Genomic DNA, 72,089 nt, shown 5'->3' on the forward strand with positions numbered 1-72,089 from the left:
ACGCCAATTCTTGGGTTTGGCGGGGTATTACAGACGATTTATCAAAGACTTCTCCAAGATCGCGCAACCACTCACACTACTGACACAGAAGGGTGTCACTTACCGTTGGGGAGATTCCCAAGAGACCGCTTTTCAGTACCTAAAGGATAGGCTTTGCAGCGCGCCTATTCTCTCATTGCCAGAGGGCACAGATGACTTCGTGGTTTATTGTGACGCATCGATACAGGGACTTGGGTGCGTATTGATGCAACGGGATAAGGTTATCGCTTACGCTTCACGTCAACTCAAGGTTCACGAACGGAATTACACGACGCACGATTTAGAGCTGGGAGCTGTTGTTTTCGCGCTAAAGATATGGCGACACTACCTGTACGGTACCAGGTGCACGATTTACACCGATCACAGGAGTCTCGAGCATATCCTTAAGCAAAAGGATTTGAACATGCGTCAACGAAGATGGGTTGAACTACTGAACGATTACGAATGCGCTATTAAGTACCATCCAGGCAAAGCCAATGTTGTGGCTGATGCCCTCAGTCGGAAAGACACTCTACCACGGCGCGTGCGAGCGCTACAGCTTACAATTCAGTCTAGTCTTCCTGCACAGATACGAGATGCTCAGGCAGAAGCATTGAAACCAGAAAACGTAAGGGCAGAAGCCCTACGCGGCTCACGACAGCGGTTAGAACAGAAGGCAGACGGCGCCTACTATGTAACGGGGCGTATTTGGGTCCCACTTTACGGCGGTCTACGCGAACTTGTAATGGACGAAGCTCACAAGTCACGCTACTCGGTACATCCAGGGTCGGACAAAATGTACCACGACATCAAAACAACATATTGGTGGCCTAGCATGAAGGCCCACATCGCTACTTATGTTGGCAAGTGTTTGACATGTGCAAGGGTCAAAGTGGAATATCAGAAACCAGCAGGTCTACTTCAACAACCCAGAATACCACAATGGAAATGGGAAGAAATTTCCATGGATTTCGTTACGGGCTTACCTAGATCTCAGCGTGGGAACGATACGATATGGGTGATCGTGGATCGACTCACCAAGTCTGCACACTTTCTGGCTATAAAGGAAACGGATAAGTTCTCCACTCTCGCAGACATCTACCTTAAAGAAGTTGTTTCGAGGCACGGGGTGCCCACCTCCATCATTTCGGATCGGGATGCACGATTCACGTCAGAGCTATGGCAAGCGATGCACAAATCCTTCGGCTCACGATTAGACATGAGCACAGCGTATCATCCTCAGACGGATGGGCAGTCTGAGCGAACGATTCAAACTCTTGAAGACATGCTTCGGGCATGTGTTATCGATTTCGGCAACGGCTGGGAAAAGCATCTCCCTTTGGTGGAGTTTTCGTACAATAACAGTTATCACACCAGCATACAAGCCGCTCCATTCGAGGCATTGTACGGACGTAAATGCCGGTCACCTCTCTGTTGGGCAGAGGTGGGGGATAGTCAGATTACGGGTCCAGAGATTGTAGTGGACGCCACAGAAAAGATTGCACAGATACGACAGCGCATGGCGGCAGCACGCGACCGTCAGAAAGCCTACGCGGACAAGCGTAGAAAGCCATTGGAATTTCAGGTCGGGGACCGGGTTTTACTTAAAGTCTCACCCTGGAAGGGTGTGGTTCGTTTTGGCAAACGGGGCAAATTAAATCCGCGATATGTCGGACCGTTCGAGATCATTGAGAAAATAGGCAAGGTGGCCTACAAGCTAAACCTACCAGCTGAACTCAGTGCAGTTCACAATGTCTTTCACGTGTCGAATCTGAAGAAGTGCCTGTCAGATGAGACCCTCATAGTTCCTTTCAAGGAACTCACTATCGATGAGCGGTTGCAGTTCGTCGAGGAGCCAGTTGAAATCACGGACTGGGATGTTAAGGTCCTCAAAAACAAGAGAATCCCTCTTGTTCGAGTTCGTTGGAACTCCCGTCGTGGCCCAGAGTACACCTGGGAACGCGAAGACCAGATGACAGAAAAGTATCCCCAGTTATTCGGAACCAATACAACTACTGCTGAGGTTGAAGCTACTACCACGGAATTTCGGGACGAAATTCCAGATCAACGGGGGGAGGATGTGACACCCCAGGAAAACCAGTGAACGATGCAACCTATCTAGTTTCCTCAGTGAGTACGTACCAAATTTCGGGACGAAATTTCTTTCAAGTTGGGGATAATGTGACAACTCGAACTTTTGACTTTCACTTTGTATTTAATGCACGTTGACCTTGACCATTGACTTTGACTGTTTAGTAGTTGGCTTGTTTGAATTGCAACTATACATGTTATGTTATAATGAAACGTGATACGATTTTGCACTTATGTGATTTATTGTTGTTGTGTATATAACATGGATCGATATAAAACACTTAGACTCATTTGCCATCAGACCAGCTCGACGAATCAGAGTTGTGATTCGCCAACAAGGACTCGACGAAACACAAGTGTGTTTCGCCAAACCTAATTTCGACGAAATAGACCTGATTCGCCGGCCCAGTCTCGCCGGAAGCCCAGTTAGGGCCCAATGCACTGTTTTGTATTATGTAACGTGAAGCGGTTTCAGTTTCACACTTTTATGCAATCTGAAAACCCTAGAGACCTACTCCAACCTTGTGTGCGACGGCAACTGTGTGTGTTCCCGAGACCCTTTAGCGATTAACTCATCATTCAAGAGTCCACTCGTTACGTTCGTATTGCTCGTTTAACTCTTGGTTAGTTGTTACTAGTACTTAATTACCTATGTTTTGCTAGTGAATACCATGATAGTCTGTGATTGCATAACTTGTACGATTAGGGTTTGGTGATTTATGATTAATGATAATGATGTTAACAACGTGCTTGGTGTTTAATCGGAATGGTTGATGTTGTCAAACCGATTAGAATGTTGTTTGTGAGATCAGAATGTCGACGGCATGCTAATAGGGTTCGATAATGTGATATACTATGTTAATCGGCTTTGTATGCGCGTAAGCTAAGAATCATGATAGGTGTTAGTATTACGAATGCATAATGATTAGATGATGATCTGATGATTGCTGTACGATTTCTGTTTGATTCTGTGTCTAATGTTGAATGACGGCAACTAGGGTTTCTGTTGTAACTGACCCATGACTTACGTAACTGACATTTGACGTAACTGAGCTTTAACGAAATAGAACTCTTGGCGAAATAGAAAGTGTGTTTCGCCAAGGAGAGGTTGACGAAATAGGAAATGTGTTTCGCCAAGGGTCTTTAACGAAATAGGGTTATGATACGTCAAAGGGTAGTTGACGAAACACATTGTGTTTCGTCAACCTGTGTTTCGCCAACAAATGTGTTTCGCCAACTTGTGAACTTTTCACAGTAACATGATTTAACTCTGTTAAATGCTAACTGGATTATTTAACTGTTGTTAAGTGAGGTGCATGATTTATGTGATAACGAATACATGCTAGTACTTCTGTAATGATGCCTATACGTGAACAACTTGGATGTAAACTGATTGTGTATACGTGCATACCCTAGGACGTGATTGATTTACTTTGAGCACATACTTAGCATACCGAGCAAACCCAAGGTGAGTTCACACTTTTACTAAGGCATGGGATTCCCGGGTTGTGGGAATGGGATAAAGGATTGATGATGACTAAAAACGTACTCATACTATGCTTTCCTAGACTATCTACCATGGTCCTCGGATGTCAGGACACTTCCGTATAACCTACGTGGACTTATGCCAATTATTGCCTCGGATGTCAGGCACGCACGTAAAACCTACGTGTACGCATTGCTTACTTCTATCCTCGGTTCGAAGGATACGTGCGCGAAACCCGCGTACACACCCGCGTCTCCTATCCTCGGTTCTGAAGGATACGTACGTAAAACCTACGTACACCCCATACGCGCTACTGTTCTCGGATGTGAAGAACAGGGATAGTACGGATAGTCTAGTGGTTCACTAACATGGGAAGCCCCCGCTAATAGAACTTGCTATCGGCCCAGTAGAATCACCTGATATATACACTGTTATACATTTACGTACTGTGAACTCGCTCAACCATTTTGTTGATTCTTCTGCTACATGCCTTGCAGGACCTTAGGTACTAATGGAGCTTGCATAAGGAGGAGCAGGTCGTTGTGGGCAAGTGGATCGTGATTACCTACTAAACACTTATGATGTTTCAAACATTAACATTTATGTTGGGTTTTACTTTAATGCTTCCGCTATACTTAATTATGTTGGTTTGATAAACACCTTTCGTATTGATGGATAATTATTACTATTTATTACGTGTTCAATATGATTGGTGGCTTGATCCTGGTCATGTCACGCCTCCTAGCGGTGGTACTCCGCGTGTGGAATTTGGGGGTGTGACAAGCTGCCTCTAACAAAGAGACAGAATTATGGCACAGAAGACTTGGGCACACAAATCTCAAGACAATCACTACTTTATCAAAACAAGGCCTTGTAAGATGTCTTCCACAAAAATTGTTTACTTGTTCTGATCATTGTGTTTCTTGTTTAAAAGGTAAACAACATAAAAGCTCATACAAATCCATTGAAGGGTCTAAAACAACCAAGTGTTTGCAAATGCTGCACATGGATTTGTTTGGCCCAGTAAAAATCATGAGCTTGAAAAAGAAAAGATACTGTTTGGTTATTGTAGATGATTTTTCTAGGTTTACATGGACTTACTTTTTACATTCTAAAGATGAGACTACAGGCATTTTGCAAGACTTTGTCAAACAGGTTGAAAAGCAATTTGATCTGCCAGTAAAAATCTTTAGAAGTGACGATAAAACAGAGTTCAGAAATAGGGAGTTGGATGAATTATGTGTGTCAAAAGGGATTGTAAGGCAGTACATCATCCCAAGAACACCAGAACAAAATGGGGTGGTTGAAAGGAAAAACTGAACTTTGATTGAAGCTGCCAGAACAATGCTTGCAAACTCAGGTTTACCCTTGTAACACCTCGAAATTTTGTGTCCAATAATGTGTTGACACGTGTCATGAGTTTACACGTGGCATTAACTATTAAATAAAGGACTGAAGTTGACAAACCTTGAAAGTATGTAAATTCGAGGGTTATAAATATCAACAAAGGGTAAATATACTGTATAGTAACCCAAAAAGATGCTCGTACCTTCAAACGAATAAATCATGGATCGTACGGAGCGAAACGCGGAAGAAAGTGAGAGATTACAAGCTACAGGGGTTAATTGTGTCAACATGTTTAATTTATACCTCTGAGTGACCCTTTGACGAACCCGAGGCTTTCTAACAGTAAAATACGCTCACTAGAATATACGATATAAATTTCGCGAAGTTCCGTTTTAAAACGAGAAAGTTATGATCAAATTCGTCTGAGAGAGGTTAAAAGCGTCAACAATAAAAGTTAAGGCTTTTCGGATAGTAATTAAACTAACCGGGGACTTAACAATGCGGGTAAAAGTCACGAGGCCCTTCATTGTAAATAATCGAGGGCCAAATCGCAAAGTTACCCCTTCAAAACCGAAAGGTCAGGTTAATCATTACAAAAGATTTGAAAATCTTGGAATTTAACCCTCAGGCGGGCCGCGTTAAGGTTATGGTTGAGCTAATGCGGGTTGCGCGCCAGTTGAAGATACGTTTTCTGACATTAGGATTCATGCGGCCCGCGTCCGAGTTGCTGAATCCTAATGCGGGCCGCGTACAAGTCCCAGATGCAGAAACTTTGGACAGATTCAATGTCTGAGCTTGTGAACGATCATTTGAGCATTAATTGAAGTATGGACGCCCTCTACATGTCCCCTAGCACCTTAGGACACCTGCTCATCATCCATGAACCCTTGTAGGTTGAGTTGTAATGATCTTGAGCTAAGTTTTTCACTATAAAAGCCAATGCATTGTGCACAAATGAAACACACCTCAAATCTGCATTCTAGTCCATCTCTGGAGCTCTAAGCCATTCTTCTATCAACCCTAATCGTGCACCAAGCTTCTGTAAGTGTGTCTACCCTTTTGTGGCTTAGTTTATGCATAGTTTAGCTTAAAAGTCAATCCGTCGGAGTTAACGATTGACTTTGCGATAAATCACAAATGGTCCAGTGGTTTGTCGAATCAAAGATAGTTATATGTTGGTAATTATGTGGGCTTTAAACCCCTAAAAGGGCACCCTCTGATTCCCACTCTAACTAGTCCAAATGTCGAGTTAAACGTGCTTAGAAAAAGTCAACAGAAATGCTATTTTGCGATTTCTTGCATAATCGGTAATGTAGATGATATGTAACCTGTTTAAACACTCATAAAACATAATAATAAGTATATTAACTAGTCTAAGCTTGTTTGATCCGACCATTTACTGTTTTGACCCGGTTCGAAACCGAAAGTCGCAAAAGCTTTGAATTTTGCTTTGACTTCAGTTCTGACCCGTTAAAGTTTGATTTAGATATGCCTTAGGACTCTCTTAGGACCAGGTTACATGATGGTATAACCCTCTGTGACCGGTTCGTTGTTTGTCCGAGTCTTTTACACATTTCCGTTAAATGCTTAAAAGTTGACCGTAACGCCCTTTTTAATTTAAAACGAGAATTTCGGACATGTGAAAGAACCATAACCTTAGTTACTGATTTCTAAGCATGTCCCTAAAATTTCACGTCAATCCGAGGTCCAGAATAGGAGTTATGCTAAATAGCGCAAATTACGGAAACTTTAGTAATTTAATAGCGCAATTAGCATAACGCCTATCTAAACCTGGATTTCGACACCAAACCTTTTACTCACTGATGTAAAATAATATTTTGGGATTTTTAAAGATTTTTAATTATTTTTAACCTGCTCATAACCTGCGGTTATGGCATCGGTTCGGTAAATACCGAATATACCCTTTTCGGCCATACATTGAGTTCTACAAGGTCTTTTGACCCGATTCCAGTTGCTACTGATTTTAAATAATAAATAAAGTATTTTAGACTTTATAAACTGTTCGGGAAACTCAGATTTCCTGTAGAACTCTGAAACCTCTTTTATAATCTTTAAAAAGACCGAAATACCCCTACGGGGCATAATATGAACTTAAACTCGTTACGGGCATTATGGAAGGTATCCTACTGATACCACAACCTCTTTAAAGCATATTAACTTAGGAAAACAGTGTAGGACTCTTACGGTTACCCGTTGCGGCTTTTGCGCGCACGGTTCGGCTTATGTAACTAGTTTACATAAACTAGCTGAAACGGGTCAAACCATATTGTTTTGACCCCAAAATCCAGAGTGTGATTATAATACCCATATAAAACAAGTCTTCAAACTTTTTGGGTCCAAAATCACATTCCATTCTCGGTTTTCGCCTTTCACGCGATTAAACCGTATCTATCCTTGAAACTGACCGGTCTAAGCTACGGCTAAATTAAAAGACCCGTTAGGATTCTAATAGGTTATATTAAACCTTCGTTCCAGAATAGGAGACCAGTAAAAGCTATCTGCAATTTGTTTCGATTAAGGATTTATACTTGCAAAGGTAAATACTTTTAACTTATTTTCCGTTATACGGGCTTGGGTTACGGTACATAGTATACCACTTGATCGGGCATCAAATTCTCCACCGATTGAGTAGGTAATTGAATAAATTTGATCGGCTCGTTTAAACAGTCTTGTTACTTAAAAGCCTTTCGGGGGTTAATGACCATGTCCCGGATATCCCTGGCATCATTTTACGAAATGGCCACGACCTAAGCGCGGAGTGTAGGCGTACACTCGTCAGTGCATAAATAGATTGCTGTGGTGTGTCTATTGATCTTTAAACCGGACTTGATCCGGGCTACTGAACGCATAAGGAACATGTAATTCGTTCACAAGATTATATATTTAAATAATTCTCCCAAGTTATAAAAGAGTTTGTGCCTTGTGCATTCAAATCAATTTTAATAAACATTTTTCAAAAGTGTCGGTTGAATGTATTTACCAGTGTAAACTGACGTATTTTCCCAAAAAGACTAAATGCAGGTACTATGCGTAATTGGCTGGATATTCTCCTTAGCATCATAAAGAGTCTCGCAAGCTTAAGATGCCTTCGTCTATTGAACAAACTTATATTTTTATTTGATCCCCTGTGGATACATTTTCGACTATTCGTAATACATTTGATATTACAAACAATGGTTGAAATATAATTATCTTTATGCTTCCGCTGTGCATTCATATATTGTGTGGTTTGACCATATTGTTGCCAACTACGTCACGGTAATCCCCCACCGGGCCCACCGGTGAGACACGTGGAAATCGGGGTGTGACAGGTTGGTATCAGAGCCAACGTTGAGTGAATTAAACACTATCCTTATGTGTTTAATCTCAATGACACAATTGCACATACTTGAGTCTAGACAAGAACATAGGACACATTCGAATTGTTATTCCAGTTTGTCTTTTTATTGTTTATTGCTATTTAAAGTTTTGAAAGCAGGAAATATGCCACCAGCAATCAGACGAGGAAGAGGAGGAAGAGGCAAAGGGACGATCATTACTCACAATGATCACGAGGCTGGACCTTCGAACATGCGAGCTCCTTCCAGTACAAGAAGTGAAGAACCGCAGAGACGAAGAAGAAACCTCTTTGAACCTGCGAGACATTCTACCTCGCATAGCTCAACACCCTCATACCGTCATTCGTTTGGACCAGATTCGGAAAACAATCCCAATAACCCTCAACCATCGTTCATACCTCTCCAGCGATCTGCTTCGCACCGTTCTTATGGCGATCCTTCACCTTTCTTTGTAGGACAGTTTAACCCGGCGGATTATGTCCAAGAGCCAATAGGGTATAACCCTTTAGGACCAGAGGATCACTTTTCTGAAGACAATGCAGTGGATATGGACGAGGATACAGACCCCGTCGAACCTGCAAGGGGTACTCCCAACCATCCAATCGAGATTTCTGATGGGTCATCCTTCCATGGAACACCCTATCAAGGTCCTGACAGCTACCAGGCGAGGTTTGACCAATGTAATTGGTACTTTACACCTTCACATCATTTCTCGCCTCATGACCAACAGCAACAACAGGATCCTTCTGAGGATTCGCGGTTCGTGGCAGTTACGCCACCGCCACCGGTTCAACCAGTAATTCCAGATCCGCCAAGGCGTAGAAGATCAGGCGCACAGATGTCCACCCGAGGAGGGGAATTCCATTTCAGCACCCCTCGCCACTCGAGTGCGAGTCACTTTCCGTCAGTGCCTGAAGAAGAACCACAATTAGGTGAACCTTCGGGTCACCCTGCAGAGGTGAATTCTGCACCAGTTGCACCACCTCCGCCACCTTTCGGATATGACAATCCGATACCAGCGTACGGCGCTTCCACCGCATACAATCCGTTTGAGCAGCCAACTCACACGCACTACAACTATAAGTATGATGCCGATCCATATGTGGTAGCGGCAAATTATAATGCCCTCCATGGAACCTCTTGGAGACCAGATTACTCAGCTCATGGGTATCCAATACCTCCTAGACCTCCGGTTCAGCAACCGTCGCAGCAGCCACGTTTTTCTCCACCGAAGCAAGAAGAAATACTCCACCGTTTAAACCGTGTGGAACGAGACTTCGAACAAGAACGTAAGAGTAATCGTGGATTTCTCAAGGGCCTAGCAAACCTACTAAAAGGGAGGAAGAAACGAGATCATTAGTCTCCTTATGTATTGTTGTATTTACAATTAAGTCCCTGCGTGGACATTTGTCGTATTTCAGTCCCTACGTGGACTTATCTTTTAGTCCCTGCGCGGACATCTATCTTGTATTGGTCCCTACGTGGACTTGTTTTTCTATAAACCTCTGCGTAGGTATTTATTTATTTATTTAAAAAGTCCCGTTTAGGGCAGCGTGTAATCATATTTGAAATTTATGGAATGTTATGTTATGAATTTCACTTTTGTTATTGTTATATATGAAATAAATCAAAAATCATTCCTTTTAAATTTAAATATGCCTAAATAAAGAATCTTAAGAGTGAAACCTAGGCAGGTGTCTTTATAAGACTCGGCCAAGATGGTAAGACCTGATTAAAAGATTCAGATTCCAAGTTAACCTCTGTAATCATGTTAACGTTCATGGCAGATGTGATTCGTTAAAAATCGCACGTGTCATTCTTGTATAAGAATCCTTCTAAGGATTCCAAAGCCCAAATTAATGATTTATAAATCATGGGTTAAATCATCAATAAAGATGATCATTTATTAAACATCCATTAGTGATGTAGTGCCTACGGACCAAATTTATTAAACATCCATTAGCGATGTAGTGCCTACGGGCCAAACTTATTAAAACATCCATTAGTGGTGTAGTGTCTACGGGCCATAATTATTGTCATATAAGACAAAAGGTAGTGGTAGTCTATGACTCCCTGTCAGAAGAAGGTAAAGGACTATGGTTCAAACCTTCATGCCTTGATTCTCTGAAATCCCGGCTAATATTATAAAAACGTCCTCGTGACTAGGCTTTTATGCCACTAACAATATTGTTTGTAATTAGGATAGGTTATGTTCAAATCCTAAATAAAAGTGAGTAACAAATTAACCAGATATGGTCTCTGTTTACCATGGTTAAGGAATTGCCATAAAAGACAATTCTATAATAAACTCCTAAATAAAACTTTTTTTTTCGTTATCTTCTGTAGCAGATTCAAGTTACCATGGCTGATCCAAGTGGGGAGAATAGTCATTCGAAAGAAGATGAATACGATAACGCCCAGGTTCATTTGACGGGCGCTGAATTAAAAGCTCTTGTCGACAATGCTGTAAAGGCAGCCCTGGATCGACAATACGAGGAGTATACTGAATCCCAGAGCAGAACCATATCTAAACCACACTCAAAGCCGAAAACCCACTCAAAATCTCACAGCAAACCACCGTCCAAGCCTAAAAAGGACGATGATAATCACTCGTCCAATAAAAACAGTGTCCGTCCAGAAAGAGTGTATACTGATGCATCTCGCGCCAGGGGCTGTACCTACAAGTATTTTGTATCTTGTAAACCCCGAGATTTCACCGGGGAGAAGGGCGCGGTAGATTGTATGACGTGGCTAGACGAGATGGACACTGTGGTGGACATCAGTGGCTGTGCAGAGAGAGACGTGGTAAAGTTTGTTTCACAATCATTCAAGGGCGAGGCCCTGGCTTGGTGGAGGTCGTTGGTTCAGGCCTCGGGAAAGGCTGTTCTATACAGCATGACATGGGAGGAATTCATTTCTCTCATCAAGGAGAATTACTGCCCTCAACATGAGGTTGAAAAGATAGAGACCGACTTCCTATCGTTGGTTATGACGAACCTTGACTGTCAAGCTTACCTCACGAGCTTCAACACGATGTCCCGGTTGGTTCCGTATCTGGTAACCCCGGAGCCAAAGAGAATAGCTCATTTTATCGGTGGTTTAGCCCCCGAGATAAAGGCAAGCGTAAAGGCCTCTTGGCCAGCAACCTTTAGATCTGTAGCTGACATTTCTTTGTCCCTCACTCTGGATGCGGTCTGACAAAGATCGCTGAGGAACAAAGAGGCTGAGAAAAGAAAGCATGAAGATGATACTTCACGAAGGTCGGGCAAGAAGCACCGTGGAAACGGTGACAACAAGAGAGGCTCTGAGTCAAGGAAGGATGGGCAACAGTCTGGTGAGAAGCCCAAGTGCAAGAATTGCAAGAGACATCACTTTGGAAAGTGTAGGCTCGAATCAAACTCGCAGACTCAGTCGAAGTCGTATGCTTGCGGGTTATGCAAGTCCAAGGACCACAAGACCGTGGATTGCAAAAAGATAAAGGATGCAACTTGCTTCAGTTGCAACGAGAAGAGGCACATTAAAACCAACTGCCCTAAATATGCCAAGAAGTCGGAAGAGGCCAAGAAGACCAATGCGAGAGTCTTCAGGATGGAGGCGAAAGAAGCAGTGCTAGACGATAACGTGATCACAGGTACTTTCCTCGTAAATGATATCTTTGCAAGAGTACTTTTTGATTCGGGCGCTGATAAGTCTTTCGTAGATCATAAATTTTGCAAATTGCTGAATATGCCTGTCAAAACCTTAAATGTGAACTATGAGGTAGAGCTAGCAGATGGCACCATAGAAACCGTCTCCACTGTGTTAGATGGATGTGTGATATCCATTAAGAACCACTCTTTTCCTCTATCTCTACTTCCCTTTAAATTGGCCGGTTTTGACCTAGTATTGGGTATGGACTGGTTATCTCACAACCAGGCCCAAATCGTCTGCAACAGAAAGCAAGTGGTGATAAAGACTCCGTCTGGTGAATCGCTTACCATTCGGGGAGATACCTAGTACGGATTGCCTGAGCAAGTGACTATGCTCAAGGCTTCAAAATGTCTAAAGAAGGGTTGTGTCATCTACATGGCACAGGTGATTATTGAAGAGCCTAAACTGAAGATAGAAGACATTCCCGTCATTTCGGAATATCCAGAAGTTTTCCCTGAAGATCTACCTGGTTTTCCACCAGATAGGCAAGTGGAATTCAGGATCGATATCATCCCTGGAGCAGCACCTATTGCTAGAGCACCTTACAGGCTAGCACCAACCGAAATGAAGGAATTGAGGACCCAGCTGGATGAACTGCTAGCTAAAGGTTTCATCAAACCTAGTTCGTCTCCCTGGGGAGCACCTGTTCTGTTTGTCAAGAAGAAGGACGGACCGATGCGTCTGTGCATCGATTATCGCGAACTTAATAAGGTCATGATAAAGAATAGATATCCCTTGCCGAGGATCGACGATTTGTTCGATCAGTTACAAGGGGTAAGTTATTTCTCGAAGATTGACTTGAGGTCAGGCTACCATCAACTGAAAGTCAGAGATGAAGACGTACATAAAACCGCATTTAGGACTCGTTACGGTCACTACGAGTTCCTAGTGATGCCTTTTGGGCTCACTAATGCACCGGCTGTGTTCATGGATCTCATGAATCGCGTCTGCAAGCCGTACTTAGACAAATTCGTCATCGTTTTCATCGACGACATTCTTATCTACTCGAAGAATCGAGCTGACCATGAGAAACACCTTCGCTGTATTCTCAAACTCCTGCATAATGAGAAACTCTATGCCAAATTCTCTAAGTGCGAATTCTGGCTTCGAGAAGTCCAATTCCTAGGACATGTTGTCAGCGAGCGTGGTACCCAAGTGGATCCCGCTAAAGTTGAAGCTGTCATGAATTGGCAAGAGCCAAAGACGCCTACAGAGATTCGTAGTTTCCTGGGGTTAGCAGGATATTACAGGCGATTCATTGAAAATTTTTCAAGGATTGCTGCGCCCTTAACTTCCCTGACCAAGAAGAAGGTAAAATTTGTTTGGGGTCCCAAGCAGCAAGAGTCCTTTGATATTCTGAAGCAAAAGTTGAGCAACGCTCCTGTGCTGACTTTACCTGAAGGTACCGATCCGGAAGTCACCTTTTCCTTTCCTTGGGCAGTACCTCTCAACAAGATTGATCCCTTTCGATCTTGGTCCATGATGGCCTTTTTATTGATTTTGACGATTGGATCTCTCTATGAATGGAAAAGGGGTGCTTCGGATCGGGAGTAACCACTAGCGATAGGGCAACAATCGGGGGGAAGGACAAAAGTCAAGAGCGCGATGCCTACATTAAATCAATTGTTTCGTCATGGTAGAGAAGAAAAACGGCGCACGGACCGTACTCGAGCTTCGGATCAATGTCCCCAGAAGCAAGGAGTACGCCCGCGTGTACCAACGAGAACACCGAAAAAACCTAATTCGGCTCCACGTAAGATAGCCAAAGTACGGTTGAGCAATCGACATGATATATTTGCTCACATTCCGGGCGAAGGTCATAATTCGCAGGAACATTCTATAGTCTTAATAAGAGGAGGTAGAGTGAAAGATTCGCCAGGTGTGAAATCCCATTGTATTCGAGGAGTCAAGGATTTGTTGGGAATTCCGGATCGAAGAAAAGGGAGATCAAAATATGGTGCAGAAAAACCAAAATCGAGATGAATGGAAGATGCCTCTGTCACTCTTTTTTCTCCAATTTTCAGTACGAAGTTACTGGCTCTAAGAAGGCAATTACGCCTTAGCCCATGGACTGATACGGAGACTACTCTACAGGGGAAATATCTCTTGTTTATTCTTCTAGTTTTTGCTTCTTATGCTTTGATGGGTGAGACTCCGTTTCTTCTTAGGTTGTCTGTAAGTGTAGTTCGTGGTTCACGGGTGAGGCTACCTGGATAGGTGGGCAGTTCCTATCGGTGGAGCTAAGACACCTTCGAGAGATATAGGTGTAGCTCTTGATGGCACGGGCAAGACAGTTCATGAATGAATGGCGAGTTTTCTATTTACTAGAATATCTTTCCGGAAGCTTCTTTTTAGAATTGATTGCTACCGGTGGTGAAGAAATTGAATCAACAGCATCGAATGCAAGCTCTGATAAAGTTTTATTTTGATTTATGGACTACAACGACCTAAAGTAGCTAAATAAGTAGTGAAAGTAAGCTCCTGGCTAAAATGAGTCTTGGTTCTACCCACCGGCAATCATTTTTCGACCTGATTAAAAGTTTGATTGTAGATTGGCTATTTCGGGGTTCCATGCAGGTGGATTGCCTTATTATAGCTTTTTTGATTCGTCGGGTATGTCGGCTAAGAGAATCGCTTCTCGCCTTGCTTGCAAGAGTATAAGCAGTAGATTTTGACCCTATATGAGATAGAACTCTTTCAATTCATGAGAGAAAGTGCTTTAGTAGCGATTTCCCTGTTCTAGTGCAAGACGCAAGGAGAAGCACGAGCGGAGCGGTCTGGCTAAACGTGCAATGCCCCGTAGGGAGATCTAGCTTATTGGTCTAGTGCTTCCGGGTGCTTGCCAGTTCTGAATGACTTCACTTAGTTTGCCATGTTCTTACAAGAAAGAATCTCTTCTCCGAATCGAATCTACGCATATCGAATTCAATAAAGACTTGAATAGATGCCTTCCTTCAAATATAGTTCATCCTGTTGATGGTATTTACTACACTAAGGCTAGATCTGGACTAATCCTAGCCTATTCTTATGAAGGAAGGTAAGCATGAAGCAACGGCTAGATCCTCACAGTAGGCAGCTTAGCTGTGATTATGAAGTCAGGTGAGAAGCGTTATGCAATAGAGAAGTCAGCTAGTGCACTTAGACAGGTAGTTGATTTCATTAGGGAATTGAATTGCAGGAAGGTCAGCAGGTCAGGTAGTCCTTAGGCCGTTGAGCGAAACTCTTGGCATCCTCCTCTTATGAGGGGATAGGAGTGAAAGAATCATTATAAAACTACGAGGTCGCCCCCACTTCTTAGAGCTCTCTTGCTACCGGTTCCTTAGACTATAGGCAGAACCGAAGAGTTCGTAGTTTACTGCGATGCATCACACACTGGCATGGGATGTGTGCTCATGCAGAAAGGCAAAGTTATTGCCTATGCTTCGAGACAGTTAAAGGTGCATGAGAAGAATTACACCACCCATGACTTGGAGCTGGGTGCCGTTGTGTTCGCACTAAAACTGTGGAGGCATTATCTGTATGGTATCAAGTTTATGATCTATTCTGATCATAAGAGCCTTCAACACCTGTTTAATCAGAAGGAATTAAACATGAGGCAACGCCGTTGGATGGAGACTTTAAATGATTATGATTGTGAAATCAGATATCATCCCGGTAAGGCGAATGTAGTCGCTGATGCCTTAAGTCGAAAAGAAAGGGTGAAACCCATCCGAATCAATGCCAAGAGCATTGAAGTGAAGAATAATTTGATTGAAAGGTTGTTAGCTGCACAGAGAGAAGCTGTGTTGGAAGCTAACTATCCTAAAGAGAAGCTGTGAGTAACTGAGGAGCAGTTAACTCTTAGCAAGGACGGGATTTTACGATTAAATGGACGAATATGGGTTCCAATTTATGGAGGACTACGAGATGTTATCCTACAGGAAGCCCATAGTTCCAAATATGCTGTTCACCCGGGAGCTGATAAGATGTATCAGGATCTAAGGGAAGTTATTGGTGGATAGGCTTGAAAAAGTCTGTAGCCGCTTATGTAGCCAAATGCTTGACTTGTGCGCAAGTCAAAGCTGAGCATCAAAAGCTGTCAGGCTTGCTACAACAGCCTGAACTTCCCGAATGGAAGTGGGAATGTGTAACTATGGATTTTATTACCAAGTTACCCAAGACAAGAAAAGGAAATGACACAGTATGGGTTATAGTCGATAAACTAACTAAGTCAGCGCATTTCTTACCCATCAAGGAGACTTATAGCTTCGACATGTTGGCCCAGCTATACGTTGATAAGATTGTATCCCTGCATGGCATACCTGTGTCTATTATCTCTGACCGAGATACTAGATACACGTCTCATTTCTGGAAAAGCTTCCAGCAATCTTTGGGCACACGTTTGAATTTTAGTACGGCTTACCTTCCTCAGACAGACGGTCAGAGTGAGCATACTATTCAAATGTTGGAAGACATGCTGCGCGCATGTGCTATCGATTTGGGTGGTAGTTGGGATAAGAACCTACCATTAATCGAATTCTCCTACAACAATAGCTACCACACCAGCATTAACGATTGACTTTGCGATAAATCATAAATGGTCCAGTGGTTTGTCGAATCAAAGATAGTTATATGTTGCTAATTATGTGGGCTTTAAACCCCTAAAAGGGCACCCTCTGATTCCCACTCTAACTAGTCCAAATGTCGAGTCAAACGTGCTTAGAAAAAGTCAACAGAAATGCTATTTTGCGATTTCTTGCATAATCGGTAATGTAGATGATATGTAACCTGTTTAAACACTCATAAAACATAATAATAAGTATATTAACTAGTCTAAGCTTGTTTGATCCGATCATTTACTGTTTTGACCCGGTTCGGAACCGAAAGCCGCAAAAGCTTTGACTTTTGCTTTGACTTCAGTTCTGACCCGTTAAAGTTTGATTTAGATATGCCTTAGGACTCTCTTAGGACCAGGTTACATGATGGTATAACCCTCTGTGACCGGTTCGTTGTTTGTCCGAGTCTTTTACACATTTCCGTTAAATGCTTAAAAGTTGACCGTAACGCCCTTTTTAATTTAAAACGAGAATTTCGGACATGTGAAAGAACCATAACCTTAGTTACTGATTTCTAAGCATGTCCCTAAAATTTCACGTCAATCCGAGGTCCAGAATAGGAGTTATGCTAAATAGCGCAAATTACGGAAACTTTAGTAATTTAATAGCGCAATTAGCATAACGCCTATCTAAACCCGGATTTCGACACCAAACTTTTACTCACTGATGTAAAATAATATTTTGGGATTTTTAAAGATTTTTAATTATTTTTAACCTGCTCATAACCTGCGGTTATGGCATCGGTTCGGTAAATACCGAATATACCCTTTTCGGCCATACCTTGAGTTCTACAAGGTCTTTTGACCCGATTCTAGTTGCTACTGATTTTAAATAATAAATAAAGTATTTTAGACTTTATAAACTGTTCGGGAAACTCAGATTTCCTGTAGAACTCTGAAACCTCTTTTATAATCTTTAAAAAGACCGAAATACCCCTACGGGGCATAATATGAACTTAAACTCGTTACGGGCATTATGGAAGGTATCCTACTGATACCACAACCTCTTTAAAGCATATTGACTTAGGAAAACAGTGTAGGACTCTTACGGTTACCCGTTGCGCCTTTTGCGCGCACGGTTCTGCTTATGTAACTAGTTTACATAAACTAGCCGAAACGGGTCAAACCATATTGTTTTGACCCCAAAATCCAGAGTGTGATTATAATACCCATATAAAACAAGTCTTCAAACTTGTTGGGTCCAAAATCACATTCCATTCTCGGTTTTCGCCTTTCACGCGATTAAACCGTATCTATCCTTGAAACTGACCGGTCTAAGCTACAGCTAAATTAAAAGACCCGTTAGGATTCTAATAGGTTATATTAAACCTTCGTTCCAGAATAGGAGACCAGTAAAAGCTATCTGCAATTTGTTTCGATTAAGGATTTATACTTGCAAAGGTAAATAGTTTTAACTTATTTTCCGTTATACGGGCTTGGGTTACGGTACATAGTATACCGCTTGATCGGGCATCAAATTCTCCACCGATTGAGTGGGTAATTGAATAAATTTGATCGGCTCGTTTAAACAGTCTTGTTACTTAAAAGCCTTTGGGGGGTTAATGACCATGTCCCGGATATCCCTGGCATCATTTTACGAAATGGCCACGACTTAAGCGCGGAGTGTAGGCGTACACTCGTCAGTGCATAAATAGATCGTTGTGGTGTGTCTATTGATCTTTAACCCGGACTTGATCCGGGCTACTGAACGCATAAGGAACATGTAATTCGTTCACAAGATTATATATTTAAATAATTCTCCCAAGTAATAAAAGAGTTTGTGCCTTGTGCATTCAAATCAATTTTAATAAACATTTTTCAAAAGTGTCGGTTGAATGTATTTACCAGTGTAAACTGACGTATTTTCCCAAAAAGACTAAATGCAGGTACTATGCGTAATTGGCTGGATATTCTCCTTAGCATCATAAAGAGTCTCGCAAGCTTAAGATGCCTTCGTCTGTTGAACAAACTTATATTTTTATTTGATCCCCTGTGGATACATTTTCGACTATTCGTAATACATTTGATATTACAAACAATGGTTGAAATATAATTATCTTTATGCTTCCGCTGTGCATTCATATATTGTGTGGTTTGACTGTATTGTTGCCAACTACGTCACGGTAATCCCCCACCGGGCCCACCGGTGAGACACGTGGAAATCGGGGTGTGACAACCCTTAACTTTTTGGGCAGAGGCTGTAAACACTGCTTGTTATGTGCAGCACAGAGTTTTGATCAACCCCAGGCATCAAAAGACTGCCTATGAAACTCTGTTCAAAATCAAACCACTTGTCTCATATTTCAAAGTCTTCGACTGCCCTTGTTTTATCTTAAACTTGAAAGATTCTATTTCAAAATTTGCAGCCAAAGTAGATTGTGGTTATCATTTGGGATACTCAACCACTGCCAAGGCCTCTAAAGTGTTCAACACAAGGACTAGGTGTGTCGAAGAGACTTTGAATGTAAAGTTCAGTGAACTTTCTTCCCTGAAAATCCCAGCAAACCCTGCTGAATTATTTGATCTTGATAAATTTACTTTTGAAAATGTATCTGTCAAGACTAACCCTGCAGGTATTCCACAACCTCCTTCACAAGATTATGGATATGATGTTGTGATTCCACAATATAGAATCACATCCACCACCAGAGCAGCGGATGTTCAAAACAGTTGTCAAAGCTCATCCACTGCTGCATCAACAGTTATTGACGAAAGTAGCCCTTCAACCTCTATCACCACATCATCCCCAACCGCTGTTGATAAAAATCCTCCAACAGTGGATAAAAATCAACTTTGTGCCACGCCCATCCCTCCTATTCCACCTCCATTTCAAACAGATGAAGGATCATCAAAGTCACCAATAGATGTTATCTCAGATGATTCACATCTGCAGCCCTCACCATTAAATGCCATTGTTCCATATAAGGGAGATCTGATCTTTCTTAAATCTCATCCACTAGACCAAGTGATTGGCAACATCAATGAAGGGGTTCTCACCAGAAGTCAATCCCAAAACATTTGTCTTTTTGCTGGCATTCTATCACTCCATCAACCAAACAAGTACCAAGAGGCACTGAAAGACAACAGTTGGGCGGAAGCTATGCAAGAAGAGCTCCAATAGTTTAAGAGACAACAAGTATGGGAACTTGTACCACTGCCAGAGGGTGTAAGTCCTATTGGCACAAAGTGGGTCTTCAAAAACAAAACTGATGAAAGGGGCATTGTTGTCAAGAATAAAGCTAGGCTTGTAGTTCAAGGCTTTAGATAAGAAGAGGGCATTGACTATGATGAAACTTTTGCTCCTGTAGCAAGATTGGAAGCCATCAGACTGTTCTTAGCCTTTGCTGTCAACCACAACATCAAGGTGTTTCAAATGGATATCAAATGTGCATTCCTTTATGGTAAGATTCAAGAAGAGGTATATGTTTGTCAACCTCCTGGTTTTGAGGATCCATTTAATCCAAAACATGTCTACAAGCTAAACAAAGCTTTATATGGCTTGAAACAAGCACCTAGAGCCTGGTATGAAACTCTTTTCACTTTTCTAATCTCTATTGGTTTCACAAGAGGTAAAATTGATCAAACCTTGTTTTTAAAATGGAGAGGAAAAGATTTGATGATTGTCCAAATTTATGTGGATGACATCATTTTTGGAAGCACATGTAATAAAATGTGTGAAGAGTTCAGACAACTCATGATAGCTGAGTTTGAGATGAGTGCAATGAGTGAACTATAGTGCTTTCTTGGTCTCCAAGTTAAGCAACTGCAAAATGGCACTTTCATTCATCAAAGCAAATATGTAAAAGATCTTTTAAACAAATTTGAGATGAATGATTGTAAACCATGTAGTACACCCATGGCAACCACAAAGTTGGTCATGTCTGATGAAAAGGATGATTTGGTTGATAAAATAGTATATAGAAGCATGATTGGGTCTTTATTGTACCTAACTGCATCTAGGCCAGACATCATGTTTGCAACATGTGTTTGTGCAAGATCCCAATAAGCACCTAGGAAGTCTAACTTTATTGTTGTGAAAATGATTTTCAGATACATAAAAGGTGCTCCCACACTTGGTATCTGGTACCATGCTGAAGGGAATGTTAAGCTTTCAAGTTTCTCAGATAGTGACTTTGCTGGATGTAGCACAACCAGGAAGTCTACATCAGGTGGTTGTCAATTCCTAGGCAATTGCTTAGTGTCTTGGCAAAGCAAAAAGTAAGCAGCTGTTTCTACATCCACTGCTGAAGCAGAATACATTGCTGCTGAAAGCTGTACATGCCAACTGTTGTGGCTTCAAAATCAACTGCTGGATTTTGGTATAACTTCTTTAAAGACACCTTTTATGTTGGATAGTCAAGCAGCTGAAAATATCATCAAAGATCCAGTCTCTCATTCAACAACCAAACACATTGACATCAGACATCACTTTGTGAGGGATTGCTATGAAAAAAGTTTGATTTCTCTGCATCATGTTCCAACTAAGGATCAGCTGGCAGATGTGCTAACAAAAGCCTTAGACACATCCACCTTTGAAAGCTTGATCTCTAGAATTGGCATGCTTAGCATGGACTAACAAGCAAAATCTTGTTTGTACATGAATAAAAGGCATTAAAATGTTTTCAGAAAATCAAAACTCCATCCTTAAAAATAGTTAAAATGAAATTTTTCATTAATCCTTAAAAGTCTGTCCATATCCACTATTTGGTTCAAACTTCTAATTGTTGAAAATTCACCCACTGCTGAAAGACAACCTCTGTTTCTTCATATTCCTTGTTGACCACTATTGACCAAACATCAGTGTTCCAACCACTAATGTCTATCCACTGATAGTTAAAATCAGACATTGTTCTCATTTTTCACTACTGTCAACCACTGTTATTGTCCATCAGTGGTTCCCATACAATTATCTTCCACTATTTCATCAGAGGTTGTCACGTGGGCAGACGTTAACAGTCCGATCTTTAAAACCGCTGCCACATCAGCATTCACTTTTTCTCCTTAATAAAACCCTGATAAAACCCCCCAAACAGAGTTTTCACTGCCGTATCGAATTCAAAAATTCTTCAAAAGTGGGTTCCATCTCACATTCATCCTTTCGATTTCATTCGTGATTTTCACAATCACCATGGCTCTCATCATCAAACACCCACACAACTACCTCTGTACTCTTGAAAAATATAGCAAAAATACAGATTTCCATTCCATCATCGACACCCTTTTATCATCAAAGTACAAAACTTTGTTGACTTGCAATGCTCCCATTTACTAAGATACCCTACGAGATTTCTGGGCAAATGCCAAACTTGAAATACAAGATAAAAAGGCTTGGGCAATCTCATCAAAAGTAGGTTGAATTTTGGTCCCAATAACACCATAGACCATATCATAAGTTTTTCAGATGAATGACCAAGCAGGTAAAACCTCTTTCCCTAAGGATGAGTATCAAATTGATTTGATCGAAAGAGGATATGAAGGACAATTGACAAAAGCTACTATGCAAAAGGGAGAATTTTCACCTCCCATGAAATTCCTGTTTTATACCCTGCTCACCTGTGTTTCTAATAAAACAACTGCTTCTAATGAAATTCCTTTGAAAATCCAATACTTGGGGTATGCTATCATGTCTAAAACTGATTTCAATTACTCCCAAGAAATTTTTAATGATTTGGTCAAAAATGTGAAAAATGTTAAAGAAAAGAAGCCACAGGCTTTCTTATTGTTTCCAAGATTTTTGAGTTATTATTTGCAAAAGAAAATCCCAAAAGAAAATGCACAAGTACTTGTACAAGGTGTACCTTTTCAAATGAACAGCTTGTCTGCTGAAACTTTTACTCGCCTCATGGCCAATGAGTCAAAAAGTTCTAAGCCACAAGCAGGGGAGTCTGAGTAAATTTTGGATGAGTCCACATCTGCTCCTCAGACTTCAGCTGTTGAGCCCACTGCTCTTGGTGAACACAACAGCACAACCACTGTTGTGTAACCCCCACCAAAAACCACCAAAAAGACCAAAAAGAAATCTACCAAGCCCACCAAACCCACCAAAAAGGGTCTTCTGGAAGATGAGATCCCAGAAGTTAACCCAGTGACAACACAAATGTCACCAACAACCACTGTTGCTACTTCCTCACAATAGTGGGAAAGATCTCCACCTAAAGCCTCAACTCCTCATGCTTCCTCACAAAAGGAACATGTTGTAAGCACAGGGACACCACCATATGAAGCATTACCCTCATTTGAGAGTATGCTTAACAGTCCTCCTCCCGGGGCTAATTCTCTTTCAACACCACTCCTTTCATCTCAAATTCCACCATCCATCATACCCCTGTTTGATGCCATTAAGATTCAGACTCAAAGAAGCCCCTCTCACAAACACATTAAAGAGAGTACAACTTCAACAATGGCTGTGTCTGAACCACCTTAATTGGTTATCCCACAAACAGCTGAGGAGGTTACACCACAAGAATTTTTTGAAATTCCTGTTGGTATTTCAAGTGGAGCAGCTACTATAGATTTTGGATCCATTGATCTACATCTGGATAGTAGTTTCATTAGTAAGACTCCTTGAAGGCAATTGCTTCTATGGGAACCAAGGTATCCACTGGTGTGTTCAAGCTAACCACTGGTGAGATTTCCAAGGTAACCACTGCTGAAGAAAGAAGTCCCTAGTACCAAGAAAAAAAGGGCATCAGTTGATGAAACTCCGGAGACTCCTCCTGGTTCAAAAGCTGATACAACCACCACTGGTGGGAAATCAGATGATCCCATTCATTTGGGTGATGGTTTAAAATACCAAGATTTGACGGAGAGGTTATCTTCCATTGAAACCACTGTTCTTACCATGAATCAGTATATACAAACTCTGGTAGAAGCTTCCAAAAGTCAACTAACACATCAACAATTATCCCAAGAGCTCTGGAACTCAGTCCAGCCCATTCTTACTGCTCAAAGGGAACTTGTAGAAATTCAACATAATACACACATGGCACTGATCAGAAGTATGGTTGAAGCAAGGTATAAAGATACTCAGGCTGAAATCAAGGCTATCAAAGAAGCCCTGACAAAGATGACTGGCACTACCCCTACACCTATCTTTGAAGATGATGATGATCAAGATGATGCCAAAAGGGGGAGAAACATGACATGAAAAAGTTTGGCAGGCATACTCCTAGACAAAAGCCAACTCAAAAGCCAGAGCCTGAAAAGAAGTCTTCTGCAACCACTGCTGGAACATCTGTCAAAGAAAAAGAAAAAGGAATTGATGAAACCCTGAACATTCAAGCAGATGAAGAGGCTGCAAACAAAAAGACTGTCCAAAATAAGAATGCAACAAAGGAAAGGAATTGGAAGAAGGAACAAACGGCATTGAAAAATTGGGAGATAAAAACAAAGGATCTTGGCTCTTCAGAAAGAAGAAAATCCCAAAAACACAATAAACCACCTCTTGCCACATATCTAAGATCACCCTCACCACCAAAACAAACATCTGACAACCCTGAAAAGCAAACCACTTGAAGAAACACTAGATAAATGGTCGGAACCGAGATATCTAGGGGGTTTGAATCCGCATAAAAGGTTGATTTCCACTCGATCGATTCAGGTCTAACAGACCTTCTTCTCCGGAAATTCTGCAAAAAAGAACACCGTTAGCCTCGCCAAGGGGAGAAGGGGGTTCTCTCCTTGACCCGACTCCGGTGTGAGAATAAGTATTGGTAATGAAGAAGAAGATGTATTTGAGAAGTGTGTGTAACTTGTATTCATACCTGATTTTTCTCTTATTTAGAGCCGGGAATCGTTCAAAGGCGGGAAAACCTGTTAGTGAAAAGAAGACGGAAGATGCTAACCCCGTAAGCGGTTATGTTTCCTTCCGTTAATGCTCCTTGATCCGACGTGATAGCACACGGATCGTGGTTTAGATCAAGGGCTAGGGATTGGCCACGTGTAAAGTGACTAAGTGGAGATTACTCTTCATTTGCATGCATTCGTTGTGAATTTAGGGACGACTGATATAGCGACACGTGTCCAGACGGTTGTAACCGTCTTGGTGGTGCATGATTGTATTATTTCTATAAGATTACTGTTGTAATCTGGTGTGACACCTTATCGTGTGGAAACAGGTAAATAAATCCCAAGTCTGGGCAAATAATATCCAAGTCTGAATATTAAGCGGAAGTATCTAACTCCGGATTCTTATCCTTTGTTTTGTGTAGGAAAGGCGCAAGGTTTTATGGTTCCCTTTGGGCGCAAGTGTTGACTGTTGTGGGCCTTTTAAGCCTCTCTTTTTGTGAGACCAGTGCGCGGCCGCGCAAGGTGCCAGGCTGAAAGTTAAAGTTGTGGTATGGTCCCAAGCACTTATTATGAGGTTTTTGGGACCTTACCCCTTTAAGTCCCCCCAGTCTAGTGTTGTACTTATGCAAATAAGTGGAGCACTGGACTTATGAGAGGGAATGCTTTTGGGTGTGGTATGTAAAGAATCTTCTACGAGAAGATTTAAATTTTGTCAGAAAAAAGAAAAAGGAAGATTTTGAAAATCATGATTATATCGTGACGTGTGATGATATCATAATGTATTTGCGAGGGTTTGCTTTTCTTACATTGGGATACGTACTGGCGCTTTGTCAGACTTCATTAATGGAGGTAAGACTCCTGTTCCTGTAGCGCCGTTAGGATGTGATGTTTCCTGACATTTAATCATGATGATTTGAAATTTCTCTTTTCTCGAAGCTGAGTTCTTCTATATATAGGTACATTCAAGATGTCTTTTTGCCTCGTTGATTTTTGACGAAGAAGATGAAACGCTCTTATCATACTCGTCTTCTGCTGGATGTTCTTAGTGTTTATGAAGCTGCTGAAGGCCTCGTGTTACTTTCTCGGTTATCACCTTGTGTTGCTGTTCTGGAAAAGGATCTGATCAAACCTACTTCGCCGGTAGCTGTTGATTCTGTCTGCAAAGTTCCTCAACATACGGGTGTTGCTGATGATGTTAGAATTGTGCTGGATGCTGATAATTTGATAGCTCAGTTTCCGATGCTTCGGAAGAAAGAATGCCGGTTGGTGTATCAACGCCGGAAATCTCGCCGGTGTGAGCAGGTGTCTGCCGTTGACGAAGATTCCGGTGCTGGTTAGGTGTTTATCCATAGGGCTTAGTTTTTGTTTAATGTTTTGTAAATCTAAAAAATTTTTTGAAGATCATTGCCATGATCTTGTTAAGTGTTTGTGCTGGACTTTTTGATGATATGTATATGGTGATATACTACTAGTCTGTAAGATTTTACTTCTATGTTTGGATTATAATATGTTGCATGTGTTTAATTGCTTTTGGATAGGTGAGGTGAATGAGAAATGGTATTGTGCTCATGTGTGAACGTTTGTCTAAAAGGCGTGATAGCCTGGTTTGGACTGTTCATGAGGTGTACAATGTTTACCATTTTGTTTTCGCGTAAGCCCAAAGAATTTCATGCAATTTGTAACAAACAGAAACAAGTATGAAAATAACTTTTTGTATTGATAAAGCGTGAGGCTTGTAATACAGGAGTAAATAGGAAATGCATTGCCTGTGAATGTTTTGACCTACATGTAACACCTGCGCAGCTGCTGCGCATTCCATGTGCGTGGGACAAGAGTCCCGTCAATTCTTTTGAGAGTATACGCCCCTTTGCCTAGGACCTCGTTAATGACATATGGTCCTTCCCATCTTGGCGCTAATTTGCCCGGTTTTTTCAGCATTTGATGCTTCATTATCGCGCAAAACGAAATCACCCGGAACGAATGTGCATACGCGGACGCGTGCATTGTAGTATTTTTCGAGTTTGGATTTGTACCTGGCCTCTGTGATAGCGGCATTCTCGCGCCGTTCTTCGAGGAGGTCTAGATCCAATCTTCGTTCTTGCTCATTATTCTGTTTTTCCATGGCTATCATGCGTGGTGATGGTAAGCCAATCTCTGCTGGGATGACGGCTTCAGACCCATAGACTAGACTGAATGGAGTTTCGCCTGTGCTAGTTTTTGGCATTGTTCGATGCGCCCAGAGGATGCTGGGGAGTTCGTCGACCCACCCTCTGCGTGCTGTTCCTAGTCGTGCTTTTATGCCGTCGACGATCTGCTTGTTTATACTTTCTACTTGACCGTTCACTTGTGGATGCGCGACGGAAGCAAAATTATGCTCGATCTTCATTTCTTTGAACCACTTTTGAAGATCTTCTGAGGCGAAGTTTGTGCCGTTAATGCGCAATGGTAATCCAAACCTGCAAATAATATGTTCCCATATAAATTTGCGAATTACCATTGGTGTGGTTGAGGCCAAAGCTTTAGCTTCCACCCATTTGGTGAAGTAATCGACCACTACAATGATGAATTTTACTGCGCCTGGCGCGTCAGGAAATGGTCCAACAAGATCGATGCCCCATTGTTGGAATGCCCAGGCGGATGTGACAGGTACTAGCGGATTTTTTGGTCGGAGTGTCTTTGGTGCATGGCGTTGACAGGCTATGCATCTCCTTAATAAATCAACTGCGTCCAAATGCATTCATGGCCAGTAGTATCCGGCGTTCATTATTTTTGCCACGACCATGCGCGGTCCCGCGTGTATTCCACATAAACCTTCATGGATTTCTCTGACCAGGTATTGAGCGTCTGTTTTATCGACACAGCATAATAATGGTCCCATGAATGACTTTCGGTAAAGGACGCCATCTGCCATTTCGTAATTTATCGCTTTGTGTTGGAGTTTTCGAGCTTCTGCTTTTCCTTCTGGGAGTTTCCCGTGTTGTAGGTATAAGATGATCGGAGACATCCAGGATGGATTACCGACCTCTATAACGTTTACTTTCTTGAGATGGATTGATGGATTAGTCAATACCTCTATGCGCACTTCTTTTGCTAGGTGATTGAAGCTGGTAGCGGCTAATTTGCTAAGCGCGTCTGCGTGCTTATTTTTGCTTCTGTTTATATGGTTAACCCTGAATCTCTGGAATTGGCTGATTAACATCCGTGCTTGTTCAAGGTATAATGCCATAGCTTCTCCTTTTGCATCGTACTGACCGTTAACTTGCTCGGCTACTAGTTTTGAATCAACGTTGGCCTCAAGGTTTCTTGCCCCCATTTTGAGCGCTAGACAAAGGCCTGCTAAAAATGCTTCGTATTCTGCTTCATTGTTGGTACTTTGGAAGTCTAAGCGTATGGCATATGTGAGCTCGTGATTGTCCGGACTGACCAATCGGAGGCCTGCTCCTGCTTCGTCATCATTGGAAGCGCCATCTGTGTGTAAGGTCCAGACTCTGTCATCGAAAACAGGTGTAGGGTTCTGGATTGCCTCGCATTCTTGTACTTTATCGATGGGCACTTCAGTAGCGAAGTCTGCTAGAACTTGCCCTTTGATTGCTGGTCTTGGCTTGTAAAAGATATTGTATCCTCCCAGCTCTATGGCCCATTTAGCCAATCTTCCCGCCACATCGGGTTTTGACAAGATTTGGCCTAAATGATAATTTGTGAGAACCGTGATGACGTGGCCCGAGAAATACCTGCGCAAGCGTCGGGATGCGTGCACTAGTGCTAGAACCAATTTTTCTATCACTTAGTAACGAGTTTCTGGACCGGTGAGCATTTTGCTGATATAGTAAATTGGAGTCTGAACGTTTTCCCGTTCCACCATTAATACTGCTCCTACCGCTACTTCCGCGGCTGATAGGTATAAGATTAGTGGCTCTTTTTCTTTTGGCGCAGTCAGCGTTGGTAGCTGAATTAAACATTCTTTCATTTGTTTGAATGCTGCTTCTGCTTCATGTGTCCATTGAAAGGGGGTTTTCTTCCCGCAGTTTCGCAGCGTACTGATAAATGGATAAGATTTAGCCGCATGATTAGCCAAGAATCTGTTCAAGGCTGCTAAGCGTCCGGCGAGTCTTTGCATTTCTTTTATTGTTGCGGGTGAGGGCATTTGCTGGATAGCCTGTACTTTTTCTGGGTTTACTTTGAAGCCCTCTCTTGTGACTATGAAGCCCAGAAATTTTCCTTCTTCCATGCCGAAGGGGCATTTAGTTGGGTTGAGTTTTAAGTTTACGCTGTGCAGAGAGTCGAATGTACGCTGAATATTGTTGAGCATTGAGTCTTCCTCATGGCTCATGATGACGAGGTCATCCATGTATATTTCAACTGTCTTGCCGATGTCGCTTTTGAAAACTGTGTCCATTAATCGTTGATAAGTTGCGCCAGCATTGCGCAGGCCAAAGGGTATTTTAGTGTAGCAGAAGATGCCTTTATCTGTGCGAAATTCAGTTTTGTCTTCGTCTTCTTCCTTCATCTGGACCTGATGATAACCTTTGTAACAGTCGAGAAAACACTTCCATCTGAATGATGCTAGAGAGTCGACTTTTTTGTCTATCTCCGGAAGTGCGTAACAATCTCTTGGGCATGCTTTATTCAGGTCTTTGAAGTCGACGCACATTCTCCATCCGCCACTATGTTTCTGTACCATTACTGGATTGGCAACCCATGTATGGTATTTTACTTCGCACAAGATTCCCGCATTGAGTAGCTCTATCACTTGTTCGTCCATGGCTTTCGCTTTTTCTGCGCTAAAGCTGCGCCTCCCTTGGGCAACAGGTTCCGCTGATGGTTTAATATTCAGGCAATGTTGCGCTATGTCGTGTGGAACCCCAGTCATGTCTGCTGGGCACCAAGCGAATATATCTTTGTTGTTGGACAACAGTGCTTTCAGTTGTATTCGTGTTGCTGGTGAAATAGCATGTCCTAGTGAGATGGTCTGCTCTGGGTATTCTTCGTTCAGGACCCATTTCTCCGGTTCGTTTGATGCTGAAGGTTTGACTACCTTTGCTGGTGGCTCGTCGTCCACGTACATGACTTCTTTGCTTGAGTACAGAATTGCAACTCCGGTTTCCGTTGGGAACCCACATGCCGCGTGTGGGATAGATGTGATCATACTGAACTCTCTTTGTGATCTTCTTCCGAGCAGAACATCATGACGTGATGTTGCCGGCATGACCATGAAATTGACTGTAACTGTTCGTGAATGTTCGCCATCCGACAAAGTCATAGGGAAAGTTATTTGCCCTAATGGGAATACAGCTTCATTGCAGAATCTGGTAAGGGGAAAATCGACCGGTTCTAGACGTGCTTTATCATCTGTGTCGAGTTGTTTAAAACACTGCTCGTATATGATGTCCATCGAGCTACCCGGATCTATAAACATGTAGTCTGTCCGGTAATGACCGAAGATGCCAGTAATAATCACTGGTCGCTCTTCCTGAGGGCCTCCTGGGACGACGGGAAATATGACTTGCTGTTCCCTCCAATGTTGGTCATAACTTCGTTTGTTTGTCCTTCGTGATGGACCTCCTTGAATTATGTTTATTTGTTCTGGTTTAACTTTCTGATGGCTGCTATTTCTGAATTGCATTTCAATGTTACTACTAGATTGGATGTCCCCCCGACAGGGTGTTGGTGGGTCCAATACGGTAATGTTGCTTTCTTCACCAGATCTGATGTTCGGGACCTCAGATCTGGCGATTTGTGTAACGATTGTGTTTAAAGCAGCTTGACATCTGCTGAACCAATGTGATGGGATTTTTTTCATGATTAGATCTGAGAAATTCTCCCTATCTGAATGACCGTTGTTTTGAGTGTTTTGGGTTGTAGAACCTTCACACTCGGATCGGGGATCTGATGAATGGAATAATGAATCCTCTGCCATGTGCAAAAAAGAGAATGAAAAGAACTAAATCGAAACGAGATGAAAACTGGAAAAAACAGAGGAATCGGTGGGCGCCAATGAAGAAACACTAGATAAATGGTCAGAACCGAGATATCTAGGGGGTTTGAATCCGCATAAAAGGTTGATTTCCACTCGATCGATTCAGGTCTAACAGACCTTCTTCTCCGGAAATTCTGCAAAAAAGAACACCGTTAGCCTCGCCAAGGGGAGAAGGGGGTTCTCTCCTTGACCCGACTCCGGTGTGAGAATAAGTATTGGTAATGAAGAAGAAGATGTATTTGAGAAGTGTGTGTAACTTGTATTCATACCTGATTTTTCTCTTATTTATAGCCGGGAGTCGTTCAAAGGCGGGAAAACCCGTTAGTGAAAAGAAGACGGAAGATGCTAACCCCGTAAGCGGTTATGTTTCCTTCCATTAATGCTCCTTGATCCGACGTGATAGCACACGGATCGTGGTTTAGATCAAGGGCTAGGGATTGGCCACGTGTAAAGTGACTAAGTGGAGATTACTCTTCATTTGCATGCATTCGTTGTGAATTTAGGGACGACTGATATAGCGACACGTGTCCAGACGGTTGTAACCGTCTTGGTGGTGCACGATTGTATTATTTCTAGAAGATTACTGCTGTAATCTGGTGTGACACCTTATCGTGTGGAAACAGGTGAATAAATCCCAAGTCTGGGCAAATAATATCCAAGTCTGAATATTAAGCGGAAGTATCTAACTCCGGATTATTATCCTTTGTTTTGTGTAGGAAAGGCGCAAGGTTTTATGGTTCCCTTTGGGCGCAAGTGTTGACTGTTGTGGGCCTTTTAAGCCTCTCTTTTTGTGAGACCAGTGCGCGGCCGCGCAAGGTGCCAGGCTGAAAGTTAAAGTTGTGGTATGGTCCCAAGCACTTATTATGAGGTTCTTGGGACCTTACCCCTTCACCACTGTTGATATCCACCACTGCTACACCTAAACCAACACCACCACCATAAAAACAACCTGCCAAAAAGCAGAAAACAAAACCATCCTCACCAATACCATCCAACACTGCAACAAATGTTGACACTTCAACAGTTGTTATGACAACAGTGGTTGAGACACTAGTTGTTTCAGCAGATGCTAGTCAACCAACCACTACTTTCCAATTTCCTTCCCAAGCAATTTTCATTCCTATTTCCAACTCTCCAACAAAAACTCCTTCTCCTAAATCTGTTTATGCAGGGGAAAGAAAATTCCAGGTGAATGATGATGATATACCTGCACCTACTCCCATATCATCTTCACCATTCATTTAAACTAACCCTGAACCATTTATTCCTCCACCATCACCAACATCCAATCCACTTGTTCAACCACAAACACTCGAAGGTCAAGACCCTTCAAGAACCATCCCATTGGCAGTAAATTATCCTCTAGAATTGCATGCATTGAAAGATGAAATGAGACAATTCTATACAGAGGATGATCCATCCAAGAGAACCTTCCCATCTCTTCATGGCTTCAGAAATCCAAGAAACATTGATGATTATCTGAAACTAAAAGCCAAGCAAGCTGAATACATTGCTTAGCAAGAGGGTAAAGGGAAAGGTGACACCAACTTCTCAAGTCGAATGCAGCATGGGTTAAGTAAAGTAAGGAAACTGGAAGACTTTGCAAGGGATTTGAGCAAGGAGATGTCAAACCTGCTACCAAATGCTGATCTTCAAAAGTAGCTAAGGAAAAATCTCTTAGAGCTTATCATGAGAGACAAATTTTACCCTGCCAAAGTAGAACAATTCAAAGACTGGCCACTCACAGTTCTCAAAGAAGAAGTAAACAGAATTGAAAGAATAGTGAATGATCCTCAGAGCTTACTTTAGAATACAAGAGGAAGAAAGCTAAGTTGGTTGCAGCTAAGTATGGGTCTGCAAAGACCATTTCAAGATGGTCCAGGCAGTATGTTGATCAAATCTATGACAAGCTGGAAAAATTAAGAGAAACTGATCCAACAGCTCCAAAGAAGCCAGTATACAAAGACAAAACCACTGATAAGCTAGAACAGCAGGCCCTCTCTCTGAAAACACTGTTCACATCCTCTGACTTATCCACCCATGTCTTAGATCAAAGAAAAAGACAGAAGCAGATGGATGAGGAAGATGCAAAGAGAGAAGCTGATATCATGAAAGAGTCTATCAAGAACCAGATCATGTATGGCTTGGATGATGCCTCATTAAAGCTTCAAGCTCAACTTGTTGTAACAGTTCAAAGGCTGACAAGCAGACCTCCTTCACCAAACTCATCACAACTAAAGTCTCTCCCTAGAAACCCATTGGACTCAAAAATACTAAAGTGGAAGTCTGATAGAAAGACCCATGTATTGACTTTGCTCAAGTCTAATGGTAGAGTTGAACACATTTCAAGGGAGAATGCATTAGGCCTGGATGCAACTGATCTCCTAGATCTTTTAGAACTTCAACTACACAGGGATGAGGATGATGAAGACTCCATGAACTTTGAATTACAATTCAAAGGGCAAATCAGGGAGAAATTGATGAGAGAATAAAGATCATGAATAAGGAAGTGTTTTGGCATCATCTGTTCTAGGGGGAGGTTGTTGGCCCATGTAATCATACCTAGAAGAACAGATGATACTGAAAGCCAAAACTAGTTCTCAACAGTTGATCATCAATAAGCAATCCATGTCCTAAGTTCCTTCAATGGCAGTGTTTCTATCAGCTGATGACTCTAAGTACTGAATCCCCTCAACAACTGCTCAACAACAACTGCTGATCATAAAGACTGAAGACCTATCAACTGCTGATTGTCAAAGGCCTGATCAACTATTGAAGAAAGCACTGATATTCAACATCATTGCTTAGACAACAACAGTGGAAAGCAACATCAGTTTTTATGTATCAGTTGTTTAATGTAACAGTGCTTTGTATAGATCAGTGTTTAGAGGTTGTTAGTCAGTTAGATGTCACTGTCTAGGTGACGTCATCATTAGATGCTCAGTGGTTAGGATTGTACTATAAATAGAACAGTACCTGTACTGTTCTATTAGCTCTTTTGCACACACTCATCTTGTACGAACTAACTGTGAGCTCAGGCTGAGGGGGAGTTTAGTATTGCATGCATGCATAGTTGAATCTTGTAATTCATACAATCATTCGATTAATGAAATCATGTTTGCTGAAAACTATTCTCCTGTGATTGTGTTCTAAAGTTTGATTTCCATCTCCGCTGCAATACATCTTTGTTTTTACCTTCTTACATTAATTATTTAATTAAACAACACAATCAAAGAAACTCAGATCCTAACAAGATCAGATTTCACACTTGGCTCCTTGGATGAAAACCTTCACTTCCTGGACTTTGCGCTGGTTACATGGGGCATTCCTAGTAGCCGCGCGGAGGACAGAAGCGCAGATAATCTAAGGAAAAGCACTAAATGTACAAGTGGCAGAACAATGGACCAATGAGCGTTCAACAGGTTGTATCCGATCATGCTCCACGATTGACAATCGTACAGGAGACAAGAAGGTACACAATGACGCTTACGTGGCACCAGTTAGTGTGCGCCGACAACTGCACCACGATCTCCACTTAGTCGCTGATGACAGAATAGACAACAAGGACAACGGTCAAGCCACGTGGATCCAATCAGCGTGCGCCAGCTCCCCTCTCGCCCAGAAGCACCAACGGTCGTGGAAGAGGGGACCAAACAGATATTCCTTGTTGTCGACTTCAGGCCCAAGGCCCATCCGCCCATCTCCTTCCACATCACTTCGGATATAAATAGGAACCTTCATCTACAGGCTTAAGGATCCACTTCCTTGCTCTCTCACTCTCTTAATTACATACTTAATCCTCAAAGCAGATACTTATTCTCACGCCGGAGAGTGGTTACGAGGAGAACCCCCATATTCCCCTCCTTGTAATGAGCTTAACGGGGTGTTTAGTGTTTTACAGGATAATCATCATCACAGCTTGGGCGAGGCAAAGAAGATTAACCTTATTTGTCGATGCACAAATCACAAACTAATCACCAGATTAGTTTGGTGTTTTTTCAGGTAAAGAACTAACCTTTTTAATAGCAAAGGTATTTAAAAAAATCTAAAAATTAATCATCCATCCACTTTAGATTAAATTTAAAGATAATTTTGTTTTCCAAAGTAATAAATATCCTCTATGACTTGTCACCTAGTGGTATAATAATATGGTGTTTGCTCATCTTAAAAGTGTGTATGGGTTGAAGGAGTGGCGGACCTAGGTACATTTTACACGTGGTCGGAAATTTTGGGGAACGATTATTTATCGCGATATATTAATTTTTTCCATTATGGTTCAGGTCATGTGTCTGGTTGGGTCACTTGATACAAAGATAAAACCAAATTGAATTTCAAATACATAACAAAAGTACGTCATTCGTCATTAAAAATGCATAATATAAATATAAATATCCCTACGGTTGCTCTCTACGTGTTTTATTTTTTTATTATAAGGCAAATTGGAAAATAATAATCCCATCTTTCTGAAATTGGCCGATAATAATCCCAAGTCAGTTATTAGCCAATAATAATCCGACCTCGTCCATTTTTTTGTAAAATAGTCCGCCGTTAAAATAGCTTAACGGAGTTAAGTTTTTTTCCGAATTACAAACTGATGTTTTAGGGCTTTTGATCAGAACGAGGATACGAGTCGATTGATATAAAACCTACCTCGAAATACTGCCCCAACCCACGAAAATGGTGCTTCAATTCGGGTGTTTAACTTCCAGTTAACAAAATTCAAGCCATTTCGAACACAATTTCGAGGTAAGTTTTACATCAATCGACTTGTATCCTCGTTCTGATCAAAAGCCCTAAAACATCAGTTTGTAATTCAGAAAAAAACTTAACTCCGTTAAGCTTATTTTAACGGCGGTCTATTTTACAAAAAAAAATGAACGAGGTCGGATTATTATTGGCTAATAACTGACTTGGGATTATTATCATCCAATTTCAGAAAGATGGGATTATTATTTTCCAATTTGCCTTATTTTAACCTAATCATTATATAGTGTTTTAAAAAACGGTTTGAACCAGCCGGTTATACCGGTTCAATCGCGTACCGGTGGTGAGTTCGGTACGACAGACCCGATTTAAATGGGGTATTCAATCTTGGATTGACTGACGGTATTTTCGGTATAACCGGTTTGGACCGGCGAACCTGTTTCGCCTAGCCCAATGTTGCACCATAAAAATTAAAAAAGTATATATACAAAAAACTTATGACTAATCATGACGAGTCATTGTTTAGACCAAATTCAACATGTATAAATGTGATAACTTACGTACTTTAACATGAAACATTGCAAATAGTTTGTATTAAGTTTGTTAATTGTTATATTTACATCATTTGTTGAAGATGACTTTTTTTCGTTTTGATCATAACATATTGATCATGTGTATCAGTCTATCCAAGAACAACTTAAATAATTAAAAAATGTGAATGGTTTGTTAACATCTATTTAGTATTAAGATGAGTGTTGAATACCAAAGTATAAGGATGATGATGATAGTAAATTCATCTTTTAAGCGATTGTGTGCTTGATGCATTCTAACACTCCAAAGCCATGAATCTATCATAAACTTCTATTTAATAGAACTTTGTTAGAAACTATAGTTTTGATTATGGAATTATGTAATTATGTAATTTTAGCTTATTTTTTGAGTTGAAGTAATATTTTTATGATTTATAAGGTTAATTGGTTAGCCGGTTGAATCTTCCGGCATAATCCGGCACAACCGGTTAAACCATTTCTAAGCCTAACCCGGTATGGTTAAAAACCGATTTTTAAACCATTGTCATTATATATATCATCTATGGAAACATTCTTAAACAATCATTTCCAATATAATAAATATAATTATCGCTCAAATTCTTTCACCGATCAGAATATGCAAATTAGACTTCACATGCAGCAGAAAAAAAAATCCAATTGTTGTGGCGGATAAAAGAGAGCTAACGTTATAAATTAAAGGTGTTTTCTTTAACCATCAATTCTCCCTAAGTATTAGGTGAGGCCACCGATTGGAACATGGATCTCCTCATATATCTCCATGGCTTGTTACTTTCATATCTCAGCCTCATTACTTTCATCAGCTTTTCAGACTAATTAGCCAAATAGAATTGAAAAAGTTCTAATACCAAATAAATTTGATTATTTGAAACTAATATATAAAATAGGGTTATCATAACACAAAAATAAAATATATTAAAATAAAAATTTCAATCTTGTTGTTACTCTCAATGTTTTACGACATATACAGCTGCAAGAGTACATGCACATCCCACGCAACCTCCGGTTGTCACACACATGACACGTAGATCAACCACAAAATTATGAAAACAAGAATTTTGATAACATGTAAATCCCAAGCTTCAACATCCAGTGGTAAAGCTTAAGATTTTTGACGGAGGGTTGAAAACGTATATACCCAAAAATTTCTATAGAACCGGGGGGTCGAAAACATATATACCCAAAAATTTTTATACGAAAGCTACATACATAACACTACTAAACGAAAAGTTCGAGGGTCGGGCGCTCCCCCGGCCCCTTCTAACCTACGCCCCTGTCAACATCTGAATCCCAAGCTGCAAGTTTCACCCTCGTTATTCACTAGCTCGATCACAAAATCATGGTTTCTGGAGGTTTCCCCCTCGTTATTTAATAATTCAATCCCAAGCTTTGCGACACTATTAGTTTCATTAACTAAACTCTTGTTTGTGTGCGTTTTAAGGATCGGTGATGGAATTTATGTGTGTCAGTTAGGATTTTATATTATATATACTACTAATTTTATTTTCATGTGGTGCGGGAAACCCCGTCCCATATAGGTAGATGTCCTTACAAGTTAGTGCTTAGGTGTGAAGTTACTATTTAAAATAAATAATAATAATAATAATAATAATAATAATAATAATAATAATAATTGTGTTCTATGGTTGAATTAAGCATGCAATTAAGTAACTAATCACATATTCAGTTGGGATATAATTTCGACATCCTTTTCGTTCAATAAAGTCAAATAATTATTCATTTGACTCTTGAGATCTTTGTCAACAAAATAATGTGGGTAATTTATTTATTTGAAGGGCCACCAACACACTTGACAAACAACCCTAATGCCATTGCCAATATTAAGATAGAGTGAATTTCAAATTTTGTCCTTTATCTTTATATCCAATTTCAGTCGTTGTCCTTTGTCTTTAAAATTGATAAGATTTATACTTTATACATGTTACGTCCTTTAACCCTAACTCAATTAAATTTTTCTGTTAAATCTGGTGATGTGCCTTGCACGCGAGGCCATTTTTGTCATTCACTTAAATAACTTAATATTCCCATTTAATCAATAATTGCCCTTCTTCTCCAAAGTCCGAAACCAAACTATTGAACTAATACCTGCACCATGAAGGTTTTAACCAAACTATTGAATTGTAACAGATCTTACATCTTGAAGGTTTAACCAAACTATTGAATTGGTTTAAGATTGAACTCTTTTGAGTTCAAATAAATGTGATTTTGGAGTTAGGGTTACGAAGATGACGGCGAAGACTAGTTTGTTTGTGGTTGACAGCTAAGATTTTGGAGTTGGATATCAAAGATTATACCGAGGAAGATGGCAGTTCCGATAATGACGGCGAAGATGCGGCGGAGGAAGGTGGCGGCGCGTTGGTGGTTGGGGTAAGGGTAGGGTGGGGGTCCGGTGACGTTGGGAGGAGGATATCTGGTGACGAGTGGTGGTGGTCATCGGAAAATCGGAGTGGATGGGGCTGCAGTTACAGATCCTCCTGAATATTCTTTATCAAATCTCGTAAGGGTAATTGAGGAACAATTATGTAGTGTTGATTTTGATTTCAGATTTTAGATTTAATTTGATTGTAAAAACAATACCTTTTTATTTTGAGGTTTTGCTTGTTTGGGCAGAATTGCAGGGATGATATGAAAATTATGAAATTGGTAGCTTTGGATTACTGAATTCGTATGGTTTTAGGGGGGATGAAGGTGACTTATGGATGAATGGGGACATGTGCGGCAGTAGGTGTATAAATGGTTATAAATATATTAAAATTTATTTTTGTTTTATGTAATAGAATAAATGGGTAAAAAGACTACACTACCCTTTTGTGACTTGATTTAACAAAAATTTTTAACTGAGTTAGTGTTGAAGGACAAAATGTGAAGCATTTTAAAACATAAAGTACAAATCTCATCAATTTTAAATATAAAGGACAGCGCCTGAAATTGGGTATAAAGATAAAGGACAAAATTTGAAATTCACTCATTAAGATATAAACAACTTAAATCGGACATGAAAACTACCGTGTTTAAATCGGATATAAACAACTTAGAAACTTCTGAACTGAACTGATAAATCAGATTAACCAGGTAAACTGAAATAAAGAGGTGTGTTCGATCAGTTTAAAATTCAATTGGTTTTGTCTTAATAGTTTATCAGTTTAATAACCCGGACAATTTAAAAATTGGAACTGACCGCTTAAATTAAGCCGGTTATTTATACTTTTTATTTAATTTATGTGTATGAATTATATACAAGAAATGTTTATATTGTTTAATATTCTAATACAAACTAACACTTAAAAAATGAGTCAAATGTCATTTTAGTCTTTGTGGTTTCAGTCATTTTTACAGTTTAATCCAAAGGTTTCATTTTTCATCTGTGGGTCCAAAAAGGTTTCATCATTGCCATCTTAATCCATTGGGTTAACTTCCTCCATTTTTTTGTTAACGAGAAACGCAATTTGGTCATTTTATATGTAATTCTGTGAACTATAAGGGCAATTCGGCCATATAAAATGATGACCAAATTGTCTTTCTCGTTAACACAAATAATGGATGAAGCTAACCCAGTGAACTAAAATGACAACGGTGAAACCTTTTTAGACCCACATGTGAAAAATAAAACCTTTAGACTAAACTGAAAAAATTACCCAAATCATATGGACTAAAATAACATTTAACTCTAAAACAATTAAAGAATCTATTCAGACCATGAAACCTTCAAAATCAGTTGAAAATCAGTTGGACAACCTACTCGATTCCACGTATTTTGTTTGTCGTTCCATAAATCACTCTAAAAAGTAATAATAACGACGAATTAACCAACCTAATAACGGATGCATTTTATGTAGGATAATATAAAATTATAATTTTTAAAGTTGGAAAATAATATCTACATATGTAAGCATGGAATATTAAAATTTTAAAAACATGATGAGAAAGAAAAGAAGTCAAAGGTATGAAGAAAAGAAACAAACACAAAGTTGTGGTTGGTGGTGGGTCAACAACCTACCTACTTACCACCTACCCACATTCTATCACTACTTTCTTCTACCACCCTATTTTGAATAATATTTTACACTTTAAAATAACGTTGGTTGTTTTTGTATAAATGTGTTTTAAATAATACACCACACTTTCTAGATTGTGTTGGGTTTACTATTAGGCTGGATGGTGTGGGGGTCGTCCCCAGTCCGTCCTGCTTAGTCGGCGTCGTCCCCCCAATTTCCCCCCACCGGTGTCGTCCAAATCGTCGGACATTAGACAATTGAGACGGGCCTCCCCTCTCTCACACACCTATACATACAATATATACATATATATTTTAGGTCCATCCCCCATTTACTTACCTTCACCCTCTTTGTCCCATCCTCACACCCGATCTACATGACGCTTACGTGACGGATCATCCTCCAAGGATGAGCCCTCACCATACTACATAGCCTTACTAGCTTCCGGTAGACTCGTTGCATTGTTTAAACTCGAACGGCCTCAAATTTATTATTTGTTTCAAAACATCAACGTTACTCGCACTTTGTCTTAAATGGCGTAATCCAAACACGACCCGTTTAACACTTTTATCTAAATATCAAACGGGTTAATGGGTAATGATTAACTTGTAAACATGTTAATCAGGTTGGTGTTACGCACACCATGAACGGGGGCCGACCTATTTAATTAAACACATTGATGGGTCAATATGTTTAATTACGGGTTAAACAGTTCAACTCGAATACAAATGGGTTGGTGGATGACCCGTTTATCAAATATGTTAGATATGGCAACCAATATTTTATTATTTTTGTGTCGTGTTTTGGGTTATGTCAAAAATTGTTACTCTAGAGTTTATAAGGTATTTGTTTGTTTATTATTAAATTATCATTTTTAAGATATAACTAAATTTATATATTAAATTGGATGTAATATGTATTTTAAAAAGTAGATCGTTAATGTTGATCCTTTAAATTTTCATTTATGACTATAATATTAGAGTTTTAATCAATTAAATTTGTAGCTTTTGATTTCAACTCTAAAATGAAATTTGAATATAATTACTAAAGAAAATACACAGGTGGTTATAGTGTCACAATCAACATAAGTGTCAACTCTTAACGTTCTAGAACTCATATTTTCGTTATATATAACTCACAATTAAATATATTTTTTGATCATTATATCAAAAGAGGTACCGATGAAACTTGCTAGATCCTTGCTCAAATTTTTGACTTAATTTATGGGGTAGGACTTTATCCTTGGCACCTTGCTCATATGATTTTAAATGTGTGAAGTTGATATGGTTATGATCTTCATGTTAGGTTTCCATCAAGCGTTCTAGATCTATCCTGTTCTTTTTTTTTTCTAAACGGTGTACGGTTAGGATGTCGCTAACTGGGTTGCTAGTTAGTATGTTAGTATTACCAAGTTAGTTGTTGATGCAACAAATACTAGACCGATGGTAGTAGCTAGGCTGGTTAGGCAAAAAGGTTGGAGGATTCCGGTTTGCCTAACGCAGGTCGTGGGGTCCCCCCACGTTTGCAAGACGTGGAGAGAGGTTCACTAGTTAGATTTTGTTGTTTGCTCAAGATCCTCCACTGAAGTGTGTTCAGCTTCGGATGTAGGAGCTGTCACACCCCGAAATATCAGAGCATTGGCGTGACTGGACTGGTATCTTCATTGCACAGCGGAAGCAAATAAGCTAAGATTTCTAGAAATCGAACGCCCACTAAGTACTCGAATCCTTGATGGTTCTCCTATTCCAACCGTGCCATAATTTCTGAAATGCAACCTGAGAAAGAAACATGCGAAAAATCAACATAAAGTTGAGCGAGTTCATAATTTGTTTGTAAAAGATTTGAAGTAAATCTTTTTGAATAACCGGTTTTTAAAGTATTGTTGAGAAAACGAATTTAAAATCATTTTCTTGTCACGTTGTATGAAAACTTTGTATTTGTAACGCTTTATGTTCGTAAAATCAAGTATTCTTGTATAAATCAAGTACTCTTGTATAAATCAAGTATTCTTGTATAAATCAAGTATTCTTGTGAAATAAAGTATTCTTGTGGTACGAATCTTGTACCAATAAAGTATTCTAGTATATATCAAGGTTGTTAATGGGTTGCAAGGCCATTAACATGTGACACGACATAGGAAGTCACCAAACCATAGGCATTTTTCTAAGTTGTCGATTCACGACTGAGACACAAAAGCACTACTCGGTACTCGTTCTCACCGAGAGTGTGGCTGCCTGACACCCGTTAGATCTAACCTTTTGTTCTGCGGTCTTAGTATGTACACGATTAATGGTGCTTATGGTACCCTATTCGTGACATAATTTCTCGTATCATTCCTTAAAACGCATCATACTTGGTACTAGTTATCACCAAGAGTGCTTCTTGTTTTTGTATCCATCATACCATAACTCATGTATTTTTAAACTCTTGTATTTGTATTTTCCCGTAGTTTAGAAAACTAGAATTCGTGTGTATGCACATTTTGAAAAATTTCGCTTGTTTGCAAAAACCGGTATAAAACATAAGCTTTTCTTAAACCATTTGTGTCCGTTAAAACTTGCTTGTAAAATGGTTTAGAAATATGTAATTCTTGTATGCTTTGCAAAAAGTGCATGTCTTTCCACCCCGAAAACATTTATAAAAATGTAAAACCGTAAAAAGGTGGGGTTATGAACTCACCTGAATATTCCTATGCAAAGCTAGCTATATGTTAGTGCATGCATCTGTCGACTTCGTCTTGTATCGAGTCTTTTACTAGATAGGATAGATCAGGGCACGTTGTACGAGAAAATAGAAAGTTTAAGGTTGAATGGTAAGTGATTTCGCTTGAGTATGCTATTCCGCTTGAAATGACCTTGGTCACTTTCAAGCGGAATCTCCAATCAGTCTTATTCCGCTTGAACTGATGATTGGGTGTTTCAAGCGGAATCATGGTAGTATATATAGATAGTTGGAGCGAAATCATTGGAACAGTTTCTGAATTCCATACCGAAGTGTTGCCGGTGTGAGGTTTGATTGTAATCAGTGTTATATCAATCAAATCAGTGTTTAAAGTGAAGAACAAGTTGTGTCTACCTTTGTTTCTTAGTTTCCGCCTCTGAAACAAAGTAAAACTCCTCTGAACGACTCGTTCGGGTCACCTACACGATCCTACAAGTGGTATCAGAGCTCAGGAGGAGGAGTTCTGCAGATTACAACTGTTTTTCATTGCATTTTCTGACTTCTACACCTTCTTTCTTGAATTGAACAAATTTTAACGGTTAAAATCAGACAAATTTTTCACAGAATGTGTAAAAGTGCATATTAACAAACCCTTGAAAGTTTCACAGCAAAATACAACTTAAAATTGGTAAAAATTAACCTTTGAAGTGATTCCGCTTGACCGAACACTTCTGTGATTCCGCTTGAGACTGGTTGATTTCGCTTGAGATTTCAAGCGAAACCTGTTATTCCGCTTCAAATCTAGTGTTTCCGCTCCAAGTTACCTATTCCGCTTGAAATATTTCAAGCGAAATCAGTGATTTAGCTTGTACTACCTGATTCCGCTAAAAAATCATTATTCCGCTTGAATTTCAAGCGAAATTAGGTCATTTTGCATAAACTTGCTATTCCGCTTGAAACTTTAATATTTGATTTCGCTTGAAGTCTGTTGTTTTCAGGTATGCCGCTTGAACAGGTTATCATATTTCGCTTGAAACTTGTTGTGAATCATGAGTGAAGAGTTTTCCAACGGGTTTGCCACATCTTCAATTAATCCGGCTTCCATTGCTCAAAACATGAATCTGGAAAATGAAACTGGAACTACACAAAAGCCACCGAAGCTAATGAGCATTGAGGAGTATTACGGATGGAAAGATCAGTTCGAGAACTGGGTTCAAGCTAACCATCTAAGATCGTGGGAGTGTATTTTGAAGAGATATGTTCTACCTCGTACTGAACTTCAAACAGAAAAACAAATCTCAGAGTTTAATGACCAAGAACGAGAAATGTACAGAGCTGAAAAAATGATGATTAGTTTGCTTCAGCAAGCTATCAAAGAAGACATCTTTGTGTTGTTACAACATGACAAGACTTCAAAATCAATCTGGGATGCTCTTAAAGTCAAGTTTGAGGGTAGTGAGAATATGATTAAAAGCAAGAAAGCATTGCTTAAGAAAGAGTTTGATTTATTCAGCAGTCTGCCCGGAGAAGATACAAAGAAGCTAATTGAAAGATATTGCCACTTGGTGCGATCCATATCGATGCTAAGTATAACTAAAGATCGTGAAAAGTGGGTCGACAAGTTAGCTGATGCTTTACCACAAAAGGAGTGGGGAACTTACTTGATGATTCTAAAGAACACTGGGGTATATGATGGGTTGACAATTTCTTAGTTCATTGAGAAGATAGAAAGTCAAGATCTGGAACAGCAGAAGATTGCTAGGATGAACAATCCTAGTAGTTAACAAGACGTAAAAATGTACTACAAAGGTAGTATTCCAGAAGTTGAAAGAAGCCCGAAGATTCAAACTGCGTTTAGTGCTGGAGATTCAGCTGAAAAAGTTGATCAGAGTTCAAACAAAAGCAATGGTTTCTCTTCATATCCGAGTGTTAATCCAAAAGATACAACATCAAGCTTTCAGCATCAAAGCTCAAAAACTAGAAATGGTTATGTGATACAGTGCAACATTGCATTGAATCTTCCAGATGGTCAAAGTTTTTCTGAAGAGGTTGCGAAAGATCACATGGCATTACTTGGTTCCGTGCTTCTATCTTATGAAGGCTTGGTTGCAGGGCGGATCGGAAATCCTATGCTAATAAAGGAGGATTACGATCAGATAGACGTTGAAGAGATGGAACTAATGGACATCAAATGGTGTCTAGCTAGTGTCCTGAGAAGAGCTGAGAAGTTCAAATTGATTACTGGAAGAAATGATTTTCTTGATGCACATGTTTCTACTTTAGGTTTCGATAAATCTAAAGTTACTTGTTTTAAATGCAGGGAGAAAGGTCATTTCAAGAGGGAATGCAAGAACAGAGAGGCGAATGATGCAAAGAATCCGTTCGGAAAAGATGACTACTACCAGAAAGCCATATACCAACAAGTTGGCCAGCAACAACAACAAGAACCACAAGTGGGTCATGGTAGAAAAGTGATAGAGGATTCTAAGAGAGCATGTTTGGGGAATCAAGAAAGTTTTAACTGGAACAAATACATTTCATCCGACAGTAAAGCATGCCTAATCAATCAAGATGATGAAAGGCTACCTGAAGGCTTTAGCTGGGATATGTTTGTTGATGAAAAGGGAGAGTTTAAAGCTTTCATTGCTAAGATTGTAAAAGAACCAGAATGTTTACTGAATGGATGAAATCTATTGGAGTTAGTGTGAAGAATCAAGAAGAAAAGTCTGTTTCATCAGAAGAAAGCTCACAGATTTCAGATGACAGTTCAGAAAAAGAAATTGTTTTTGATCAAACACCATCTGATTCTGGATTTTCGGATGATAGTTCTGACAAATCAGTAGAATTTGATCAATCACCATCTGATGACAGTGGTGATGATGAGGAAGAAAAACATATTAATATAGCAAAATCTCATCTCTCTCCTGAAAGTTTTCATTTCTATTTTGCCGATCGCTTGGAAAAACTGAAGGAGAAACGAGCAGCAAAAGAGCAAAAGCAAATGAAGCCTGAAGGTGTTGCTCAAAAAGAAGAGTTTGTTCAAAATGAAGAAGTTAAAAGTGTTGTTGGGGAGATTGTTGAAACAGAAAAGAAATGTGAAAGTATGGATCAAGAAGAAGATTCTGATTTTAATGATAAAGTTCAATTTGCTAAAGAAGTGTTTCAAACAATCAAAAGAGTAGTTGAAGAAAATGAAAAAGTTGTAGAAGTGGAGAAAATTATCGAAGTAGAAAAGATTGTGGAAGTTATCAAGCCATGCTCAAAATGTCTTGAATCTTGCAAAGAATGTGCAGCTAAAGACGAGAAACAGAATGAGTTTGAGAAAATGAAAGAACAATTACTGTTCAATCTAAATTACGTGAAGGAATCTTTTGACGTGTTGAACAGAACAGTAGCTGGTCTTCAAAAGACAAACTCCGAGAGAGAAGATGCTTTGACAATGATGAACGCTACAATGATGACAAAACAAAAAGTAATCAATCATTACATTGAAGAAAATGCTGAGCTGAAGCAAGAGTTGGAAAAGGAGAAAATTGAGAATGAGAGGATCAGACGTTTATTACAAAGTTATTCTAGTTCTGATTATCTTACTGATCGAATTTATCCGACTGTTGCAGGTTTCGAAGCATTCAAAGACGACAAGCCAAAGAAGAAAGATAATGGTAAGAAACCGACTGTTAGTTATAACAAGTGCCCGCCTCCGATCTGGGAAGGTTATTCTCCTAGAAAACCAAATGAGGAGAAAGTCCAAAAGGCAGTCAATACAAAACTAAAATCCGAAACAACTGATGAATTACCAGAAAACATTGACGTCACGTTCACCTCGTCTGACATTGATCATGAGTCTGAGTTAATAAAAAAGGTGGTCAATTAGGTGTTGGATACTGATGAGGAGTCTGAGTCAAAGTCTGAGTCTGGAGGGTCAGTCAACAGTTCAAAACCGATGGATAAAAGGACTTACAGTAAAGAATTTTTGTTATTAAAATCAAACTTGAATGATGAAACATTCGAAGTAGCATATGCCTTGAATGATTCTGACAAGTTATATTCTGACAAAGAGTTTCCAATAAGAAGTGTTCATCTTGACATGATCAAAAAGGTTTTCCAAATGACATAAATTAATATTTCTGAAATAAAAGATTTAAATTTTACTAGAAAACCTAAAAAATACACTTCAAGAGTTCAACAGCGTTTAAACAAGAAAAAGGGTTACAATTCTGGTTCTAGTTTTCAAAAGAAACCAAACCATAATGGTAGCTACAAAAAGAAAGGATTAGGTTTTATTCCACCTGAAAATTCTAAAAATGATAAAATTTCTAAAACAAACACAAAATTTGTTTCAGGTGGAAGTGCAGAAGAAGAACAGAAGAAATCATTCTGGAGGCAATCAAACCAGGAGTTTCTTGCTGAGTAGAAAAGAAAAGGAACTGGAGTTTTTCACAGAAAAGATACTCGAATCTGTTTCAAAGGCAATGAAGTTGGTCACATTGCATCTACTTGTTCTCAAATGACAAAACCAAAATAGGGAGTATCTGAAAAACTGAAAGAAAAGTTGTCGATGTTGAACCACCAACTGAAAATTTCAAAACTTTTGAAAATTCAACTTATGAAGTTGGTGAGAGTTCAAAGAAAAATTTTTACAAAAAGAAAGCAAAGGACAACCAAGTGTGGGTTGTTAAGAAGGGTTATGAAAAGGTCGGCGATGAATCTGATTTCACAAAATCAGTGGAGCCACAAGTTGAGGTTAAAGAAGAAAAATCTGTATCTTCAAAAGATGATGTTGAAATTCCATCTTTGAAGTTGAAAATATTAAGCAAAAAGTTGGTAAGGTTGAGATCTCAAATCAATTCTATTCTGATCAGAAGGAATTTGATGTTGAGAAAGTATTCAATCGGAATGTTAAGAAAATTTTTGAGAAAATGATTGATGGGAAAGTCAAAGGGGTTAAAGACTTTTATGCGACAAAGAAAGTAACTCATAACCCTACTGAACAAGAGTTGAAAGCACCCAAGGTTGGTAAAACTTGGGTGGAAATTCTTTTCCCTTGAAAAATCTGGACTATGCCGGAGATCCCAAGTTTGTAATCGTGGATCAGGAATCGGCATCTTTCTTGATAAAATTGTTTGTATGAAAGAGTTTAAAATTGTTTAAATTTTACAGGTGTTGGACTATGCCGGAGCTTCCAGGTTGGTAAGTGTGAAGCAGGAATCGACATCTTGATTGGTAAAATGGTTTGTGTAGATGTTTTATTCCTACATGTGGTTATATAATTTGGATATACTTACAAGTGGTAAGAGGTTGGATATTACAAGTGATTCGTCAAGGTCATTAGGTTGAACTTGATGTAATCCTCATATTTTTGATTAAAAGATAAAATGATGAACCTGTCCCTGCAAGTGGTAAAAACAAACTTATTTTCCGGAAAAATCATTTTGATTAAAACAAACTTAAGTGTTTTGAAATCTTAATGAGAAAATAGTTTGTTGAAAAGGGAAGTTCTGATTGTTTATGCCTAGTGGATGGCGAATTGAAGTAATTCGATATCGGTTGTCATTTTATTTGTCTAGTTTGTTTTTAACATTTGTTTCTACAAAGTGGGTCAAGAGCTCAGTTTGTTTTTCAAATTTCTTTAATTGTGTTTGCATTTTAGGGGGAGTAAAAATTTCAGAAAATCCAAAAACATGAGAAAAATTTGAAAAAGCCAAAAACATGAGAAATATTTGAAAAAACCAAAAACATGATAAAATCAAAATGAGTTTTGTTGTAAAAAGAGGAAATGATAGTACATCAGTGGATAACCACAACATGCTAAAGAAATGTAAAGTCAAAAATGTGATAAACAATCTCACTGATGATATGCTAGTAGGTTTTTGCACATTTAGTAAATTGTGATGAGATATAAACCTAAAAATTTCAAACTTGCTTATATCGTGGGGAATAATTTCTTGGATATATGGGTAACCCCCGAAATCTTGTTTGAAAGGTCCCTCTTTCTAAGATACTAGGTCTTTATACTCAGTGATATCTGGGGTATTATCCCGGGACTTCTGCTGAATGGAAATTCTGACCTAGTCCCCGTATAATACTTTCTGCAAATGCTTTGAAATATAAGCTCGCCCTCAGCAAAAATGATGAAACAATAAAATTGATAATCATTGCTGTTGAAGAAAAGATCCTCTAAAGGGGACACACCAAAAGTCGAACCGTCATCTCTCTGCTGAACGGAAGTTCTGACCTGAGCTCTCACGGTTTCGCATCTAACCCCTTTACAGATATCATCTGTGGTATACTCACCTGTAAGACTGAATATTGAGATCTGGATACGGGAGTATATTCAAGTAGTGGGACACGCGAATAAGTTTAAGTCTTTAAAACATTAATATCGTATCTCGAAATAGTTGAACTTTGTGTGAAAATTTAAGTGGACCAATATACTGACAATCTAGGTGAATTGTTTAGAACTTAAAATCAAATGAAGCTTAACGGTGTTGATGATTTGTCTCAAAAACTGATATGATCCTCTTACACAAACTCACAAAAATATTGTCTGTAAATATTTCTTTACTGCATTTCATTGTATTAAAAAAAATCCAAAAAGATTTTTAGTGTGTTTTAACATAAATTTAAAAAAAAAATTCAAAAAGATTTTTGACAACTGATGTTGAAGAGCTGATTTTCAAAGTTCCAAGTGCTAGACATGATGACATTTTTGTGAGGGGGAGTCTATGTTTGAAAACAAATGTGTTTTGATCAAATCTGCAAGTGGTTCATCAGGAATTTAGTTAAATTTGATCGATCCTGAGAAGCTTGTGTTTAAAGAGCCAGGTTCCAATACCTGAGGATTCTGTGAATAGAGCATGAGCCAGGTTTCAATTCTGTGGACAAAGGTTGAGCCATGCAACGATCTTGAACCTGTGAAAGCCAGATTACGATCCTGAAGCAGATGATGCTGATGAACCTAAGGAATGCCAGCACATTGTTAGGGGGAGTCTGTTGATGCTGATAGAGAGAGTGAAGCCCAGAGACGGATCAAGACTGACGTTGCAAAGACTCGACACGTGAGACTCGTCAACATCTGAGGGGGAGTCTGTTAGTGCATGCATCTGTCGACTTCGTCTTGTATCGAGTCTTTTACTAGATAGGATAGAACAGGGCACGTTGTACGAGAAAATAGGAAGTTTAAGGTTGAATAGTAAGTGATTTCGCTTGAGTATGCTATTCCGCTTGAAATGAACTTGGTCACTTTCAAGCGAAATCTCCAATCAGTCTTATTTCGCTTGAACTGATGATTGGGTGTTTCATGCAGAATCATGGTAGTATATATAGATAGTTGGAGCGAAATCATTGGAACAGTTTCTGAATTCCATACCGAAGTGTTGCCAGTGTGAGGTTTGATTGTAATCAGTGTTATATCAATCAAATCAGTGTTTAAAGTGAAGAACAAGTTGTGTCTACCTTTGTTTCTTGTTTGCAAAAACCGGTATAAAACATAAGCTTTTCTTAAACCATTTGTGTCCGTTAAAACTTGCTTGTAAAATGGTTTAGAAATATGTAATTCTTGTATGCTTTGCAAAAAGTGCATGTCTTTCCACCCCGAAAACATTTATAAAAATGTAAAACCGTAAAAAGGTGGGGTTATGAACTCACCTGAATATTCCTATGCAAAGCTAGCTATATGTTAGTGCATGCATCTGTCGACTTCGTCTTGTATCGAGTCTTTTACTAGATAGGATAGATCAGGGCACGTTGTACGAGAAAATAGGAAGTTTAAGGTTGAATGGTAAGTGATTTCGCTTGAGTATGCTATTCCGCTTGAAATGACCTTGGTCACTTTCAAGCGGAATCTCCAATCAGTCTTATTCCGCTTGAACTGATGATTGGGTGTTTCAAGCGGAATCATGGTAGTATATATAGATAGTTGGAGCGAAATCATTGGAACAGTTTCTAAATTCCATACCGAAGTGCTGCTGGTGTGAGGTTTGATTGTAATCAGTGTTATTTCAATCAAATCAGTGTTTAAAGTGAAGAACAAGCTGTGTCTACCTTTGTTTCTTAGTTTCCGCCTCTGAAACAAAGTAAAACTTCTCTGAACGACTCGTTCGGGTCAGCTACACGATCCTACACTATATACGACTTTGTGATGTCGTTTCCAAGACGTGACTCGCTAGCGTGCATTCTACAATATTCCTATCATGGAATATCTAATAAGTTTCTAAATAAAAGCGGTAACTAAACTACGTGTCACCGAGCTTTACCGAATCGCTAACTGAACGATTTGACGTAAATTGTTAACTTTGTGAAAATGATTAAGTTATATTCGTTTAGCTTCGTTTGTTGTCGGAATAACTAATAAGTCTTGAAAAGACTTGGTTAACGATATATGTCGTGTTTGTTTTTGAAAATAAATATATACTATATTTATTTTTATAAAAGGGTTCGTGTTGTACGATTTTTTGAAATAAATAAATACATAAACTAAATTTATTTATGAAACGAAACTATGTTGTTTGATATTCGAAATAAATATATAAACTATATTTATTTTACAAAAGAATCGTTGTGTTGTTTGGTATCCGAGAATATAATAACTATATTCGTTTGTTGTAAATAATTTCCGACTCATCGTTTTCGTAAGGTGTAAAGTGTCGTCGAAAATAATTTTATATTTGTATTTGTTTTATAAAAGTCGCTTTATATCAATAATTGTCGTTTTTCAATAAAGCACGTTTTGTTTTATAATAAAACTCGTTTTATTTTACAGATTTTCTCGAAAAACAGGCAGAGTTTCCTCTGTTTTGGGACGCCCCCGACAACACAAGTTGTCGTTACTTTTCACAATTCAATCAATATATCCAATATATACTCCCTCCGTCCCACTAAAAGTGTCATATTTTGAATTTTTCAAAGTCTTTATTTGTAAACTTTGACCTTAAATAATTTTGTTTGTGTTTGATAATACTTGATGAAAGTTATATGATTTGAGTGTGTTTTCCAAGTATTTTTATTGGTTTAATTTTCATCAAGTTTTATATAACACAAAAAATATATAATTAAAGTCAAAGTTTATAAATAAAGACTTTGAAAATTCAAAATAAGACACATTTAATGGGACGGAGGTAGTATAATTTTTATGAGACGACAAAGTATAAACTAAACGTTGTATCAAATCGGTTCGAGCTCGTTCACGGTAATAGCATAAGAATTATTAAAACGACATAAAAACTCGCGCCACTAAAATTCTTTACCACTTCTTTCGCGTCGAAACATCGGACAGTTTCACTGAGTTGACCGGGTCAACTGAGTTGACTCGCTGTGTTGACCGAGTTGACTGAGTTGACTCGGTTTGACCGAGTCCACCAGAACTGTTGACTGCACCCGCTACTTGACCCGAACCTGCTGACTTTTTGACTCCCTGTTGGACCGTGTTCCGACCCTAAACAGTCAGTTGAGAACGTTCATCTTCAAATACAAAGGCGGAATCAATGCACATGAAGTTACACAACTTTTCCTTTTCAATTCCTTCTCTTTATAAGCTTTCTGAAATGGTTTTGACAGAGTTTCGTTACAAAGCTAATGACCAGGTTCCGTTCCAACGTCCACGAATAATGATCACATCAGGTATTTATAGGACTGTAGGTTTCGCTCTTATGGCGGTCCATATGAGCGAAACTACCAAGTGACAAATAAGCGGAACTACCTGATGACCATATGAGCGGAACCATATGTACATATAAGCGGAACTACTTCTAACCTATGTACATAAAAGCGAAACTACAACATTAAGACCTAATTTGACTTTCAAGCTCCTATGTTGACCTATCTTGACCTAAGACTTAATGTAGACGTAGTCAACAGACATTCCATGCATCAACACTCCCAATGGTTACCCGAGCCGAGCCGCGCCGCGAGACCCGAACCAAAGCAGACTAGAGCTGACCCAAAAAAAACCTGAAATAAAATCTGAGAACGAGACCCCAACCCATCTAATCTGAACTCACAGCCTCCTAACATCACCGTGGCTTGACCCGACCGGAGCTCAGGTGGTCGTGCCGTCGCCAGTCCCATCATCTTCATCATTATTTCCATATCAATCAACACCAACATCAAAATCTGAAGAAATAAAACAGAGCAAGGTGGGGGTTTTACCAGAGATACTGTCGGAGAACGAAACCGAGACCGCCGCCGCCGGTTATCGTCGCCGGCTTGACGCCGGCCGCCGCCTGTCTACTGGTTCCACTTCCTCTCTCTCTCTCTCCTCCCGAGTCTCTCTCTCTCCTCCCGAGTCTCTCTCTCTCCTCCCTACTTGTAGCCATCGCACCACCGCCGGACGGTGGTGGTGGTGCTCCGATATGCCATCCGTAAAAAAGGGGGGGTCTCTCGTTGAACAAAATCACCATCGCCACCGCTGTGAGAGGCGGCGGCTCCGCCTGCCGTAGCAGTAGATCATCAGAGGGGGGGTGTCGGCTTGTGTAACAGGGGGGACACTACAAGAAAAGTGACCATTAAAGACTAAATTATCAGGGACTAATATATCAGTCTTAAATACGTAATATTTAGGACTGATTTATCAGTTACTAATAACATTAGGGACTGATACATATACGACATATTTTAGTAACTGATAATCAGTCGCTAACATGTGGACACCTTATTTGATACTAAATTACAGTCGCAAACATGTTTGTGCAATACATGGTTTTGAAGGGAAACATATTGGCGACTAATATTCAATCCCCAATACATAATAAAAAATTACACACATATTTGGTGACTGATATTCAGTCTCTAACATGGAAGAACTGTATTAAAGACTGAAAATTAGTTCTTAATATTCATAAAATGGATCATATTTAGGACTGAAATTCAATTTATAACGTATTTTGTACCAAAACGATCAAAGACTTATATTTAATTTATTATTATTTGATGCAAGTTAAAAAAAGGTATTGGAGACTGAAATTTAGTCCTCGAAGATCAAAAAATGGCAAATGGATGTTACTTGGGACTAATACTTAGTCTTTGAATATTAAATGAAATAAGGAAGGACTGATATTCAGTATGCAAACTGTCTCATATAGTTGAATGCCCGCATTTCTCTCAAATATTCAGTCTTCCCCCTAAAATCTTTCTTTTTCATTACTATTTCTCATTTCCCCTCACGGAAAGCTTCCAAAAGCGGAAGCGTCGACGAGATGGAGATGGAGGTTTACTACCCGCTGACTGCAATCTCGAACAACCAGTGAACGGTGATCAGGGTTGATCAAAGAGTCATTCGTAAGTAATTCTATGTCCTAAACTCGAAACTGATTTTTGATTTGTGATCTAAGATGTAGGTAGAAGTTGCAAGTCTACTTTATGTGTCACCACTATGTATAGGGCCCTGAATGAATTCCCCGTTGATACCTGTTCTAGAAAAATATTTCAACTAGATGATTCAGTTTTCATTAGGTTAAGATGGACATATTTATGTCTCATTAAAAGTGAAAGTGATGATGTTTTATACATTTTAAATAATTAAACAAGTCTTAATCAAATCTGAAATGCTATATACATATTTAGTGTTTTAAATCACAATTTTCATACTTGTATTTGAGTGAAGTCTCATAAATCACAATTTGTATACGTGTATTTGAGTAAAGTCTCATATGGATCACCGGTTTGCTGTTTGAGAATTGATACATTGTCGTTTGAGATTATGACTATCGGATGGACTATAGGTAAAGTTAGTTGTTTCACTAGACTAAATTGTTAAATAAATGAATTTTAATGCTATTTGAAGAATGCTCTTGTGGTTAAACATGTTGGTTATGATTTTTGTATTTAAAGATGAGTTTTATATCACTAACTCGCTGATTAGAGTTGTTGATGCTACAGGTAAGTTTGTTATGCCAAGCTAAAGTTTGTTTTTCAATAATGATTCGCATTAATATTTTCATTGTAGCTTATTGTTGGGTGATTATCTTATTTTATAGTTGGAATTTGCTTATTGGATAATAAGATCATGACAACCCTCATAAAGGCTTGTGATACTACAAGAGGAATTGATCCTCATATGCATTTGAAACAAAATCAACTGACTCTACATGAACAGACCTGTTGCTTTTAGACAAAAGTTCAGAAGCTTGCTCCTAGGTAAAACTTCTTACATTTGCTATTGAAGAGATACTTTACTTTTACTTCATTAAGATACATTAAGCATGAGGGTGTAAGAGCCAAGCCGCTTGTGAACTACTTGGTACTCGGCTCGCTAAAAACTCGAATTGAGTTGAGCTTAAACGAGCTCTAGCCCGAGACTAAAAAAACTTGTATAAAAAAACGAGCTTGAGCTTGAGCCCGAGCAGGAGTCGGTGCTTGAGCTTTACTTATTGAGCTCGAGCTAGCTCGTAAGTCTAAACGAGCTGTTTATTTATATCGTTTTTATTTAATATATATTAAATATAATTATATATAAAAATACGATACAAATAACTAAGTGATGTCTATTGTTTGTTATATAAAATTTTATCAACATTAAGTACAAATGTAGATAAAATAATAAATAAATAGTATATGAGTCGAGCTTGGGCTTGAAAAACCACTCACGAGCAGAGATTAAACTCGAGTTCTTATATGTTAAATGAGCTCAAGCTCGAGCCTAATTCTGCCTTAACTTATAGCCTTGAATAGAGGTGGCATATTTGACCCCATTACTTTTGAATGGCCTTATTTGGGTGTGCTGGTATTTTTATCTTCAATGGGTAAAAAAGGCTAGTTAAAGAAGAATCTGTTAAAAATTCTTTCACAGTTTATTATATGCATAACATAAAACCATGTCAATAATTTTATACAAAAAGTTAGACGTTAGGCTGCATGAAGGGGTCTAAAATAACATGGTACTCTTGTTGAAACGCACATTATGGGATGTTTTCAGTCATTATAAAATGGGAAACTAGCTGAACTATGTGCAGATACACACATACATATATAGCACCAAGACTAACGTTTTAAAAAAAAATCCATTTGTATACTTTGAGGCTGAATTCAGTTATTCACCATGAACTTTGATTTGATTCCAACAGGTGTTTGGAGTGGCGAGTTGACACAGAAGCAATGAAGCCCTCGACAAAGGTAGTACCAAGGTTTGTATTTCGTTCACTTAATTTTCACTATCATTTAGACAAAAGAAACATATCATGCTTTTACAAAATTTTAGTTATTTGGTTCCAACTTTCTCCAGCATTAGTCAACCTTTGTTCTTGATTCATCATGCATTTCGTGGCCATATATTTGACTAAATGTCTTCATGAAATTTCATACAATTGCACATACAATTCAATGTAATTTCTTTGGTTTATTGCATTATTTGTGGCTTGTTACATCAGAGAAACTCATATGTTTTTGCCTGATTAAACAAACTCACATGAAATACCATAATTGATGTAGTTTATTTACTATAATTCAGTTATGTAGATTATTTAATCCGGTCACTTGTTTTTTTTTTTGTATTAGGAAGCTATTAACAGATTCTTGCCTATAAGAATTTCAAAGTTTGGGATTTTGGTGCTTGTTCAATGCTTCTTAAGGTTAATATTTAATCTCTTTTAAATCATTTAGTTTGAATATATTTTATTACCAATACAAGTAAATTTAGTTCTACATAAGACTTTGTGGGTTTTATTTTTATTTTATTTTTTTTTTGTAATTTGTAACAACATTTACCAATGACTATAATTTTTTTTTTTTTTGTAATTTGTAACAACATTTACCAATGACTATAATGCATCAGGTAACTTGGAGCACTAATGAATCTAAATTGGAGCGCTAATGAATCGAAACAAGCCAATGACAAAACTGAGGAAGACGGAAAATGGGAAGAACTCATGATACCCGCAACAAACCCATTAAGACAATGACTTATAAGTATTATGTTATCTTGGTTTTTTTTAATTTGTGTTCTAGAACTCACAAGTTATAGATCTTTACATTTTTTATTTGTTCACAAGTAGTATTCTATCTAAGCACATTTCCTACATAAATTGTGAATTCATAGAAATTTGTAAATTGTTTGGTATCATTTGCTTAGATTTGGTTTGAGACGTATTATTGGAAATTAGTTATACTATAATAAGTATAATAGAGACTTGAAAATTCGCTATTAGAGATTGATTTCTCAGTCTCTAAAATAAATATATTATCAACTAAAATAACATGGCATTAGAAACTAATTATCAGTCTTCGAAACATTTTATTAGGGACTGAATTAACATGGAATCACGAATCTAACGAAATGTATTAAGGACCATATCGACATGTTTAGAGGACAGATTTCCAGTCACTAAAGTTAAACATTGGGGACTGAAATATCATACTATCCAAGACTGATTTGCAGTCGCTGAGAAAAGTATTGAGGACTAAAATGTCGTGGTACCAGGGTACAAATCAACGACTGAATTTTTATATATCGAAGAGTGACCGTTAGTCCCTACTGGTGTCGTACAATGGAGACTGATTTTTAGTTACTAAAACCACTATCTAGTACTAGGTATCTGGGACTGGCTGGGGACTGGCAAATCAGTCCCCGATAGCCATTAGTGACTGATTTAGATGCATCAGAGACTATTTTTTTAGTCTTCGATACTCATTTTTTTTGTAGTGCGGAATGGAAGTGGAGGTGAAATGAATGATGTGGTTTAAGGTGTGTGTGTGTGTGTGTGATGTTGAACTCGAGAGGCATAGATAGAATGTTGTGTGTATATCAGATATATGAGTATTTGAAGGTGCTCTATTTTTTTCTTTTGTGTGTAGTAGAATCGAGAGAGAGATATATAGGGGTAATTGAGTGTGTTGGTTTATTTGTGTGTGTATGCATTATATAGATAAAAAAAATCAGGCATGATCTTTATAGATTGCATATGTCTCAACCTTAGAGACAAATATCTTTTTAGAGATTTTGTGGAGATCTCTAGAGATCTTGTAGATTTTGTTTAGATTTTGCAGATCTTGTACAGATTTTGTTTAGATTTTGCTAAGATTTTTAAGGAAAAATCTAATATATTATGTGTAGGGTTAGGCTTGTGGTTTTTGGGCTTGGGCCAAGGGCCCACAAGCCCATCTCATGTGTAAGTTGCCCGCAATTCCTACGAGACCCGATATCGCAACCCAAACTCCATAAGTATAAAAATATTCGTGTAACATCCATATTTGTCGGCGTTGTCAGTATTTCGTACGGTTTCAGTTCGTTGTCGCGTAATATTCAGCAGACTTCCCGTAAATCACCATACGCGCACTGTATAGTCGAATAAACGTTCCTGGGCACTCCAAGGGCCTAATTAAGTTAATTTGCACTGTAATCACTATTTATTATTGCGTTAATCACCTGTTAATCACGTAATTAAGGGCGTAAATTACCGGTTGTCACATTCTCCCCCCGTTAATAAAATTTCGTCCTCGAAATTTAGACTACGTCAACTCCTTAGAGTTACGTTATATGTAAGTAAATACGAATAATGTCAAAGGAAATGAGGCATACTGATACAGTCACTAGTGTGATCAAGTTAACAGGGATCCAATAAAAGAGGAATTTCGAGCAACGGAATTCCAAATAGACGTTTACAATATGCAAATGAATGTTAGAAACAATAGCATTCGCTGGGAGAGCTTAGAATCAACAAGCCCAGACGAAATAATTTTGCATGAAACGCTCGATCATGATCAACCCAAGCTGCAAGTTCTACCGACGCCACAAGGTGTCGTAGTGATAAAAAATAATTCAATAATAGTGGTGATTAAACAAGTATCACCTGTGTTTGAAGTCAAATGAAAGCGCGATAATAAATCGAAGCGGATTTAATCTAAATCAATAAATAGATAATTAAATCCGTGCACGAGATTAGCGCAAGCTTCAATTTAGTGAAACGCCACCACAAGGTGTCGAAGTTAACAAACGACTTAATGGAGTCGTAGACCAAACAAATCTACTACGACTCAGAACAATGAAATGCTTGTTAAAACGAATTCGAATATGATGTTTTCAATACATCATATGGTGTCTTGAATTGAATATGTGTAATGAACAAGTTCAAACAATTGAATTTGACTTCGGCGCAAGCCGACAGTAAGTACATGTATCGACAAGAAAGCTTTCGGCATGGTCACAACGAAAACCATGTATGTAACTTGAAAAGAAGAGAAATTTCAAGAAAATGTGTTGGCTTGGTAACAAAGGAGCCAACAATTACAATAATGCAGGTCATTCGAATCATAAATCAATAATTAGATTTAGCGAAATACTATTTGAACTTTAATGGAACGTTTTATTCGAAACAATACCACATGCGTAACAAACGATGCATGCGTAACATATGAATTTTCAAGAAATGAAGCAAATGAGTATTCGCTATAATGAAAGAAATGATCGTGATACAATGACCATGTAGAGGAGTAGAGATGCGAAAATCTACTCACTAGATGCAAAAGTCGGAATTTCAATAAAGAAATTTAAGGACTTTACCTGGGGTTTCATGTGATGACCGGTTGTTAGGTGACATTACCATGGAATGTCAAACATAGCGTATTCGTCGTTAATGCGATAGTGGGGATACGAAGGCATGCGTCTCCTCCTTGGCATGACTCATGTCGTTTGTGGACCGCGTGCCAAACTGCCGCTTCCTCAAAAGTCGTATGTGACGTACTTCAACCTCCGTTGATGTATAGCTTAAGTTTCACGTATACCTGTGCACTAGCATTTCGTTCTGCGTAGGCTACCTGCTCGGGAAGTTAAAATATCATAGACAATATGGATAATAGTGTGTGCCCGAGTTTATATTCGCGGTTCCTACGTGATGACCTTTAATGAACTTCAACATAAGTTTCCAAAGGTCTTAAATGCATGTTTCCTAAACTCTCAGAGTTTTGTGTACTGTATGCGACTGTTTTGTGTACCGTGTGTAAAACACAACTTTAGATATGTTTGAAAACAAAATCTTGACTGTTTGTTTTTCGACAACGGTTGGAGACCATATTCGAGTACTATGCGTTCTGTACGTATTGAAAGTCTTAATGACCTAAGTCCCAGAGTAATGTGAGGTTAGAGCCTAGGTATCTCTACAGAAAACCTTATTCGCTGTAACCTATAGCTCTGATACCAATCTGTCACACCCCGAAATATCAGAGCATTGGCGTGACTGGACTGGTATCTTAATTGCACAACAAAAGCAAATAAGCTAAGATTTCTAGAAATCGAACGCCCACTAAGTACTCGAATATGTAGATATTATTTTCCAACTTTAAAAATTATAGACAGAATGTTGTGTGTATATCAGATATATGAGTATTTGAAGGTGCTCTATTTTTTTTTCTTTTGTGTGCAGTAGAATCGAGAGAGAGATATAGGGTAATTGAGTGTGTTGGTTTATTTGTGTGTGTATGCATTATATAGATAAAAAAATCAGGCATGATCTTTATAGATTGCATATGTCTCAACCTTAGAGACAAATATCTTTTTAGAGATTTTGTGGAGATCTCTAGAGATCTTGTAGATTTTGTTTAGATTTTGCAGATCTTGTACAGATTTTGTTTAGATTTTGCTAAGATTTTTAAGGAAAAATCTAATATATTATGTGTAGGTTTAGGCTTGTGGTTTTTGGGCTTGGGCCCAGGGCCCACAAGCCCATCTCATGTGTAAGTGGCCCGCAACCTAAACTCCATAAGTATAAAAATATTCGTGTAACATCCATATTTGTCGGCATTGTCAGTATTTCGTACGGTTTCAGTTCGTTGTCGCGTAATATTCAGCAGACTTCCCGTAAATCACCATACGCGCACTGTATAGTCGAATAAACGTTCATGGGCACTCCAAGGGCCTAATTAAGTTAATTTGCGCTCTAATCACTATTTATTATTGCGTTAATCACCTGTTAATCACGTAATTAAGGGCGTAAATTACCGGTTGTCACAGGAGTAGTGGAAATGTGTGTGTTGAATGTGAAGAATGGAGTCTTGCATGGAAGAAGTACTCGAGAAGAAAGACCAGATATCCCAATGGAATCAGAGCTGATCGCAATGTCCCTTAGCACTAAATGAAGTGTCATTTTATAGGGAAGGACATCGCCCAAAGAGGAAACCATTGACTAGTGAAACATGCTTGCAGTGGGGGACTTACCCTTTTAGGGGTTGAAGCGTTTGGACCTACGGATAAAAGACTAAACTCTGTGCACATGTTCTCTTTTATGGCTATGAGAGGCTGGACAAGCAATCAGTGAAGTGACGGTTTACTATTCACATCCTTTTTGCTGCTCACCCGAGTTCACGGGATTTGAACCTTTTAACCCTTTAACCTTTTAAGCGTTCATGTGTCTAAGTCATTTTATTTAGTCTTGGGCTACCCCCGTCATCAGCCCCCAAGTCAGAGGTTTTTGGGAAATGAGCTCAAAGACTTCTAACTTTTACACATTTATTTGTATTGCTTAAAGGCTTCAAGGGTTCATTAGAGTTGAATTTTTTGAAATTTGAATTTTGACAAGACGGTTGATGTGAATGACGGCGGTTTTTGCAGAAGGTAGTTTAATTAACTGTCGTGTAATCATAACCCCTATTGGGTTTATTTTTCATTTATTAACATCTTTTAGTGATATTTTTCACTTATCTTCTTCCAAGAATTCCGATTTCCTCTTCTAAACTCAGGTTAGTTCCCATTTCCTTATGTGTTTTGCTTGTTCTTTACTTTGATCATGGGTGCACGGAAAGATCTTTCCGTTAGTTTTTCACGCCTTACTCAAGAGGAAGTGGATAATTTTTGTATGGAATGGGGCATTGGTCTTAAATTTAATCTGGTTGCACCGGGTTGTGATAAATTCGTTAATCAATGTCCCTCCGGTTCTGTTGCCTTGTACTGTCGTCTTTTGAATTTTCCAACCTTCGTCATCCTTTCTCGCTTTTTGTATTGAACGTTTTGGAGTACTATCGTGTTTCCTTTGGTCAAATTCATCCGAAGGGCATGACTAGGGTTTTACACTTCGAGGTTTTATGACGGGCTTGTGGTTATGACCCTTCGTTGTTGTTATTCCGTCGATTTTTCCGTTTGGCGAAGAACGGTGATTGGTTCACCTTTTAGACATCCAAGGTTGACACTTGCCTAATCTCTTCCATGGTTACCACACTTGGTACCTGGAAGGATCGATTTTTCTGGGTTTTCTGATTCTATTGTTCCCTTTAAAATGATTTGGAGACACCCGGATGCCGTTCTCAATGAACCGGAACCTTCCGAGTCTGATTTGAATAAAGTTTTTCTTAAAGCCATCCGCGAGTGCCCTTCAAGGGTTCGTCCTTTTCCCGAACATTTGCTAGTTCTGTTAGGTGTTAGCAAGTTGTAGGATAAGGCTAATCGGGATCCGGTTCTTATGAGGAATGGCCAGGGTATGCATTTTCCCTGTTCTGCTTTTGCGGGATTTCTTTATTTGGTAGCTTATGTGTTTTCGTTTTGTAACGTTTTGTAGTTATGTCTGCTTTGGACTTTATCAAAAGTGACGATACGTCTGATGTTGCCTTTGCGGATGCTAAAGCCACTAAAGGGGATGATACTGTTGCTAGGGGTGTGGAACAGAGATTTGAGGATGCTGGCTATGTTAGTGTTTCTAACGTCATGGGTTTTACTAAGCCTGCTGTTCCCAAGGCTTCAACCCGTCGTTCTACTCGTCGTTTACTAAGGAGTGCACCTCAATCTACTTCTTCTGATCCGGTGGATTTGAGTGATGATATTGAGGTTTCCGGGGTCAAGATGTTGATGCCGAGGGGGAGAAAAAGTTAGTTGTGCATGGTAAGAAGAAAGCTTCGGCCAAGAAGGTTGTGACTACTCCTGTTCAAGGTTCATCAAGCAGAGACATTGAAGGGTTGAACGAAGATGAAGTTTATGTTCCTGATTGGACAGTGAAGGTTGGTGATAGCTTCAAGGATCCGAATGTTTGTGCTAATGTGTTAGCCCACTTTGCTCCTCCTGGCGTTCGTGGTGCTATATCTGAGATGGAGAGTGACCACTTTATATCAAGGTTGATGTTAAGTTCCTGCAACCTTTCTGCCTTGGTAGCTGAGGGTGTTACTCGTTTTCAGAAGGGAATGCAGGAGTACGAAGAGTTTTCTAAGAAGAAGGAAAAGATGAAGTCTTCAATGGCTGCGATGAAGAAGGAAATTGATGGGTTTTCAAAGAAGGAGGAAGCTTGGGTCAAGAAGGTAGGTGAATTGACAAGGAGGCACAAAATTGAGATGAATGATCTCAAGAAAAGATTCGAAGCTGACCGGTTGAAGTTGAAAGCTGATAGGGAAGCCTTGACTGTTCAACAGAAGGCCTTTGATGATGAGAAAGAAGGTCTGAAGGCTTCGGTTGTTCAAGCCACTGGTGATAACCAGTGGCTTATTGAGCAAGGCTTTCACCAGGTTGTTACCTATCTCCTTCATTCCAATGAGTTCAACTCTGCCCTTGGAGAGGTCTATACGAAGCTGCTGAATTTGGGGAAACATCAAGGCCTTATTGTTGGTTTTAAACTTCACGAGTCTGACCAGGCCTTGAAACAATCTCCCCTTTTTTATCCTGATGCTTCCGAAGTGTTTAAGGCATCTGTCCGGCAGATGGAGAGGTTGACTTACCCATATGTAAGTCAAGTTGCAAATTGCTTTGGTAAACCTCTTTCTGTCTTACAGGAACTGAAGCCGGCTGGGCTTAATGAAAAAGTTTGTGCTGAAGTGTTTGATTCCCTGTCCAAGAAACGTTCTCGTTCAGGAGATAGTGAGGAAACTTTTTCAGAAGATGCCGATGTTTCTAAGGAAGCAAGCCTCCAAGGTTCAGCTGTTGGGAGTGATGGTGGGTCGAAGGCTAAGAAGTCAAAGAAGGCCAAGAAGGCTAAGGGTGATGATTCCGGAGCTTCTAAGCCTCCTGTTGATGGTTGAACAATATTCGTAGCTTTCTTAGCACCCAAAAACAATTTAATGGTTTGTATGTCTTTTGAACAATTTTAGGTTTTGCAGAAACCCTTAAGGTTTCTGTTGGTGGTTGTTAGCCTTAGTGGTTGTTTGAACAATTCCTATGTTTACAAACCGTTAAGGTTTGTTTTAACTTGTTTGGATGTTTGGAAGCTTTTTAAAGCTTCTTTTCTTATGTTATTATCTTCCTAGTACTTGCCTTGTGTTGTGATTTTGTAGTTGTATATCTTGTAAGGCAGCTTCGTGGGATGTTTGTAGCTTGAAGCCTTTGAGGCTTCCTGTTGCTACTTTGTTTTTATACTTTTGTTTGTATTTTTTATCTTGGGTTGTATCCAATCTTAGTTTTGTGTTGTTTTGTTGAATGTTTGTAGCCTGAAGCCTTCAAGGCTTCCGGTTGCTACTTCATTTTTGTGACTTGATGCCTTGGTTTGTATTCCTGAGTTTGGGTTGTATGCACCCTTTTACCATGTTGTTGTGTTGCTCCTTGAGTCATTCTTTATCTTTATGGTATTGTCTTTGTTGGGTGTGTGTTGTCTTTATGTTTTTCATACCTTAAAGGGTTCAGTGCTGCAGTCACTTAGGCTTGGTATTTTTAACAAGAAGACATAGCACCTATCCTATTTATTATTTTCCTTAGTTAGATTTCAGTTCATAAGCATGTTTTTGATGAGTTTTCTAAGGCTTAGGGAACATTTGGTTTAGGCTGTTTGGACCCATCTATGAGACAGCTTTGTTTTTTATTATTTCATAAGTCTCATGGAGTTGTATTGATTTAGGAACTCACCCCTTATATAGGTTCATTCAACCCTTGAACCTATTGAGCGATATGGTCTGGGAGCTCATCCCCTTACATGGCCCTTGCCATGGAGTTTTTTGCTAGGTACTCAACCTGATTTTTGGATAGAAAGACAAATTTGATAAAACATCATCGTTCATTCAAGAGATATTGTTTTACAAAAAGTGAGCTATTCTGAATTCTTTGCACCAAACGCTAAAAGGCTTCTTAGCGAATTGCTTTCCATTATCGGTGACCAGCACTCCCGGTAACCCATAGCAACAAATGATGTTTTACCAAACGAAGTCAATGACCTGTTTGCCCGTGATTTTTGCAAGTGGTTTAACCTCAGCCCACTTGGTGAAGTAGTCTATGGCCGCTAATAAGAACTTCACTCCACCTTTGGCTTGACACCAGCAACGAGTCTGTGAAGACTTGAAGCTAAAGAGCTGATGAATACATTCCAAACATGTACCATAACTGTCATTCACTTGACTTGACACCAGCAACGAGTCTGTGAAGACTTGAAGCTTTTGAACCTTCATTTCCTTGGCTAGCCTCAAGTTGGCTATTAACGCTTCGTATTCAGCTTCGTTGTTGGTGGTCTTAAATTCAAATCAAAGAGCATACGTGAATTCTAACCCTTCAGGGTTGATCAGAATGAGTCCAGCCCCTGACCCTTCAACGCTTGAAGCCCCATCGGTAAAAAGCTTCCAGGCTTCAAGGTCCAGAGGGTTCAGTGGCAGCTGTGTTAACTTCAGTGATGGTTTGCTTCGGGACTTCTACAATGAAATCAGCCAAGACTTGGGCTTTGATGGCTTTTCTTGGAACATAGGTGATTTTATGTTCACCTAGTTCCACAACCCATTTGGCTAATCGCCCTGAATTTTCCGGTTTTTTCAAGCACACTCTTAATGGGTTGGTCGGTGACCACTTGTATAGGGGGTGCTTGGAAATACCTTCAAAGCCTTCTAGACGTTTGGACTAGGGCTAGAGCAAGTTTTTCCGAAGGAGGATACTTGATCTCTGCCAGTTTTAGAGTTTTGCTGAAGAAATAAACGGGCACCTGAACTTTGTCTCGTTCAATGGTTAGAACCGCACTTATTGCTTCTTCGGCAACCGAAAGCATACAGAGATCAGCTCTCCTGTTTCTGGGGCTGCAATGTCAGGGAGGGAAGCTAGGTGTTGCTTCATCTGGTTGAAGGCTTCCTCAGCTTCTTTAGTCCATTTGAAATCTTTTTTGTCAGAGCACCCTTTAAGCGTTTTGTGTAACGTCTACGTCCCTAGACTTTTAGCATTTTTTCACTTTTGGCCCCTGAACTATGTGATACTTGATACTATTTGAATCTTAAGCTATGAAACTATGGAAACTATGACTCTTGATACTTGAAACTATGGATACTATGACACTTGATACTTGGGAACTACGATACTATGATACTATGATACTATGAGACTTGATTCTATGATTCTGGAAACTTGGAAGCAAGCTTCTTGACTCTTGATACTTTGGTGCTTGACTCTTGAGGCTCGTGAAATTTGAGGCTTGGTTGAACGAGGGACTGGAGTCATGTCACTGGCGAAAACTGTGGAAAGTATGGAAAATATGGAAACTTTTGTGTTAATGATATAATCTAGTTATGTGATACTATTACCCAATAATACGCAACGCAACGCTTAATCTAACTCGCAAATCAAATCAAGGACGGGAACGCGGAAAGGATGGGATTGGCCGAGTGGCAATCCGATCGGATGACTATCCGATCGGATGACCAACCGATCAGATGGCCACTCGATCGAGCTGCCGTCCGATCCGACTGCACACCGCCTTAACCCTCCTTCCACACTATAAATAGGCCTGTCACATCACCATTCTCACTGTTGCGACAGCCTCACTCGACCAGACGCACGCACTCCTCTTTTCTCCCATTTCTCGGCGATTTCGATACGTTTTACACTAGATTCCTGTACAATTTCGATCTACACATCATTTTCTACAAGATTCTCCTTTGAATTCTTACTTTTCACCATGAAATCTCTAAGATTTGAGCTCTTGAAGATGACGTAACCATGGCGGTTTATACTAAACTGTTGAGTGATGTCATTCCGTTCAAGATCTAGCTCGGATCTAAGGAATTCCATGTGTTTTTTACACAAAATCTACACTTTTCAACTAAAACTTATGTTTATCTTCATCCTTTCTTTAAACTTTTACCTAAAATGGTGAGATCTGGATTTAAACGGACTGTAAACTTGATGATTAGTCTGGAGTTGGTTTGGAGACGGATTGTTTACCGGAAAAGATGACTGAATCATGCGTTCTGACATAGGCACCGTCACGAATGGACGACTGAACGGAAAGGGGTGATTACCACCCGACCAGATCGGCTGTACACTGATGGGTTCACCGTTGTCTCACTGCGTACCATGTCGTCATTTACACAGAAACTTAGAAACTTTACAAGTTTAGGAACGAGACAAGGATAACCCGATCGAGTGGCAATCCAATCGGATAGCCATCCGATCGAACCGCCATCCGATCAGGTGACACTTGCCTCGTAACCTTATACATTTCAAAAACTTTGAATCTTGATCGTCGAATGGCAATCCGATCAGATAGCCATCCGATTGAGGTAACCTGAGTTGACACTTGACTTGACATTTTGAGAATCCCAATACTTGAATCGAACGACCATTCGGTCGAATGGCCATCCGTACGGATGACCATCCGATCGGATGGCACTCCGTCCCGCACACTATGTCACCCCGATCGAGTGGCAATCCGATCGGATAGCCATCCGATCGGACAGCCATCCGATCGGACAGCCATCTGACCCAGTGACTGACCCGGCACTTGGCTTGAATCTTGTTATTCTGCTCGACTGTTATCTGTTGTAATCTAATCAGGCTAACTCTAAAGAGCTCCCTTTGATCCAATAACAGTTAATCTGTTAGGCAATCACTGTGAGTATACTCGATCCCTTTTTGTTTTAAACTTTGGGATGCAACATGTATTCTGTTAAACTATGATGCTTGAGGCTTTTGGAAACTAAACTCTATCCCATGTGAATGTGAAACTTGTGATTCTTGTATTCTATTTGTGCTATGTGGACGCTTAATCCAGGGTGTGTAGTTCCGCCTTAACAATAGTAGCGCTATAGGAGATGCACCTCCCCATTATTCTCGGGGGTATTGTTAGGAGGATTCTAGTTTTCCTTGAGACTTGGGAAAACAACAAAGCATCGCGATACTTGGGATATCACTTGATGGACTGCGAACACTAGCATGGCTGAAACTATTTTGTTAACATTTACACGATGGATATGAGTTGTTTTAATCTATTATACTATTACTCAAACTTGTATACTCGTCAGTACGTTTTGTACAGACTATATTTTAATACATGTTGCAGGATGACAGGATGCTAGGATTCTTGGAATCAAGCTAGGATGATGCTTAGAAACTCATCTAGATAATTAAGTTTTTGATCAATATTTGAGACTTGATGTACTTTGATACTTTGTGATGGTTGTTTGGTTTTAGACAATGTTTGAATTAATCTAATTTATAATGAAACTATTAGGCGTTATGGACTCTCATGAGCAATCTGAACGCTTAGTGCTTGCACCCCGATGTTTCAGCCATCGGTTGGGGTATGACAGATTGGTATCAGAGCCATAACTATAGGGAATTAGGATAAGTAGGAATACTTGCCCTAGTCTATAGTTCTAGGAATCTTGATTCTTATCTGTTGTTTAAGACTTATGCATTCTACCATAGCTGCTTCCTAGCAGCACATTTTCCTGCTAAACTTACATGCCTTACCTAAGGCTGATACAATATACACTTGATACTTTGAAATGTCACACCCCGAGCATGTAGAACATACAAAACGTGGCGGAAACGTCGGGGAGTGTTGTAACAGAATTAATTGTTTCAAATCCATGGCAATTGAAGTTTCGTTTTATTAATCAAACATGAAAGTTTACATTGTTTAAACAAGAACCAAAGAGTACATAACATAAATTAACTAGTTCTTGTCTCGTTTTAAGTCACTAAGGCACAGGTCCGCCTAAGTATATCTTGATAAGTCCTATGCATCATCTCCTGAAAACACATGTGAAAATAGGTACGTCAGCATAAAAATGCCTGTGAGATACATTGGTTTTGTGAAAACGGAATTCATGACTTATGTTTGAGAAAATGTTTAGTCATGAACCTTGTAATTTGCTTTGTCTTGTAAATCATTTGAAAAACGATAAGATCAGATGATATGTATAAATAAGAGAACACTGTATGGTTAAACGGACAACCATGTAAAATGAGTTTGTATAAGATAAGTTGTTTGCAAAACAATGTCTCGTGAAAAGTGTGTTATTTGTATAAAATGTCATATGTCTCAAATGGAAATGATTCAAATAACGCTACGATATGTAATACCATACAAACACTTATATATAGGAAGTACCAGCGGCGTATCCACCATGCTTGTATCATATTACACACGCCTCGTTACTTAATCACTTACTCAAACCAAATCATCAAGATGAAGTGTTTAACAATTGTAGAAATGTTCATGTATAGTCAAATGTCTATTGTCAAATGTAAATCATGTCAACAGATACAACTGGTTCACACGGTTCAATGGTTACAGACGGTTCATGAAATCAAAGGGGTAAGACGGTTCACATAGTCAAATGGTTACAACGGTTCAAAATGTAGCATAATGTGTTCATATGCTGGATGAGCATATGCAACAGAAATGCAATGTAAAACCATGTACTAAGTATGCACACAATGGGCATATATAGCATGAAATGTAATGTATAACAATGTACTAAGTACGCACACAATGGGCATACATAGCATGTAATGTAAAGCAATGTACTAAGTACGCACACAATGGGCATACATAGCATAAACACAATGAAATCATGTACTATATATGTACTATCGAACATAGCAAGTATATGATGTGAAAACCGGAAAGCATGAAAGTAACAAGTAGGCATATGTGTTTCACCCCAAAACAGTTTGGAAAACAGTAAAAGAGGGGTTCAATGTACTCACCTGAGATTGCTTTGATTTCCTTGTGTAATAATCACACAATGCTAGAGATCACGGGATATCAAACGACACCTAATAGGTAGCTATATTAATATACCGGACCAAAATCGGAAGGATCAGATTGTATGCGGGTTCGTAAACCAAACGAGTATGGAAACTCGTGTAATATGGTTTAACAAAGCCTACATACTAAAATGAAACCTAACCTAAGTGCTTGCGACCCATTACGACCCGTTTAGGTAGCTTATGCTACCTTAACGCGTCGTTCGCGTAGAACGCGTTTGGAACGCCTAACATCGTGGCCATAAGGTATAACTTCGGAAGGTTATAGCTATGGTCACCTAATGTGTTTGGTCAGATCCTAATGATCGACCAAATGGGTCGGGTTCGAAAGTATAAGCGATGGTTTAGATCGCTTACCTTACGACCCTATATAAGCACTATACTAAAAGTGACGAGCTAAGCATGTTAGGACATGCTTAACTGAGTTTAGAAAACAGGTTTGGCATAAAAACAAACAGCTTTGATGCTCACGAGTAGTTTGGTTACAAAATACGCAAGAATGCGCATTTTGGCCGAAACTACGACTCGTCACTGAGCCTAGATAACGTGGTAATCAGTAGGTATAGTCGCCATGGACTATAACCATCGTGATCACGCTCACGTTATGAAGTTCCAATGAACTTCGTGTTGACCATAGGCTGGTCAACGCAGAAAGTCAACAAAACGTTGACTTTCGGACTCGAAAAGCGAATAAAAGAACGAAAGAACACTTACGAAGGGTCCCCGAATGCTAATCTAGATCAAAATGGCTCAGGTATGAAACAAAGGTTCCAACTTAGAGCTTTTGATCAGATTTTTGTGGGTTTTCACCAAAAGGGGGGGCGTATTTATAGGAAAAGTAAAGCCGTTAGGATCATTTCTTGAATATCGTGCCACGATCCAAGCCTTACACTTGTCAAGATGTTGTGGTGGCTTAATGTGACCCTTAGCTCCTGAGATGGTGAAAGGGCATTGCCCTTTGGAGTGTTTGAAAGGCTAATCTTAGCAAGAAAACAACTTTTCTGTTACTGAAGGGGCTATGCGGCCTGCATCAGGATATGCACAAACTCAGGCGGGCCGCCTGGGCCTGTCTGATCTGCACATACTTTCAGAAATGGCAGTTTTGGTCCCTGTTGCGTATTTAAGCCATTTCCGACACTTCTAAGGCCCGTAAAGCCAACTTTAAGGCCCTAAAATGATGCCTAAACATTGTGGACATGAAACATGCTCAAAAATATGCCGGGTGTTGGTTCGTTTGGCCGTACGATCGCGATGTTCGCTTAGTTACGACGAAATGCGCATAAGCGCGAAAGACGATCCAAATGACGCGACGAATGGATTTTTCTCATGCCAAACACTAAGGCATAATATAAGGATGCTTACATAAATTTTTGGATGTCCGGATGTATTCAGAACATAAGTTATGCGCGAAAGTGCAAACTTATGCACTTTTTGACACTTTTAGTCCCTGAATGATCCAGAAGTTTGTTTTAGCATACCAAACCCTTCAAAGCCTATTGCTAAGCTATGTAAAGGATATTTATGGTATGTTTAACTTATGGACATGTTCCGGAATGTTCGTTATAGTTCAAATTGGCATACTTTCGCAGTTTGTCAAGTTTAGTCCCTGTAAGCGAATTAACTTGTTTTTGCCATACCAAAGCCTTCAAAACTTATTTCTAAGTTATGTAAAGGTTATTTAAGGTATGTTAAGTATATGTTGATGTCCTGGAGTATTTTTCGTATTAAACTGAGTACGTTTACGCACCAGGTTGCGTATAATTCTCCAGAAAGCGATGTAAAGTTTGAAATTAAACAAGAATTGATATGTGCAATAGATACACATATTTATACAAGATCCCAAGTATGAAATACGATATTTCATCGGCTTGGTATTTGTTTGATGGTCGCGGTGACACAGGTGTCACAGTCTCCCTTACTTTAGGAAATTTCGTCCCGAAATTTATTCGTAGGAGTCTATTTGTGACTCTGCCAAATAACCATCAGCGATATGCAAAGTAATGTCCTGTTATTTCCTTAACGATCATTCTTCAGAAACGAAATGAACAGAGGGAGTCATTTTCAATGGTTGCTTCATCAGAAATGGAAATGAAGGATTACACAACGGATATTCATTTCCTCAACAGATAAATCTTCAGAAACGAAAATGAACTAACGGAGTCATTTTCAATGGTTGCTTCCTCAGAGTTGGAAATGAGGGATTACACAACGGATATTCATTTCCTCAACAGATAAATCTTCAGAAACGAAAATGAACTAACGGAGTCATTTTCAATGGTTGCTTCCTCAGAGTTGGAAATGAGGGATTACACAACGGATATTCATTTCCTCAACGGGTAAATCTTCAGAAACGAAAATGAACTAACGGAGTCATTTTCAATGGTTGCTTCCTCAGAGTTGGAAATGAAGGATTTCACAACGGATATTCATTTCCCCAACGGATAAATCGTCAGAAACGAAAATGAACTAACGGAGTCATTTTCAACGGTTGCTTCATCAGAGTTGGAAATGAAGGATTACACAACGGATATTCATTTCCCCAATGGATAAATCGTCAGAAACGAAAATGAGCTAACGGAGTCATTTTCAACGGTTGCTTCATCAGAGTTGGAAATGAAGGATTACACAACGGATATTCATTTCCCCAACGGATAAATCGTCAGAAACGAAAATGAACTAATGGAGTCATTTTCAACGGTTGCTTCATCAGAGTTGGAAATGAATAGGGTTAACTCTAGACACATGACAGAACTTGCTGTGATTCCTGTGCACTAAATTCCATAATTATGTATGCATCCATAATTACGTAATCCCTTGCACAGTCCGCACAGTTTGTTTTGTAATGTTTTGGGGAAGGATATCAAACTTGTGATGAGGGTGACTAGACTTCCATCTGGTCCTTTTTAATTAGATCGACAGGGGATCTTCTTAGTTA

The 72,089-nt window shown here is 39.3% G+C and overlaps 2 protein-coding genes and 1 long non-coding RNA gene across 3 annotated transcripts; 2 read left to right on the top strand and 1 right to left on the bottom strand.

Moving 5' to 3' along the window:
- The first annotated feature begins 13,581 nt into the window (after positions 1–13,581).
- Positions 13,582–13,997, top strand: LOC118492814 (ribosomal protein S12, mitochondrial-like). Its single transcript, XM_035990782.1, has one exon. The coding sequence runs from the start codon at positions 13,597–13,599 to the stop codon at positions 13,972–13,974; it is 378 nt and encodes a 125-aa protein (XP_035846675.1). The 5' UTR covers positions 13,582–13,596; the 3' UTR covers positions 13,975–13,997.
- Positions 13,998–27,110: 13,113 nt separating this feature from the next.
- Positions 27,111–30,290, bottom strand: LOC110882789. Its single transcript, XM_022130723.1, has 3 exons — positions 29,052–30,290; positions 28,166–28,886; positions 27,111–28,057 (listed from the first exon to the last, which is right to left on the bottom strand). Exons 1-3 carry the CDS (start codon positions 30,288–30,290, stop codon positions 27,111–27,113), a joined length of 2,907 nt encoding a protein of 968 aa, XP_021986415.1.
- A 23,099-nt stretch (positions 30,291–53,389) lies between these two features.
- Positions 53,390–56,332, top strand: LOC110882822. Its single transcript, XR_002560237.2, has 5 exons — positions 53,390–53,574; positions 54,273–54,432; positions 55,359–55,418; positions 55,789–55,862; positions 56,066–56,332. It is a non-coding gene; the product is annotated as an uncharacterized LOC110882822 (long non-coding RNA).
- Positions 56,333–72,089: the final 15,757 nt, after the last annotated feature.

This window comes from Helianthus annuus, chromosome 1 (assembly GCF_002127325.2).
Source record: "Helianthus annuus cultivar XRQ/B chromosome 1, HanXRQr2.0-SUNRISE, whole genome shotgun sequence".
Taxonomy (NCBI): Eukaryota; Viridiplantae; Streptophyta; class Magnoliopsida; order Asterales; family Asteraceae; genus Helianthus; species Helianthus annuus.

Coding starts and splice junctions, on each gene's coding strand:
- LOC118492814 (XM_035990782.1), top strand. CDS start 13,597: ATGCCTACATTAAATCAATTGTTTCGTCATGGTAGAGAAGAAAAACGG.
- LOC110882789 (XM_022130723.1), bottom strand. CDS start 30,290: ATGGCAGAGGATTCATTATTCCATTCATCAGATCCCCGATCCGAGTGT. Junction 28,887..29,051: donor GGGTTGCCAATCCAGTAATG/GTACAGAAACAT, acceptor GGTTATCATCAG/GTCCAGATGAAGGAAGAAGA. Junction 28,058..28,165: donor GCTCACCGGTCCAGAAACTC/GTTACTAAGTGA, acceptor ATTATCATTTAG/GCCAAATCTTGTCAAAACCC.